This window comes from Vigna umbellata, chromosome 1, assembly GCF_029865625.1.
Source record: "Vigna umbellata cultivar VRB3 chromosome 1, Vumbellata_1.0, whole genome shotgun sequence".
In the NCBI taxonomy this organism is placed as follows: Eukaryota; Viridiplantae; Streptophyta; class Magnoliopsida; order Fabales; family Fabaceae; genus Vigna; species Vigna umbellata.
This window is the reverse complement of record NC_142165.1, coordinates 16,317,370-16,378,046: the sequence shown is the minus strand read 5'-3', so window position 1 is coordinate 16,378,046 and position 60,677 is coordinate 16,317,370. Positions and strand designations below refer to the sequence as shown.

The window sequence follows — 60,677 nt, the reverse complement described above, 5'->3', positions numbered from 1 at the left end:
TTTATATATTTTTTCCTACTTAAACTTTGAGTAAATAATTGAATTAGTCTTTGAAGTGGCTGGTTAGTTTTTTTTCATATATACTAGTATAAACACACTGTGTATACGCATTTTTAAATATTACAAATTATTTAAATTTTAAAAGCAGTACAAAAGGATAAAATTTATATATAATTATAGATCTATAACTATAAATAAAAAAATAAAAGAAATTTATTCTCTTTATATGGTTAAGTTATATAAATATTTTTGATACAAAACTTATGTAGAAATAGAATAGGTGAATTTCATAGTGATTAAAAAAATGGTATAATAGTTCCCTTGGCATTAAGTAATTATTTTTGGAGCCTCTGATAGAGACATAACGATGGAAATCTTAAGGAGGAAAAAGAAAATAGTATCTGCATGAAAACGTCATTGCAATTTCTCTTTTAAGATACTAATTCACAAAAGTTATTAGGTCCTTCAAGGTGGTAAATCATGACTTTGCTATATTATTATCAAAATAATATATACCTAATTATTCATACAACTCAAAAAGTTAGCAAAAGAAGAAAGGGACATAAGAAAAGTAAAAGAAAAATACATACATTTACCATAATAGATAAAGATTATAATAATTTTATAAAAACATATCGGAAAAATGTTTTGCATATATTTGTTAATTATGAAATCTTGAAGCACTTTATTACTGGAGAGGAAGTGTGAGAAAATGTCTGAATCAGTTCCTTCACATCATCTTTTTTTGCTTACCTATATTGAGCTACAATGCATGGCCATTGCTTTCCATGGTGACCACGGTATCAAACAGTTCGTACACTTTGGATTTGACAGTAAATTTGAATGAATTTGAAAAAAAAAATTATTTGAATTAAAGAAAAAAAATTCTGTGATTTTGAAAATTTATTTATAATGTGATGGATATCATAAATAAAAAAGTATTTTAGTGGATAATATTAGATAATATTTTAATGTGATGAAACGCACTATAGGTCATATACTTTCTACTTGTGCAATCAAATTTAACCATCTACAAGTGCTTTTCATCAACTTGCTTACAAATGGAACTTAACTTTTTCTCAGTGGTAAAAAAGTTAACCTTAGATACATTCAATATTATTTATGGTTTCGGGTTGATAAGACTGAGAACTATACGTTCTCACGTTGAAGTCAGTTTTCAGTTTTATCAATTAGTTATCACAATTAAGTCTTAAATATTCAATAAATATAATAATCTATTTTTTTATCTTACATTGTATTTACAGGTTTTAAAATAAATTTTTGTTTAAGATTGACTTAGATTGATTATTTTATAAGTATATTTTACCTTATTAATTATCTTAAGGTATTTTTAACATACGTGATATAAATATGTGTTGGTTCTTTATAATTACATCTAGCCTCGGTTAATCATGAAACTAGATTTTGTGCTTATGTGAAGTGCATGTATTGGGAAGGACCACTTTAGGCACTCACAAAACACCAGCTACCACCAAAATACCAGAAACACCAACTGAAGTTTCTACTTTTATGAACAATAATTGAAGTGAAGCTTCATGTGTATGGAAAACTTCACACTCACGAATTAATATACAAGCGACTTTCTGCATGATTTTGTGTTTTCATTTCCTTCTTTCGTTATAATGGTTTGTCCTGTGGCCCTTCCATGGAAAACAAGACAGTGATGGACAATTCAGCATCAACTTCTGCTGCTGTAATAGGAAAGTCCTTCCACTGTTGAAAATCATCACCAAATTAATGTTGCTGTTCAGAACCATATAAAGTTAGCCACCTACCACCATGTAGTAATAGAAATTTGGTAAAGGTTATTCAAGAACTCTTCAAACTTTATCATTCCACTCTTTTATTAAGTAAATATATTTATATTATTATTTTTTAAATGTTGTATAATTTATTAAAATCACATAATTAATATTATTTATCTTTCACACACACATATATATAAATTAATATGTTATATTATATCTATATAAAAGGTTTTTAAAATACTACAGATATTATTGAAAACACTTTCATAGGTTGTTACAAACAAAAATACAAATTCATACAAAATATGTATGGAGAGTTTAATGTTACTTGATATACATAAAATAAAATAGGAGATATTTAGAATAATGAAAGTGTATATTTTTGTTTTAAATATAATATAATTAAAATCATTCTTTATAATGTATTAAAATATGCAATGATGGAAAGAGTCCTGAATTGTAATTAATATTTATATTTAGCTTCAACATAAATAGACTCTATTAATTCCAACGGAGTAAATGTTAATATGTTAACATCAATCTAAATCAGTAGACCTGAAATGTCTAAATTTAGGGATAATAAAGTGGGTTGAAATTTCAACTCATTACCTTTTGACCCGTATTGCAAAATTTTTTAAATAAAAATTAAAATAAAACATAATTTAAAAATTAATTTTTACATTATACTGTTTAAAAAATTAAAAATATAATAATATTATAACTTAAATCATTAATTTTTATAAATTAAATTTTAATTATTAATTATAATAAGGTAATTTAATATATAAACATAACAATTATTTTACTTTATTTAATTAAACTACAACTTAAAAGATATTTACAATATGTTTTAATATATACAAAATGCATGTACATAAAACAACTTTTAAAATATAAAATTAAAAACAAAAATTGACATATAGTGTACTATGCGGACATATTAAAATTTTCAATTTACTCTATTATGGATAGTTCATCCGAAGAAGTATTAAAATTTAATTTCCAGTGTCAGGTAAAATATATGGATATTTTATTCAATAAATAATTGGTTTATGTGTTTGTTTTCGATTTTCAAGTATTACGAACGTGTGTTTTTTAATAATTGAAAAACAATATTTCAAGATAATTTATCTGGTGCATTACACGAATACAAGCATTAATATGACAAATGATTTGTGGTTTAAACTCACCTTTATAATTAAAAACTTCATCAATTGATAAAAGTAAACACAATATTTTAATTAACATACCTAATTACGTAAAAGGCATATATGAATTATTTAATATTATCATAGTTTATGTGTCAACTTTAAGAAGCTTTCGTCACTAAAACTAATAAAATAAAAATATTATTTGAAATTAATATATATGCATATCTAAAAACTTAAATATATTAACTATATCCAAAAACAATAATAAAATATATTAAATGTAAGATCTGTAAATTTATATTTCAAATAATAAAGTAGTAATACTCAAATAAAATTTATTTTATTAGAAGGGTTTATATTAAAGTTTTAGCTTTAGCAAAATTAACTTTTATTAGAAAACTAATGTTTATATTTGTGTGATGACTAAACTAACTACTACATTACTTTATTATATATATATATATATATATATATATATATATATATATATATATATATATATATATATATATAATTAATTATATTTTATTTTGCTAGTTTCAAAACAGTTATTTAACTAATGAGTTTTTTTTTCTTTATTTAATATTATAAGTGAAAACACATGGATAAAAAAATTATAATTTTATTGTAAATATAAATATAAATTTTATTTATTTTGCAGATACTTTAACAATTAAGAATATTATTAATTTAAAAAAATCAAATTGAATAAAAATATTAAATTTAAAAAATAATTATTTTAGTAAAAAAAATTATTTAAAGGGTAAAATAGAAAACAAATATAAATATAAATCTTCTTTATATATAGGTATAGATACTAATCATTAAAATAAATTAAACTAACATAAAACTAACCAATTAAATTAAATAAATATATAAAAATTGTCTCCACAATTTGAAGTAAGAAACGATCCTATATTTAATTAAGAATCCAAGAACCAACATTAAATATAAGTAAGAGTTCTGATTGTAAATATAAGGAAGATGAGAGTCATTTTTAGTGTCGGTGTGATTTGTAAAAAGGAGGTGTTGAGTAGGTAGAATTGGAAAGCATGCAGTGTTCCTGTCCCACGCACCCACCATTAGGAGTATATTCCCCTCCCACTTGCTATTTTCCACCCCCTTTTTCACTCTCTCCACCCTTATTTTCTCTTATAAATTCAACCCTCTTCTTCAATTTTTACTTCCTCTTCTCCTCTCTTCCTCTACTACCCTTCTGTTTTCCTTTCTTCTCTTCTCAAACCCTTGCTGCTTCTGCATTCTCCAGTTTCCTCTCAGATGAACCTTCATGTTTTACATTAATGTCTCCAGTCCTGAGTGAGATCCTTCGTTCCGGGTTTATGATAAATTCTTCCCTAAGACGCAGGACCCACTTAGTTCAATCTTTCTCAGTTATCTTCCTCTATTGGTTCTATGTTTTCTCATAATTAACCCTAACACCACCTTCCCTTTCATTATATATATCACTACGTACTATTAACAATCTTTTTCCTTTCTCTTCTAAATCAATGGCCTCATCCACCGGAACCTCTTCCACTTCACCCTCTCAGGACGATCTCCACCTTCTCATGGAACTGAGAAGAAAGAAGAGAAAGCAATCCAACCGTGACTCCGCCAGAAGATCAAGGATGCGAAAGCAGAAGCACTTCGATGATCTCACCGAACAGCTCCAGAGTCTCCAGAAGGAAAATGACCTTATCTCGAACCAACTCAACCTCACCACCCAACACTATCTCAAGCTCCACGCTCACAACTCCATTCTCGTAGCCCAGAAGACCGAGCTCGCTCAAACCCTTCACTCCTTCAATCACATCATCAAACTCATCAACGATACAAACCATTATTATCATCACCGTAACGATAACAAAACCAACAATAATTTCATCATTCCCATGCACGCGCCCTTCCTTAATCACCCCATTGTCGCCACTGCAGACAACATGTGTCTGTGGTGAACACTCTCATAAATTAAGGTTCTTCTCTTTTGTTGTGTCGGGGTTGGATTCGTTGCTGGTGTTCTGGGGCGAGGCAATGTTTTTTATATGATATATTATTATATTATCAGAGTGTCGGAAGTGTTGAAAATATCATATGGTGGCATTGGCAGTGTTCTGCTGTTATGGGTTTGCTTTTTATAAATGAAAAAATGGTACCAAAAGGTGTTTCTCTCAGTTGTTTTCAGATTGTTAACGTTCTCCATTGCCTTTTCATAAAACTAAAGTGATAAAGTGATGGATGTAGCATGTGTGTGAATAGCACCCATTAAAGTGCAAAATTAATTAATGCAAAAACTCTTCTGGACCAAAAAAAAAAAAGTAAAAAACCTTGCTATTCACACTTTTTTTTTTAATTATAATTTATTTTTGGTAAATTATTACTTTGACTAACAAAGCAGGTGTATGAGATTTTAAACTAAAAACATTTGGATTTTATTTGTAAAAGAATCTCTCATGTAACTTGACCAATTTTTTTTATTCATAAAATTTTTTATTTACATTTGTATCTTTTAAAAGCTTTTAAGGAAAAATGACCCAAATTGAAATGGGCCTCTTAGTTTTAGGCTAAAACAAACTTGTGTTTGGGCTTTACGGAACTTTGGGCCTGTAAGGTTTACTACGGGCCTGACTTCTCGTTTCGCACGTTTTAGCATTCAGTTAAAATAATAAGCATAGCTAGCTCCATAAAAAAAGAACAAAATAATTAATAGTTTGGTATTTTTTATTTATTTTAGTTTTTATATTTATTCTTTTTATTTAATTAAGTCTCTTCTTAATAAAAAAATTCAATCTGACATCCTTAAATTAACACTCATTTTTGTGTTAATTATCTGTTATCTATTTTTTTTTTCAATTTTGATATTGACATATTCAAAATAAAAAATATTCAAATTTTACCGCATGAAAAACTTCAATTTTAAAATATAATAGATTTAATTGTTAACACGAACACTTCTGAAATAAAATTAATGCCACATTGAGTACTTTTGCAAATACAGTGCCTTAAATAAATTTTCTTTTTTAAATAGAGATTCAATTAAATGAAATAAAACTATGAAAACTAAAATAAAAATATAATGATCTATTATTAATTAAGAAATTGTATAAATGTCTTTAATAAATCATTCTTGGTTTTTGATCATAAATGCATTTTCTAACATGTTTGAGAGAGAAAATAAAGACTTTGTTGCATTTTAAGCAGACATGCAACGAAAGTCAACAACGACTTTAGTAACAACATACATAAATGTTCAATTAATAAAGTATGATATAAATAGCACAGTTTCCCGATAATAAATAAGAAATTAATAAACAGATAAATTTTATTAAAATCATGATAAATAGATAAGGTTAAATAATCACGATGGATACGAGATTGCGTTCACTACGGAAAACAAAGCAAATTGTGACTTTTTTTAGAAGAGGCTGAATAAAAAAATACAATTATTTAGAAATTAGACTTTCTAGTTAATTAATGATATAGTTTTAATAGCATTGACTTCTATGAAATGTTTTTCATATGTTTGTTTTTACTTTTCAGAGTGCAAAATGGAAATTAAATGAAAGCGAAAGGTTTGTGTTGTAGTGAGGCCATAAACGCAAAATACGAAAACCTGATTCTAAAAGGATCAAACGGTCGTAGTCTCAGTCAGAGCATGGCAAAGATTGACCACCGTTGGAACCATGGAAAGATCTTCGTCAATGGTTTCTCCTCGGTCGCAACTTGGTATGATATTCCCTTAATTGTGTGCATGTGAGCTTATAGTGCGCTCCACGTGGTGGAAACTAAGGCGTCCAATTCTCATCCACGGTTTATTACAAGTAATTATAATATTCAACGCGCAATTTTTTTATTTTTTTATTTTGGTATAAGGAATAAATAATTATTAAAGAGCGAGAAACGCAGAGAAGAGAGGTGGAAAGAGGAAAAGGAAAAGATAGAAACAGACGTTTGCAGAAGGAAAATAAAAGGAGAAGATGCAGTGAGTCACAGTCACACAATACGGAGAAATTAACAGAGGCTCCCCCGTTTCCGTTTTCAACAACCTCTACCCTAACGCCGTCGTACAGGCTTCTGCTTCCGCCGCGCCGCGCCGCGCCGCGTTTTGACTGAGAAACCGACACGACGGAGTCCATTTCCGTATATGACCGAGCTCAATTATTTTCCCTCTTTTATCTCAGTTTATAGTTTGCGAGTAAGATTTACATGCTTTATCTTATATTTCTCTTTATCGTTAGCCTTGTTAATAATTAATCGTATGCATTAAAGATCCTAGTATTTAGTATTTAGAATGTTTCGAAACCCTAGAAATTATTTGAGGTTCGAGGAAATAAATGAACGAGGGGACGGTTGAGTTTTTTTTTGCTCTTAATTGTTTTGACTAGTTCATGGATTTTGGAAGAAAATGAGCCGGATTTGGTTATTATTTATAGGTGGCTCTGGATTTGTGTCTTGAACTGTGAATAATGACGGTGTTTGTGTGTGCGTATTGTAATTAGTGCTTTCTGCTGTTTGTATTCTCGAACTGGTTTTATTTAACTTAGAGGATGGTTGAGTGCTTTGTCATACTAATAGGATGAATTTAATTGTTCTTCCTCTTTTTTAAGTTTATGTTTGGAAGCCTTGTGTTTACGAGCTGGTGGTCGTTTTCTTTTTACATATGTATTTAGTTTTTGATTTATAATTGGTGGATGCAGTTAATGGAAACAGTTTTCTATAATTGAATTTTATGTTGGATTTTCGCCGAACTAGATTTCGTTAGATTAGATAGAGCGTCAGAAATCCAAAGTTTAGAGCGCGGTTCCTTGTCTGGAGCTTTTTGGTCGCTGGAAGGTTCTTGAGTTATCTTGAAATCTTATTCCTTTTTGTTTATTTTTCAGGAGGAAGTAGAGTTACGGTTTCTTGCTGGAAATTGAGGTGGCTTTTGAGGTTCCAATTGTGATTTTCGGGTACACTATAGGATTTCTTTCTGTTCAGAAAATATCAGCAAGTCTTGAATTTGTCTATACACTTCGGTTTGTGGCTATAGTTTAGATTGGCTTCTACGTTTTTCTGCAGTTATCATGGGATCTGCTTGTTGTGTTGCTGCAAAGGATCCTAATCTTCCTAACAGAACTAGAGGTGAAAGCTTACGTAGAGATGTTGTGTATTCACCATCGTGGAGTTTTCAATGGGATAGTAGGGAACGCGTTACTGGTGAAATTGAGAATCCTTCTTACCACGCATCTCATTTAGACAGTAGAAATGTCAGCATGGAGTTAAAAGGTTCATTAAGCTCTGAAAGAGGTAATCTGTCTGATGGGGGAAGCATCATGGAAAATTCTGTGACTCCTATTTCTCTGAAGTCCCCTGTTGATGAGGCGCTGGTTGCAAATCTGATGACGCCCTCGTCTGGTAAATGCGAAACCCTGAACTCTATTATTCTTTTGTCCTTTACCATGACCACAATGTTCGACGGGTCGGTCTTAGTTATAACATTTAGGCTTCTTCCACCCCCATGTTTTTGGGGTATTCTTACTTTTAGTACATAATATAGGATGCAAGAGTTGAAATACAATTTCCTTTTTAAAAATTTTGTATGGTGGTGGAGCAATTATCCCTTGAGAAATGTTTCTGTTACCTGTAGGCAACCTTGACATTGAAGCTCTTTGAGTATGCTTAACCAAAAATGAAAATCCTGCACAGTTTAGTCACAGGCTTTGAGAATGATTGCAATCAGGCTTCACGATGCAACACAAATAATATTAAATACATGATCAATAGTTTCTGAGAAAATGGGTGGGTTTATATATAACTTTTGAAAAAGAAAAACCCTTGCTGTTGCCTTCTTATATTCAAGGGATCTTTATCTCACACGTGTCTTTTTTATGTCGTGTATGACCTTGTTCACCACCTTATCTTTTTTTTTTGTTTTCCTAACCAGTGTATAGTTTTCAAACTCGGTTTGTTGTGTTGAATGGTCCCAGATATTGGTATTGACATTATGTTTATGATGCTCTCTTTTATGCACTTTGGTTCATTGGGTTGATGTTTCTTTGTTTGGCATTGATTTCTCTTTGTTCTCCCTCCATGTGCTTGTTGCAGATCTGTCCATGTCAAGCAATTTTTCTACAGTGGTTAGTTTTGAGCTACTGAATTGGAACCATGAGCTTTGTGGTGCATAATCTGAATTTTTTAGGCTTTCTGCTGTAGTATTGCTGGGCTCACTCTTAATCTGTGTTTCTCTTTAGGTGAAGAATCCAGTGGAGTCTTCATTACCAAATCTTTCTTTTTCAATACCTTCAGTCTTCTCAACGCCCACACTAGATCCTTTGCCTAATCACAATTATAACCATCTTCCCAACTCTACCCCAACAAGATGGGCACATCGATCTCCAGCACACCCTCTGTTGAGACAGATTTCTGACAGTCGAATTATGGGTCTGAAATCGCCGGACAACTCAATTTCTGAAGGAAGGCCATCTTTTGTACTCTCTACTTGCAGCAACGAAATGGCTGCTGGATCCCTCTGTGGATCATCTGATGGATGGTCAATGCGAACCTTCTCTGAGATGGTGGCATCGTCCCAAAGGGAAAGGTGGTCTTTTGATAGTGAGTGTTTTGGCTCTGGTCGTCACAAGATAAGTGGATCCAGTAGCAGGTTCTCATATTCTCCCTCCATGGAACTACAATCTTGTGGGGCTTGCTCAAAGCTTTTGACTGAGAGATCAACATGGAGCAACCAGAAGTTCATTGCCAGCAATGACCTCTCGGTTGTTGCGGTGCTGGTCTGTGGTCATGCATATCATGCAGAATGTTTGGAGGCTATGACACCAGAGGCAGATAGGTATGATCCAGCTTGTCCAATCTGTATGGTTGGAGAGAAGCACTTTTCAAAGTTGTCTAGAAAAGTTCTTCGGGCTGAATCAGAGATGAAGGCCAAGAACCACAAGATATCCAGAAACCGTGTAGTCGATAGCTACCTTGATGGTGGTTTTGATGTTTTTGATCGCCAAAAAGATATTGATTTGGGAGGAAAAGTTTCAAAAATGGAACCAAGTTCCAGTGCGAGGAGCTCATTTGGAAAGCCATTCTTGAGGCGGCACTTTTCACTTGGATCCAAGTGGAGCCGATCCCTGTCCGATAATGATTCTGCCAGGAAGAAAGGCTTTTGGGCAAGATATCGGAAAGATTAAGTGCCATTTGCTGTAAGAGTCAACCATTCTCTAATTTAGTAGTGATAACACCCACCATCAATTTAGAATTTTTAATATTTTCTATGTAGTCTAACTTCACTCATAATTTTAATCGCTTTAAATTAATTAATTTTGACTTTTGACCAGAAATTCCAGTGAGGTTGATGTGGTTCATATGAATTGTATGAATATAACGTCCCTTGGCAATTGAAGCTGAGCCAAAGCAAAGACGACCACACGGAAGCAAAAATATATATATTTTTGTTTACGAAGATTTCTGCTTCATTCCATTCTATGGTAAGTAAGAGGCAGACTGCTTCATTCTACCTGCTGCAGATTTCTGCACTCCAAAAAATAAGGTTTAGAAGTGATAATTTTAACTCCTGTATTTATATTTCTAATGAAATGAATATAAAATAACTCTGCAAATTCAGTCATATGGATAGAAGGTGAATCGGAGGACTGACTGAATGCTGTAATTGATTAATATAATGCTTCCGACTGCTGCTTCTTTTTCAGTCGGTAAGCACTCCCATACTGGGAAATGAAGAGCATGTTAATTAATCCTTGCACTGCAAATTATGGATATGCCTCAACATGTCGTTTTATTCTTAAAAACATGTCCCTGTTTAAATTAAAAATGTATTATTTTAATACATCATTCTGTTTGGTATATTTTATAAATTAAGTTTTGGATGTGTTTAGGATAAAACTTTAAAAATAACTAACAATAAGATCAAGACTAATTAAAAGTAACTAAGTATTTTATAATAATAAATGCATTTGTAGACCGCCGATATTTCAGGTATTGATGATGGTAAAGCAATTCAATGAAGTATCATGTTTTAATGGCAGCAAAAGAAAGAGGCGTAATGAAATATTTTAATTACAAGTTTCACTATTCTTAAATATCTAATAAGATATTTGATCATAACTAAACAATTTTAGCACTTAACTTTTAATAAATAATAAATTATTTAATATATCTATATCTAAATATTATTGAAGTAATTTTAATTTACAAAAGGTTACCTCAATTACAATCACTACTGGTAATTATGAAAGCAATAAATTCTGAAAAATAATATGATATTTTTACCTAGATTAATATTTTCCCTTTAATAATTTTTTAAACATTCTTAATTTTAAAAATAAATCAGAATCATAGATATCAAAATGTTTACTCAAGTTTTAAAAAATATAAAGATTAAGACAATAATTTTGCAATTCTTCTTTATTTAAAGTTTGAAATTTTTTACTCATGTAAATTGGATCTCAACGAAAGAAATACATTTATCTTAACACCTATTTATACAAGACACAATCATATTAACTATATTTTACATCTTATATAAAATATGGTAAAATTTTCACTTTTATTATAAGATTATTTTTAATTAATTACATAAAAAAAACATGGTTTTCATAAATAAAAATTTAATGTCTTACTATAATAATTGGAAGAAAATACTTACGTAAACTATCTCAACTCTGATAATCTAATTATACTATTATAAAATTTTACTCCATCTGTAAGCATATAACCATATATGATGTAGATTCAAATTTATTATCTATTCTAAAGGTGTTTATTATGTCAAATAATTCAACCACTTAACACAAATTGGGTGATGAATTATATATGTTGGATCTAATCCAACTTGATTAAAATTATTAGATATAGTAATAGTAATATATCTATTATTAAACTTACTCTATTATTTTATTATCTAAATGTGTTTTTTCTAAATATTACACAACGTCCATATTTTTAATTCTAAAAATATAACCAAAATATTTTGAAACAAACAACTTTAGTGAAATAAAACATTTTAAAACTTCAGTAATTTCAATTTAATTCAAACAGGTTGGATCAGATCTAATAAAAAATTTGTAGAAATCTATTCAAATATGCTCTATTAAAAAAATATAATTAATAAAGAAATACTCATAATTTGTTTGTTGATCATCACATCCTTACAATAAATAGTAATAAATAAATTTATTCAAATATACTCTATTTAAAAAATATAATTAAAATTTATTCAAAGCATGATTACTTAATCTAAAAGTTTAATAAATTTGAGAACTCAAATCATTTAAACAATACAAGGACTAAATACAAATATTAAAAAATGTATAAAGATAAAAATCATACTTATTTTTCTTAGTTTTATTTTTAAAAAACATAATTCATTGATGAACACGACACACTCATTATTAGAAAAAGTTTACGTTTTATTCAATTTTTTAATATATATTAAAATTTATAACATGAAAAAAAAGTGAGAATGTGAAAATGTAAATATAATAGCATAAAAAAAATATTGTAACTTCGTTTTATAATAAAAGAATGCGTTTACGGCTCAGTGGCATCACTGGTCTATGTGGTTTTGATTTCGAAATCATGTCCCATAGTCTGTGTTCGAATGCCACTACATGGATAGATAGATAAAGGAAGAAACACCCTCAAACTAAATGAGGTATTTCATAATACCTCTCTTTTATTTTTATTTTTTTGTTATCATAATCTCATTTTAGGAAAATGATTTTACCCAGTTAAACCATTACATAAGTGTACTTCTACTAATTTTAAATCAGTAACCCAATATTATTTTTAAAATTCCATATTTAAATATTTAACATTTTTTAATCAGGTAAATATATTAGTTTATTTTATTTAATATTAAAAATAAGTAATTAATTTTTAGATATTTTAAAAAAATACAGTATTCCATGTTTATCTACAATTAGAAAAACCACCTCTAGTAAAAGGAATCTATTTTGAGCAATGGTTTCAAATAGTTACCGGCATTATTCAACAAAGTTGCTTTAGTAACTATTTTGCCTGTTCTTTCAGAGGGCAAGTGCATTTTGCATTAGACACAAACCTATTTGAACCAGATAAGATTACTGTAACTAAATATATTAATTCTCACCCCAAACACTTGTATCAAAACTTAATTTGAGATTACTAGTTCGGTGGCATAATCACACCAATTGATTTGATGACATACTTATCCTACTTTTAGAAGTGTTAATTTTAAGATTCTCATTTTGAAGCAGTACAATAGCATTTGCACAGAGAAACAAACATGAAGTGATGTGAGTAATTGATGGGTTCTTCCTAAGGTGGTTCATTTTAGGAAGAAATTATATCAATATGACTATGAACTCAACTCATATAAGAGATTGACACTACTTTACAGTAATGATCAGGGTCCAGATTTGGTCAATGACAGTGGAATGGACTCTGAATTTGGTCAATTATACTCTTCAATCCTGATTTGTAATCAGGGAAAAGTAGTTGTACTCCTAGTTCCTTCTTCATTCTGGCATTACACACTCGTTTGTCACCTTTTGGATTTACACTGGACCACTCTTTCTGACTCTGCTCCACACTTTGTAACTTCAGCCCTGGCCACTTTTCCTCCACCAATTTCATTGCATACTCAAATACTTCTTCCCTCGGAGCAGGGTCATCATCAACGATATTGTAAACCTCTCTGAAAGGGTGAGCAAATTGACCCAATGAGCACAACCAATAAAACCAATTGACCCAATAAACAATCACTATAGTTGCTGCAAGTGGTAGGTGTTGTCACAAATAGAAAATGTTAAACAAGTATATGAGACGTCAAATAAGTCCTTAAATTTAACTATTTGTCATAATTTCAGTCTCTCTCTCTATACTGTTAATATTACCATTTAATAGCATGTTTTCTTGAATTTTGGATTGATATTCTTGTTACACTTTCAATGTTTTGTTTATTCTATTTATGCTGGTGATCTCGTATCTTTTAGAGATAAAAGATAAATTTACAGTATAAAAGTAAGTGTGAACTTCACCTTACAAATCAATTTGTAAAATTAAGTTAGATTTGAAATTCTCTTCTTAAAATGATATCTAAAAGCTATCTTAACAAGATTTATTATTTGTTTAGGTCTATCGTATTATTTTCTATCAAACGCTATCCTTGTGCCCATAGGCACTAAGTGTTGCTCTTGCCTACTTTATTCTGGTCAAGGTCGATAGTATGACTCAGCAAACAAAAAACGTAGGAAAAATTAGTTATGGTTTTCAATTGTAGTTAGGCTATGTTTCTCTTTCATCAAAAACTTTTATATTGCATAAAATAGCAAACAGACGTTGCTGTTAAGTCACAATTGTGGTTGTATGAACCACCAAAACTTTGACATTGGAACCACAATTATGGATGCAGACCAATTATTAAAATCGTGAGTAACATACACAACCAATATTTACGACTGTGTATTTGCAATGGCATAACGTAAGTACCTTTAAACGGTAGTTGGTATGGTGTGCAGGCTCACCACTAAAATTCTAACAAATCTTCAACTTAAGATGTGTTTATTAGATAAACAGCCACAGTCAATTCCTTCATCAGTGTATGTATTTATAATAGTTGCTTTATTTGGGAGAATATCCTACATGTAATTTTAGAAGGTAAACATTTAATCTGTTTTGCATTTAAAGTTGCAACAGTAAATAACATGATAAAGGCATTGAAATAAAGCTAAAATTCAAGAATTGTGCTTCTCCAGCCACTTAGGCTCTTTAAGGTAATTGCCATAACCTTCCACTACTGCTGAACTAGAGTGCAGAATATATTGTTTGATAATCCTACAACTTTGTTTTTCTCTTAGAAATTTTTGCTAGTTAGCTTAGAACCATTTCACAAGGGTGTTAAATGTACCAGAAAGTTAATTATAGAGAAAATTCACCTGGGGGAAGGTACATCAACAGTAGCCATCAGTGCCTGGCAGATGTCATCAACATGTACTCTGGATGTGTATTTTCGGTGTTTTCTCCTCTTCTGACCTTCTGACATTGGTTTCTGCTTGATTATTGTATCAATGGCACTAAAACAAAAGAAATGTTCAATGTCAAAGGAATATATATGCTAAATTGACAGTTAAGTGACTCTTATCTTATATGAGATGTGACACTTACTGACTGGTATATCCTTAGAATGACATATTTGAAATGATTGTCATGGCATCCAACTTAGACAAGAAATTTCTAGGCTTTTACAGATCCTACAAATAAACTGATGATAGAAATATTGAAGTGAGAACAGGCAAGTACCTTCTACCAGGGCCATAGATACCTCCTAGTCGAAATAAAAGTGGTGAGATCCCAAGATCACGAGACACATTTGACCAGCCTTCTTCGGAACTTAACCTTAATTTAGCCAACTCACTTTCTGGATTTGTTGGATAACTGTCACAACATGATGCACACACTAAGAACCAACTAACGGAGAAGATTCAGAAATTTTGGAAAGCAAGTGATTTATTGAGTTATACTCTTACTCCTCATCCACCAGTTCACCAGCACAGTCTCCATAAACACCTGCAAGATAGAAAGTCTTTCCATCACTCTGAAATCAACACACAAAAAATGTCTAAACCCAGTTCATATGTCAGCTAAGAACCACTAAACCTTAACATTAATTTCATTGTAGACTCACTAGTTGAAGACAAGTAACTCAGCCACTGAACATCTGAATTTACTAAAGACCTTCTGAAAAGTTCTTCATGCTGGAGCATCTATAAATCAATAAAAATAATTAAAAAAGTGGAAAGTTTACAGATATTATCCTCAGAATGGTGATACACATACAACAATTGTTAGTTACAGTAAAATCATACCGGATCACCAATGCCAACAAGAGGGGGCACAGAAACAAGAACGTGAGTGTAATTTTTCAGTAGCCTTAGAATATCCAGACTGCAGAACAAAAACAACAGCAAAAGTCTTATCCATTAAGTCAGATTGACAACATATTTCACACATCCATGTTCGACTCCCCAAAGAAATTATTTACCATGAAATCGTCTTGCCAACTAAAACACAAATGTGCCCTTTATAGTTCTCAATTCAGACATCAAATCCAATTAACACCCATATAACTATTAGTGATTGTTCCGAGATAAAATGCAAAATTGAAAGCAAAATTACCAGCTGACTCACTCGGGGTTGTTTGCATCGAAAAGGTGAACATGAAACCCCATGTTCTGGAGCTGCTGCTTCTTCACGTGGGTTGTACAAGTCCCAGACACGACCCTACCAATAATCATTGATTCGATGAGACAAATTTTGAAGCGAGAATTGTAAATACTGAAGGGAAGAGAATGTAATGCAACTAACCATCCTTGGTTGTGCAGTTTTCGTGCAAGTGATTGCCCCACGAATCCCATACCGATAATGAACATGCTGCGTTTTTCAGACAACGTTGGGGATATCGAACCAAAACTTGTCCCAACATGATCATGAGCATGGCAACGTTGGAGAGGAATCGATAAAGCTATTTCCATGGCAAAATCAAAGGTTCAACAAAAATCATCCAAAACCACACTCTCTTTACACTGTTACAGGGAAGTGGTAGAACTAAATCTCCAGATGCAATAGCACACACTTTTGATAGATAATAAACATGAAAGTAAAAACTTAAAATCTTACAATAAAATTACAAATAATTTTTCATAATAAACATTTATATAATGATGACAATGATATAGTAATTTTTCATGAAAAAATATAACTAAAATAAGTAGGAATACAAATAATATATAAATGAAAATAAATTAATAATAATAAAAAGTTCAAAACATTTTTGTATCAGTGTATATATATTAATAAAATAATTATCAACACTTTCATAATGTATGTATTTGCAGCCATCTTAAATCATGCTTTACTAATGATTTTTGTCTGTTAGCCAAAAAGAACAGTGCCATAATCACCAAACCCCAATTCTGTTCATATATGCATGGTCCCCTTTCCTTCTGTTGTAATTGCACTTATATTTTTCAAATTTAAACGTAAGTATAATTAATTGGTTTTTAAGTTAATTAAAAAGTTACTCAATAATTCTTGAAATATTAGTTAAAGAACAGAAAAAGTAGGTTGAAAAGGATATGAAAACAGTAAAATTGAGTCCAAGTTCTATTAGATAGAAATAAAAAAGTAAAGGATCGGATTAATTCATAATCTTAAGATTTTTTGATGAAAAATAGTATTAATCTCTTATATTATTGGACTCATGTTTCATTGATATTTATTTACGGTTGTGTAGTTCATAGTTGCATGTTTCATTTATCAATCTGTTCATGCAAACATATAATAATAAATGTGGTAGTTGAATAATTTCCTGATAATTCCAAAGTTCTAACCCCACTCCATTGCTTCATCCATATTTCTGGTGGCAGTTATGTTATGAAAGCAACATCATATTTCAAAGGATCCTCTCAAATTAATGTCTTTCACAGAATCGTCGTTACAGGTTTGCAATCTGAATCATATAACTCTGTGTGCATATGTGTGTGTATTGAATTCAACAGAAAGTACACTTTTTTTTTGCCAATTGAAGTAGTAACGATGCAGTTGCAGAAACTTGAATTGTGAAGACATATTTTGCAGTGTGGAGAAATGGAAAAGTATGTTACAGAAACAGTTGTTGTTGGAGTTGTTTCATGGACATCAGCATTTGTTATACTGAGAAGAGTATTCCCCAAACGCTCTTTTGATTTCTGCAACCGCCTTGTGTCCACTCTCCATGCAACTTTAGCAGTGACATTGGCTTGGCTCTCTATTGAAGATTGGAGGTGTCCAATATGTAGTGTGGGGTCAAAATCTTCACCCCAACAGGTACAGGATTAACTGCATGCCATACCCTTTTGAGGGAAACCTCATTATTTATTTACATGGATTTGGGTGTTTTTCATTGTTTTTTAGAATTGGCATTAAGGTAGAAAGTTTGAACTGTTTTCTGAACAGATGCAAGTTCTGGCAGTGAGCCTTTCTTATCTGATTTATGATCTTGCTTGTTGTCACTTTGGTGAGAGTGTCAATCTAGACAACACTGTCCACCATTTGGTAAGCATTGTTGGAATTGGAGCAGGTCTTTTCTATCAAAAGGTAATCAAAAGCTCAAGTGATTTCTCCTAGTTTTGGAATGTATTGTTGTTTCCACTGTTAAACATTAAACAATGTTTGTTGAGTTTCTCAGAAATAAATCTTCTTCATGTAATCATTCATAAATAGAAGTGTGCTTTGCTCATTGTCTTTTTCACAAACTTATCTCCTTCTAATCTTTTAGAAAAAAGAAAGTATTAATATATGGTCATCTGGATTGGTAATAAATTTTCGAGTAGTTGTTTCTCAATTTGTCAGTATTGTTCATTTACCTCAATTTCAGAAACATTTTTGTTGTGACTATGGCTGTTTCATGATTAGCTAGTGATTTTTTGCCATATCTGTGTACAGTGTGGCTCAGAAATGGTGGCGACAATATGGATAACAGAAATATCAAGTCCATGTTTGCATTTGAGGGAGCTTCTGAAAGAGCTTGGTTACAGAGATACCCCCCTTAATTTGGCTGCTGATGTAAGTAAAATGATAGTCATGCCAAATATTTCACTTCTGAAAGTACATTTGATTAATATGGTCAACCTACTATGTGATATGTATCAACATTAGATTGAATTATATGATGTCAAACCATATTTATAATGCTTCAAAGTTAAACTAAAGATCGTATCAATGTTCAGACATATAACACAAACCTTCAAATGTTGAGGAATTTTCCTGTATCTATATTATGACAAGTTATAGCTGAATAACAAAATCACTCACTATGTTTTGAAATGGATCTTATGGTTTTGTTAATCAAACATTGACATAAAATGTGTTGAAGCTGAGTTTCACACAATTGCACAGATTCTGTTTGCTGCCATATTTACTTTTGCTAGGATGTTGGTGGGACCGTGTATCACTTACATGACTTTATCTGCTGACTATCCACTTCTCATAAAGGTATAGGCTGTTTTTTCTTTTGAGAAACCATTTTTTTTTTCTGTTTTCTAGGTAACTACAGTCACCTTTGTTTAATTCCTTCCATTGTTACAGGCTATGGGATTGGGTTTGCAGCTGGTAAGTGCATTCTGGTTCTTCAAGATTGTTAGAATGATAAAACGGAAATTAAGCAAGGAGCCTAAGAAAAAGGAGTCAACAACAGCAACATAAAAAGGACTACCGACTGGCAATTGCAATTTAAATTATGTACTGAGGGGTGTGAGAAGGTACAAAAGTATGGTACGGTCTAATAAATGCATGTTTGGTAAAACATCGATTCTTTTCCAGTTCACTCTGAGGTAATTTTTAAGCTTTTTGAGTGCTGTATCAATTCAATTCTATACTTTCACATTTTATGGTGGAGAAATTTGGTTTCCCTACTGTATGGACCTTTTATATTGGTTAGAATCCACGTTAATTTAAAATGTAAATGCTTTACTTTTTACACTAGCACCTTCTAATCTTTTAGCCTCCACTTTCAATTTTTCTAAAATGCTTATTATATCTCGCAAGAAAAATACTTCATTGATTTCAAAATCTAATTTAATTTTCATTAAATTTCGAAATCCAACACTAAATTTTAAAATTTGATGAAAAAACTATCAAATTTTGAAATTCAATAAAAAGATTTATCAGATTTCTTAAAATGCTTACTACTTTTATTTTTATTTGTTTATATAATTATTATAATAATATAAATTATTTTTTAATAATTATTAAAATACGAAAATATATGAAATAATATTAAAATTTTAAATTAAAATAAATAATTATTAAATTATAAATAAAAAAACAAAATTTTAAAAAAAATTGTTAATCGAATTTAAATCCATTATCATGGATTTCAAAATCCACAATTTTTTTTAATATTTTGTTTGTTATTTAAAATTTAATAATTATTTAATTTAATTTAATATTTAATATAATTTAATATATTTAAATATATTAAATTAGATTTTATATTATTATTTTTCTTTTTATTTTTATTATTTTTGTTTTTCTTATTTTCATTATTACTATTTTTATTTTAATTTTTTTAATTTTAATATAACTATTGTAATAATAAAAATTATAATTTAATAATTATGAGGGTGTAGAATGATTTTAATAAGAAAAAAAAATTAAAACAATACTTACTAAAATTTAAAAAAAAAAAATTTGAAAAAGTTGAAGTTGTGTTATAAAACGCGCACCCAAGAATCATGAAAACCGTTTCTTTCAAAATGGATCAGTATATAATTCCATCGGTAAATCGAGATTTGGCAATGTAGCTTGGAAGATTATGAAGGTTGGAACATTATGAGTATCACTGCATTAAGCTAGCCTTTGAAGTTATTTACATCAATTGATATTTTAACATGCTTAACAAACCACTTTCTACATCCATTAAAATTTCAACTAAGGTGCAAAAAAATATTCATATATATAAAAATGTCACCATAATATAAAGAAAAGACGGAAAATAATTTTTTTTCCACTAGTGTTTACACGGAAGGTAGAGTTCACAACGCAACACTCAGATCACCAACGCCTCAAATTAGTATAATAACTATAAAAAAGAGCTTAGCTAGCTGGATTGAAGAGAAACTAAATTCCAACTCACTATTAGATTGTTGCTGGCCGTAATTAGTAGTACATAACCTGTCACAGCAATTAAGCATCAAATCAGATTTATTGATCAAGATTGGAACAGAATTTCACTCAATAAGGATCTTCAACAATAAATGGGGAGAGGAACCAATTCAAAGATCAGTGATACAAATAATGTAGAGCATGATCTAAAAGAAAACAAAAAATAATTCAATTCAAAACCTAATTGCACGAAGAATTTGAGTCAAGATGTACTGCCTAGATATTCATGAATAAGAATTTCATAATAGTCTAGTCTTTGCCAAAATCAGCACTGTAGGGAGCACTGGATTCAAGTTTCTTTGCATCATTCAGTTTTCTAACAGCCTGCGCACCAAAGAAATTAGTCAAGTTATTGTTCCAGAGAGTGATGAGGGCTAACCCTTGAGCCTGATAAATAGACAGAAAAATAGCTTTCGTCAGAGTAAAAGAACTCACCTTCATAAAATCTTCATGGATCACATAATCACGTTCTGCACGAATTGCTGCCATTCCAGCTTCCGTGCACACATTTCGAAGATCAGCTCCATTGAAGCCCTGAGCAATTTGCAATAAAAAATACATCAACATGCTGCAATTATCAACAAAATTAGTTGCAATTATCAACAAAATTAATCCGAACTGAACTCACCTCAGCAAGCTTCACAACGGCTTCATAATCTATTTCACCATGCTTAGCTATCCCAGCAGCATGAATCTTCAGAATTTCCATCCTAGATTGTTCATTTGGCAATGGAATCTCTATTTTTCTATCCAATCTTCCAGGACGCAGAAGAGCAGGATCCAGTACGTCGGGACGGTTTGTTGCCATTATCATTTTAACCTACAACATCCATTGAGACAGCAATGTTGTAATTGTTGTCAACCCAACATAAGAATTCACCAGAACAATCATTTTTAGTGAGAAAACATCGCAATATAAAGAAGACACATTAATTGCAAGGTTGCTATACTTCACATTTTATGTGAATTATATCTGACATAAATGAAATAAGCATGTTCAAAATGACTAAATAAGGATAAAAAGCAAGATATACCTTCCCAAGTTGATCAAACCCATCGAGTTGATTAAGCAACTCCATTAGTGTTCTCTGAATCTCACGATCAGCACTTGTTCCCTCACTGAAACGACGGCCACCAATGGCATCGATCTCATCCATAAAAATGATGCAAGGCTTAACAAACAAAATGGAGAGTAAGAACTACCTTCCAATTATTATATGAACAAATAAGAAACTTCATTCAAGAATCTACCTGATGATCTCGTGCATAACCAAACATCTCTCTAATTAACCTGGCACTTTCTCCAATGTACTTATCAATTATTGCACTTGAAACAACCTACAACAGTATGGAGGGTAAGGTACATTATATTTAAGATTAAAGGAAACCCGAAAACACAAAGGAGTTAAGAAAAGAAACAATTCTAACCTTCAAGAAGTTAGCATCTATATTACTAGCAATTGCCCTAGCTAACAATGTTTTACCAGTACCAGGAGGACCGTAAAGGAGAACACCCTGGGAAACAATAATTAAGAAGATGCTAATCAGATTCAAAATTAAATATCATGGCTCATCAAAGTAAATTACCACTAAAAAACTTTTAGATTGAAACTTAGGTGACAACACTTCCAAAACACATATCAGAGGTCACAGACACAGACATAGTAATACAGTGAAAAGTAATCACCTTAGGAGGTTTTATTCCGACTCTAAGGAAGAGCTCAGGGTTCATCAGAGGTAGTTCAATTGATTCCCTCAATTCTCTTATCTGATCAGATAAACCACCAACTGCGGAATAACTGATATTACCGGGATCCTCATGCAGCATATTGTAAACTACCGGATCAACCTATCAACTCACATCCATATTGATCATCAGGAATATAAAACTAGCAGATAATTTTTAGAAGAAAACTAAACCAGATAGCCCAAAGAACACAAGCTTCACATTCACTATATCAAATAATACCCAAAAGAAACATAAACCACAAAACCTTACCTCACGTGGAAGAGCCCGCATTATGGTTAGTGTTGTCATATCAAGAACCACTCTGGTACCAGCAGTCAGTTTTTCCTTATCTACTTTACTGCGGCAACCAACTACATACCTAGGTCCACTGCTTGCCTTAACTATCACTGAGAGATAACAGAAAGAACAACTAAAATAAAAATCAACATAGGTTTAAGTACACATCAACCAAACAAAATACCATGGGAGATAGTGTATCAGTTCAGCTCGATCAACTAATTAGATTATTAGACAACAGGTCAAATTACAGATTTTAGCCCTCAATTATCATCATTTCACAAGTTTTACTGTTCATGTTTTTTAATTGTTTAATAGTGTGCCAATGTGTCATGAAGAAAAAGTTTTTTTGCTGAAAAAGAAAAAGGGTGGCACACGGACACTGATTCAAAAAAAGTTGTAAACAAACAAAGTTGCATCAGATTTTTTAAACTCTAGGATGGTGTGTTCTTTTATGTGACCCATAAAGTCATTACATAGTATAATGCATTACTTAAAAAAATACTACAAAACGCACAAATGAATTCAGGGGTAAAATTCAAAATTTGATGATAGGGGAGAATAAATTGTGCAATTAAGTATAGATTATATATTATCATCCAGAATGAATAGGCTTAGGTTTTCACATATAGAGTAAAACATAAGTTTGTGTTCATAATCTCAATATATATTAGAATACATTACGAAAAATATCATTCAAAATACAAAATGAAGATTCAAAATACAAAATGAAGAAAAGGGATAGACTCAGTACGGCGTTCATTGTCGAGAGGTCTGAGAACCTCGCCAATGATCTGTCCAACGCTTTGAAGAGACTTCAAATCATCTTCTGTTTTGTTGAACTCCTTTCTTGAAGCTCGCAAATTCTCTCTCACTGCAATTAACATTGCAAAGTCAAACTCGTCAAAATTCACAATAACTAAATCCTAATCAATCGGAGCATAACATCATCACGAATAAAAAGTAGGTAAATGAAACCATTACGAAGCAATTCAGAATCGAAAGAGAGTGAAAGTTGGATTGAGAAAAAACTAACCCGATCGCACTCTGGATTCCAATTCCTTGTGTTGAAGAAGTTTCTTTCGGTACTCCGTAACCGCGTTACGGCGTCGTGTGGCGTCTTCAGTATCGGTCATTGTTAGTGTTACTCGCTATAACCAAAATCTGAAATCAGAAAAAGGGATTGAAAATGACAAACTCTGTTGTGTATGCGAACTATTTTCCTTTAGCCCTAATATCTTGGTCCCCAAGTCTGTTTTATTGCAATTCAAGTTATCTTAAAAAAAATGATTTTATTCATTTGTTATAGATTATTTTACATAAAATGCAATTTATAAAATTCATTTTCTTATAAAATCTTTAAAAGATTGGAAAATGTTATAATATTATTGACTTTTATTTTTTATTAATTTTTTATACAGGGCTTGTATACATTACACACAATTATTTTTTTACATAAAAGTTTTGTGCAATTTATTAAAATTCATTTTTCTTGTAAAATCTTTAAAAGATTGGAAATTTTTATTATATTATTGACTTTTATTTTTAATTAATTTTTTATACAAGACTTGTATATATTATATAAAATTATTTTTTTAGATAAAAGTTTTTGTGCAATTTATTAAAATTCATTTTGTTATAAAATCTTTAAAAGATTGAAATTTTTTATTATATTATTGACTTTTATTTTTAATTAATTTTTTGGGTTAAATATGTTTTTAGTCCCTAAACTATTAGGTCCTCGTTCTTTTCGAAACTCTAGTTTTAGTCCTCGAAACTTTGGTTTTAGTCCTCAAAAACTAACCTCGAAAACTACCACATTTTTAACGGTGTTAGTTTTCGAGGACTAAAACTAAAATTTTAAAAAGAATGAGGATCAAATTGTACCTTATTTTGAAAGAGGGACGAAAACCAGAAACGAACAATAGTTTAGGGACTAAAAACATATTTAACCCTAATTTTTTATATAAGGCTTGTATATATTATATGTAATATATAATTATGTATATAAAATAATATAAAACGTTAGTTATTGTAATTAAGTATTTGAAAAATATTTACTATCAATTATCAACTAAAATTAATTAAGAATCTTTACCACTCATGTTAATTAAATAAGTTATCAAAACTTGTTACCTTATATTAATAACTTCCTTTATTTATTTACTTTAAAATATAATATAATAATAATAAAATTTCAAAAAACAGTTATATTGGTATCAATATAAAGTTATCCACTAAAACAATTATTATCTTATTATGTTATTGCTCTTTATATTATTCCAATCTTGATATTAGACTAACTTGTTTACAAAATTTACTTTATAAGAATATCTTTAAAATTTTGTTTGCAAAACTTCTTTCCTACTTCGAATGTTAATTAAATAATTTTTTTTTAAATTATAATAAATAAAATATTATATTATTAAATATTAAAAGTTAGAGCTATACATAACACTTTTTTGTTCATAATATTAAATTTTAAAAAAATAATTATATAGAAATAACAACTAAAATTATTAATTATAAAAGAAATAAAAAATTAAATAGTTCATATGGTTTTTTTAGATTATTTAACAAAGTAGAGATATTTTAATAATTTAAATAAGTACATATATTAATAACTGTTAATTCAATAGGACTATTATGTATGGTAGACAGACTTCCTCTTTGTGTGGGAGGAGCATTCCCCTCTCTGTCACTATATATTGTAATTAAATTCTAATAAAGAATGTTGCGGTGAGATCATAAATGAGATTTTATCTACTGTAACAAAGATATATTACTGAAAGATGGCTTTTATGTAAAGGGGAAAAGAAAACGAACTTTTATATTGTAAAAATTTACTTCTACAGTACTATAATATATTTTTTTTTGTGAATTATTTGAATAAAAAAAGTTTAGTCACATTATCTGAACTTGACAATGAAATAATATTTAATTTTTTTAAAATTATAATTATTATGTGAGTTTATGGAAAGGTGCCTTTCCAGACAAGAAATATCCAAAACTAGGAAAATAATGGATCCAGTTCTTTTTTTTCTTCTGAGTAATTACTGAAGGATAAAACCAATAAATAATCTGAACAATTGATATAGAAAATTAAAGAATATAATGTGTAGATGTGTATCAAAAGCCTATAAATAGACAGTTTCTTACAGCATATGCTACATATGAAATGAGGAACAATGGTATACAATTCACTCTTGTCATGACATTCTCTCCATCCTATAGAATTTACAATTTTAGAACAGAAAAAATGCCTAAGCTGGTTGATTTAATTGTGGTTACCCTTTCCGTAGCACATCCTTCAGAACCAATGCAATTCTCTGTGACATATGAGGCTCTAGAAACCTCTCCTTCACTCTCTCATATCCTTTCTTTCCCATAGTGAGCCTCTTCTCAACATTAGTTGCCAAATTCATCATGTTTTTTGCAAGAGGTGTCACACCTGCTTTTCCAATAGGGTGCAGCAAACCAGTTGTCCCATTCACCACAATCTCCATGGTGCCCCCAGCTGTAGTTCCCTGGGATTATTGTTAAAGATAAAAATGTCAAAGTTTCTACTCTCATTAATGAACTTACCAGACCCTAATTAAATTGTTAAAAGGTACTAAACTATATTCCTAAACATGTGTAAAATATAGAAGTACACAGAGACCTGTATAGAATTTTTTTTGACACAATTTGCAAAACCCCTAAAACACTTCTCAGCTCTTCTTTAAATAATCTTGGGAAAATCATTACAAGAAAAAGTTGAAAAGAGAGGGACGGTAAAATTTGAAAAAATAAAATAAGTAACTTAAATGTATGAATAAGAAGTACAAAGACTAATGAAACTTGAAATAGTGAAATCAATAATACAGTAACATCGGATATATTTAAGAGAAAAATGAGCAAAGAAAGCACAGTAGTATATATAGCATATTGGACGTTACTACAGGAATTATAACCAAAAAATATATAGAAGGAAATAAGTATTGACAAGGAAAATTATACTTACAAGTACAGGCAAGCGAAATGCCATTGCTTCAATGGTTATCCTCCCAAAACATTCTCCCCTACCCTAATATAAAGAGAAACAGATTTAGAAATAACATAATATTTCATGAAGTTGGATAACAAAATCATAAAGCTACTATAGTAACAATGCAAAACTTATTCTTGTTTTCCAGAAGTGTTAAGCATTAAACTTAAACAAGACTAGGACCTTCTTAGCATTAAGACTTACATGGAAGCTGAAAACAAATCTTTTTAAAAAAGGGTCTTGCTAAGTGTAGAACACTTATAGGTGGTTCAGGAGAAATTAGCAAAAACAATAGAGTGAACAAATTCTGTTTCATACTCAACATAACAGGGTATATTAAAAGATACCTGAGAATTCTGAACAAGAACATCAATAGAAGCCAGGTAAGGAGCCACTGCCAATGTTTTGTTAACAAAGTGAACACGGTCCTGGATTTTTTTCTCCATGACAAACTGGCGCAATTCTGTTTCAAGCTTCGTGTGGGCATGCATATCACTCCCTACAACTACAGCATGCAAAGATGGCACTTGCAGTTTCTTCTCCTTGATGAGCAGCAAACATTCATAAAAGGCTCCAAGAAATAAATCCTGCCCTTTACCACGTGAAACACCTGCAATTATATCATCCTGAAGCTCAAAATTATATAATGGTAAAAATAATCTCCAAAATGAATGGCAGGGTATAAATCAGAGGGGAGATTAATTTAGCATGCTCTACAACTATTTGTATTTATTTTGTAATATATTAAATATAGATAACCTGTGAAATCACCATAATCTCCTTTCATACCCTAAACTAACCCTCGACTATCACTAATCCCATGCTTTCTCACTCCACATTGGGAATGATCATGACAATGGTTTGCCATCCTAATTCATATGCAATGAGAAAAACCAAATTTGACAAACAGTTGTAAAAGGTCAAGTTATTACAGAACAAATATTGCTAAGCTCTCCGTTAGCGTCAATCAGTTCCTCCCTGTTCCCTTCCACAACAAAGGAAATTAGGTTGTAAAAGTCACGCACTTGCTAATTGCTAGGAGAGAAGAATGAGTTAGATGTGACAAAATCAAATATAGTGAACTAAATTGGCATATTAAGTGCATATGGGTGGTAACTAAACACAGAGGGAAGAGATGATACTATACGGTGGCAAAAAGTACATAATTAATCTCACTCCACCAGATTGCTGGAAAAGCTCTGGAAGAATCCTACAACAATTTATGTTTATTTTGTAATGTATTAAATTAAATGAAGAAAAAAAAAAGAACAATTGGAATCACCTCAATCTCCTTTGTTACCCCTACTACATTCTTATATTGCCAATCTCACTCTCTCTTACTTCACATACATGTACCCGTAGGAAACAGTTATGACTGTGGTTAGCTATCTTAATCCATGCAGCAATGAGCAAAACTGAGTTCGACGTGAAAATATAATGGATCAATCCGCAAGACAAATACAGCTAAAGGCAACTGACAAAAAAACTATCAGAAACACAATTATGGAAATCAAGAAAATTATTAATTTTAGAGCTCTTCCTTATAAATGCCAAGAAACTATCACGGTGTTCAGCTAAGCATGAGTAAGGTTTAAATGTGCAGAAGTTCGAAGCTCCATGAAATAGCTTAGCTTCCACATCTTTTATAAATAATTGAAGCAGAATTACAGTAAAAAAAAAGCATGTAAATATTTGAACCAGAGTAGGATCATACTATTTATGATGGCAAAAAGTAGGTCATCATTCCTCACTCCCAGAGATTCTCGAACATGTTCTCGAAGAACCCTCTTGGCCACACTATCTTCCGCAACCTCCATAAGCTCCTTGCTATTTCCAAGATGCACAACATAAGTTTCTGGCATTTTAATCCTACATCATTGGACCAAGTTAACAACATATAAAACAGAAAGTACCATAGTCGACACATGAATCTATAACAAAGTTGTAAACATACCGTAATTTCTCCCTAGTCCTATTCTTCCAGTATTCAGCAGTTGTATAAGAATCGATCATGGCACCTGCAACAAAAGGGAGGTGCTTAACATACTCCACTTTGAAATAATGCCCTCGCATTTCATGAATCCACCACAAAACCTTTGGAAGAACCTCCGAAACTTTCTCTTTGAGAACAGCATCAAGCCACTTCCCAGCCACAGCTGTATTCAAAATCACCAAGTCAGCCTTACATGCTGTGTCCACGCCCTTCTCATCTTTTCCATCCAGCACCTGTCACCAGTCACGACTCACTATGCACACAAAAACACTTATCGCAACAACAAAAACAGAAACTTAGGCTTAAATTCTTATATATTTTGTAAATGTTGCTGCTGCAAAAAAAACCTGTACTATATGAAATATATCGATCGGAGTTAATGGTCATTCATGGGCAATTATCAAGTATTAATAGGTCAGATTACCTTACGCTCTACAAAATACGGTATTAATTATTCACTATTGGGTTTGATTCCCTAAAATTATACTGCACTGATAACTAATCAATAGACTTGATTGCACAAACTCTATAAATAATACAATTGATGTGAGGTACAATCATCTTCTTCTATCCTAATAAAATATAGACCTCTTTATGAAACATATCTAACTTGAACGTCGGAGTGTCTTTGCAGGTCAACCAACAATCGCGAAGGATTACTTGAAGAGTTGGTCGATCGGAGCATAGCAACGAAGGACGACAGATCCAGACAAATGTAAACGAAACAAAACCATTCAACAATGTATACAATAATGTTGCGTCTATCTCTTTCTCATCACATTATTCCTTACATCTCATACATTTCTTAAAAAAATAGTAGATAGAGTCACACTACTTAGGTTCACGCTCTCAACTATTCTTCATGTACGACACATGGTTAAATTTTAAAATTATAATACAGAATTACCAAAATTGGATTATTTAAGACGTGAAGATTGAGATAACCGTCATTCCAAAACAAATAATAATTTATCCACTCTCGTGTTTTTTCTTCTTTTGGTTGTACAAATAAATTTTCACCATATTTTTAGTCTTGTCTGATTAGAATTGAAACTTGACCTAATTAACTGAACAATAAATATTTACATTAAATATTATCAACACAATAACTAACGAATCTGAAGTTATACATAACAAGCAAAACTCGTTAACGTCTTCTAATTAGCGTTTTAATTCGATCAAATTGGCGTACTAGAGGTATAAATTGAATATTACATCAAATTACAAGACTATTTGTAAGAAGAAAAAAAGACGTAACTAATAAGTTTTGTTGTTTGAGAAGTACAGTACCTGCACTCCTCTATCGAGCATTTTGTTCTCCAGAGCATAGACGACATCGTCGGTTTGCGGAGGCCTCTGAATGGTGGTCCAAACGACGTCAGATCCGGCGGCGCGCAGCAGAAACGCTAGTTCCATGAGCAAGAGAGGTCCGCCGGAGAGAGAGAGTTCGTGCGAAACCATGAGAACGAGCTTCGACTTCATGAATCGGAGAGGATTGGAGTTCGCTTCCGATGAGGACTCGATCCGAGTCTGAGAAGGTTCCAAATACCCAAGCTGAAGAAGCGCGGTGTTGCAGGAATCGGAAGAGGTTCGGATGAAGAGGAGAATGAGAGTGGAGAGAGCGAAGAGCGCGAGAATTGTTAGCACGCATTTCTTGCTCCGCATTGCCATCAACGCTTGCAAATGCTTCACTATTGTTTATCCTTTTCTTACTCTTCTACACTTACCATTATCCTATAAGCTTCGCTTTTCTCTGCTACCTATCTCTCATTTTTTATTCAGATTCGGATTTTGATCAAAATGAGAGATTCAGAACTTAACGAAAAAAGAAATGATATTTTAATTTTACACAAATTTTTTACATTTATTATTATTCTTCGTTATTTTTTTAAATATAAAAGTTTACTTTTAATCATTATTTTATTTTTAAAATATATATCAAATAAATACAGCTCATCAAATTAACTTAGGAACAACACACTTAAACCCTCTTAATTAAGTAATTAATAACAACCAAACATCAAACATTTTCAAATTCTTTCTCCTTTTTCCTCAGAAGGTAACACTATAACGCTTATTAACGAGTCACACAGACATAACTATATATATATATGGAACTTCGTTAATTAACTCTGCGACAGTTTTTCCTAACTTGACCATTGAATCCAGTGAGAGGACGAAGGTTGCCCATCTTGATCATGGAGGTGGAAAATTGCTCAAAGAAGAGGCTCTCATCTTCTGCATATTTCTTGACCAGCTTACGAGTTTCCTTAACATTTCCCACAAGAAGCACTTCGTCTGAGTTAAGAAGTCCTTTCCCCCTGAGAATGAGTTTGAAATATGTATTATCAAACATTCTTGGGGAGCCAAAGTCCAAGGGAGAAATGAAGTTGTCACCTCCTGATTTTGGGCACATTGTCTTCAAATCAAAGTAAAAGGATTTTTCTAGATTCTCATCTGGTTCGTTGTTTCCCTTTTGGTTGTATAGTCTCTGCTTGAATGTGGCACATCTTGCCACCCCAATGGTATGTGCACCTACGTTAAAATATCAGTCCATCATAATAAAACACATAGCATGGATATGGATGAAAGGTTGAAGTTCCACCTGAGAGGGCAACAAGGTCTACTTCATCAAGCCCCTGACGCTTGAAAAATGTTATCAGAGTTTCAATGGTGGCGTTTGGTGGAGGAATGTTTTTGTTTGACCCGCTTAGGCTTGCTGTTTTTGAGTCTCTTCTCCCTAATGGGAGTTCCCAGTTAGGTCCTCCACTCTGTTTTAAAGAATCAAACAAGTTTCACAATCTCATATTTCTCATGTATAAGAATGTTAATAACATGTTCTTTTTTATGGTATGTACAATGTATTATTCTGAGTTGGCTCAGTACGAGTGAAGTGTGTTCACTTACAAGAACAGTGGAGCCCCTAGCAGCAAGAGCAAGAATGTCTGCACAGGACACAGTCTGAGGACATGCTTCTTCCAACCTAGACTTGATTTCATCAATCACTTCGAAACCTCGGACAGAGTTTTTGTTAGGTCCAGAATTTTTTTCGCTGACTATTGTTCTGCTATCATCCAACAAAATTGATGCATCGCAGCCCTGCCATACAATACAAAGGATTAACAGTAAGAATTTTCTTGATTTTGTTCTTATTTAGAGAAATGCAATATAAGTTCACCTGTACAAAGCAATCGTGAAAGTGAAGTCGAAGTAGAGAAGCAGCCATTCTCATGTCTTTTGCAATGGCCTTCTCCAACACTGACATGACAATGTCGTTAGCTTGGGGGCAAGAAAACTGATAGAATTGAGGTGAAAGGCCAAAAGATATTCCTCCATGATGACCACCCCGGCCGAAACGAAAGCCAGGGTGAGCCCAGGAGAGTTTAACAGAGAAAAAGGCTATTATCATTGCAAGAAGAGTGAGCTTGATGAAAGTCATGGTGACAAGTATAGGAACTGAATTTGAGAGCTTGCTAATTTTGGTGATTGTGTGTGTTCTATTGGATAGGCTACTGTGACATATATACTACTCAAATTTCGAACCACCCAATCTTTTTACCAAATCATGTAATGTGGGAAACCAAGCCTTTGACTGTTTCAACAATGCATATGTTGCTGTGAGATTGCACTGCTTCTGATGACGCATTGTTTAGTTTTGACAGTGGTTCTGGTATTATCTGCTCCTGGACCAAATCAAAACAGTGCAGAATTCATTTTATTTTTGTATTTTCATGTTATCTGACGTAAATATATAAGCTACATCGATCTGGAAATGGAACTCCATACTGTTCTGTATGTTGCAGAAAAATAGATATATTAACATACGAAGACTTGATTCAGGTCCCTAAAAAATGTTGTATAAAGTAATATCCTATATCAGAAAGTTACGACTTTCAGTCAGGATATATTTAAGAAAAGTTTATCAGACATACATTATCACCTAAAAAATAATTTATTACAACTTTGTCAGAGCTTATCCATGTTATTTTTTTACAATTAGTTAAATTTGTAAAATAAGAAATTAATTTTAACAATTATAGTCGAAACACCTAATTAATCTCATTAGGACTAACTGTAGTATCATATTAAAATATAAATTTAAATGTAATTCATTCGTTTAAAATCAACATCTATATGAGGAGTTTTTTTTTTCTTTTGGTGTACATAACTTTTTTTTTCATTTTTATCCTTTAATAATTATTTTTTAAACTAAAATAATTAACTTATCACTTTTACCTTTAAGTAAGCGTTAATTTGAATTTAACAATTTATTTTCAGTTTTATCATTTAATATACTATTTTTAAACCAAAACAATTACCTTACTAATTTTATCCATTAAATTAAATTTAACTATTTCAAAATTAAAATGATTATTTTAATATTTACTTTGGTTATCTAAATTTAATTAGTTTTAAATTAAATTAATTATCTACCATAAAAAAAGACATGTCTTTCTACTAGTGTAAAATAGTTAGTTGACATGGATTCTTCAATGCAGTAAAATAATTATATATATATATATATGTATATATATATATATATATATATATATATATATATATATATATATTATATAAAGTCAAATAACAAAAATAGTAAAATATATAATACTATTTGATCAAATTGAAATAAGGGTATTAGATTAGATTTGTTTATTAAAGGTGAAGAAGAATAAGAGGTGTTGCATGGAGATGATATGAAAAGGTCGTTGAATGTGTTGAAAAACTGAAACATGAAAACATCTGTCTTCACGGCACCGCGTTACGGACAGATTATTGCTGTGTTCGGTTTTTTCTCTTTTTCTTCTATTTGTCGTTCTTATACAATAAAAGAAAAAGACGAATATGATTCTTTAACATAATCTGTTATGACTTCATACGCGCATTGCTTAACTGAATACCTCATAACGCTTTTCTTTTTCGTCTATGACTTCCAAGAGACTGCATAGTTTGTTTTCACACGATCAAAATAAATTGGAAAATGATACTTGAACAACCATTTTTGACAACATTTAGACACGCGCACACGTGTCAAAATCTGAGTGGTCCAATTGGAAAAATTAAATGAAAATGGACCACTCAGATTTTGACACGTGTGCGCGTGTCTAAATGTTGTCAAAAATGGTTGTTCAAGTGTCATTTTCCAAATAAATTATAACAAATTTGAACTATTTATCTACATATGATAGTAAAATGAAGATTGTCTCTCCGCATCTTAGACTCTCACTAGAGACGCATCCTTTCCCCTTTTCCAGAAGAACAGTTGTGCCACACATATAAGGTGTATTGCTCATGTGTTATATTATCATAAACATTAAATTTTTCTATTTAAATGCGATAATATAATGATTTTTGGGTGAATCCAGGATATGGTCGGGAGCTAAGGATTAAACCCTCCGTATAGAGTTGAAATCCCTGACAACTATTTCCCCTTACTTATGTGCTTAAGGGACAAAGTTATTTGTCATTCCTGTTGGTGAAATAATGCCTTAGGAATTTACGAAGTACAACGACTTAATAATTAAATAATATTTAAAATTAAAACAAAGAATAAGGTGGATTTGAATTATGTGATGCTTCTAGGGTAACATGATATGATCACGTTAACGAGACAAAGATGCATTTTAGTTACAAATTTGTAGGGTAACTTGTTTTTCTCTTTTAACTTAGCCCTGTCAAATAACCAAATAACATGAAAGAATACAAATCTAAATTGGATATGCATGACTACTAACTCTAGTTATAAATACATTTTGCATTGCCATCCCATTCTTTTGAATAAGATTTCAATAATTACATACATTTGTACATCTTATGCTGCAAAACTAGATATATTAAAGAAAGTTAAGGTCGCGATACGCACAGTTGCCTCATGGGTGTGAGCATTCTCGCAAAACGCAGGGGCACGTGTGCCTTGATATATGTCCCTTGCTCAGTATATTCCTATATAAATTAAAGATAAAATATAAGGAAGTCCAACGATAACAAGGAGCAAAACCATCATATGATGAACAATGTAAAATCTCCTAGCTTAAAACAGAAAGGGAAATCCAATTCCATAATTGGTTAATGGGCAAAAGTATATATTACTTACAATTTTCTCAACCATTCCAACCTGGTGTATGGTACTGAGAAGGTCTCCATTTTCAAATGGGAGCAAGGCTTCCACCCAAACCATGGAGTCCTGCCAATGAATAGATTTTTTATTAGCAAATATAAGTAGTTCAAAGTTCAAACAAATTGATTATATGATATCAAATACTAAAATGGTATGTTTTGAATTATATTCAGATTGTTTTCATCTGTGTACCTTTAGCCTGTCTTGAACTTTATTACAAAATTCTTGTAAACCATCACCACTTATAGCAGATATGCATACAACATCATCTCTTTTTTCAGCTTCTAGCCTGAGTTTATGGGGATCACTAACTTTATCAACCTGCAACAAGAAGTCAGATGCACCATAAGGATTAACCTAGAGTTCATGTTGTAATATATTCAATTTGGGGATCACTAACGTTATCAACCTGCAACAAGAAGTCAGATGCACCATAATGATTAACCTAGAGTTCATGTTGTACTATATTCAATTTTGGGTGCACAGTTAAGCTTGTTGATGAAGGATAAATAAATATGACCTCAATCCTCTTAAATAGCACACATTTCAAGAAGAATTTCATTGAAGTGAATTGAGCAAACTTTAAAGAAAGACAGCCAATTTTGAACTGAAATCAAATCATTAAATCCTGGAATTTATTCAACCCATTCTAGTTATATGACTTATATCCCAGTGCTAATAAAAAAGATAAGATATCAATTAAGAAAACACTCCAAATGAAAGGAAAAAGAAAGTCTAAGATTAGAAAAAGAAACGACATCAATTAAAAGGTTAAAAAAAATCTAGATTTTAAGACACATTCCCTCTGGTTTTAATAATGAGTCAACTATCCTAAAAAAGCTAAGTTGTTCAATGCAGACGTATGACATTGCATTGATCCATCTACCCTTTGTTAAAATTCAACTCTTTTTACTTTTAGAATCAGGGTAGCAATGACAAACTCCACGTCCACACGAGTCATACAGGATTTGATACCGTATCAGTTGTCAACTATCCCAAAAAGCTTAAAACATTTAGTAAAAGAACACAAAATGATTTCATAATTATAACAAATTCAATAAATGTCTGTTCACCCATCCACTTTCGATTGTTTAAATTTTTAGGCTAGTCTTCCACGTAGCTTAAGTCACTTACAACCCAATTTGTATGGTTGTTTTGGAACAATTTTAAATTTTAATATTCAGTTGGAAACGGAAATAATTTACAGTTACAAGGACATAACCATTTCTTTATATTAAAAACAAAAATACATTGACAAAGAAACACACAAAAAAGAAATCATTCACATAACTTGAAAGGTTAAATAGCAATGAAGTAAATTAAGAATAGAAACGTCCTTAAAAAATGTAACTAAATTCCTAACCAAGCAATAAATTGGATGGACAGCAGAGGTCAAGGTCCAAGGAATACCTTAATGTCTTGACAAAACAAGAAAAGATAAAAGGAGATATGCAAACTCAATACACGATTTTCAGACAGGAAACTAACAAAAATGATCTACAATACCTTGTTCCAGACCATCAACTTTGGAATTGATGATACATCTAGTTCTGACAACACTTTGTCAACTGCATTTATCTGTTGCTCGGCCAGGGGATGACTGCAATGAAAAAAAAAAAAACAAAACCTTAATGAAATACGGTGTAGGTCGCCACCACTGGGTTTACTAAGTTCCTTTTCTCTAAAAAGTAAGTTTTTCACAGTACTTTCACTTCTGCATACCTTATATCAACCACATGCACCATCAGCGATGACTCCGATATCTCCTCCAGAGTGGCTCTGAAGGCAGCAACCTACAGAAAACAGAAAAAGAGTTTTTTGTAACTTAATAATTTAGGCCTAACTTCTACACCAACGTGTTAAGTTGATAGTAAATTGAGCTCTGAGAAATTATAAAAATATCAAAAGCATATTTCTTGTAAAAAAACATCAAGAACAACATTATTGGTAAGAGAGTTATCTTTCTTACTAGAGTAGTAGGTAACTTCTGAATAAAACCAACAGTGTCTGTTAAGAGAAACTCCTTTCCATTCTTCATCTGACGAAAGCAAATGAACAAACCACAGTATGTTAAAATAACCATTTCTAACCGCTCAAGACTTATTTTCCTACACTAAATAGCTCGTCTAAAAGTAGGCAGAGTTGTAATGTAAGGAGAGAATGTGGGTCTAACAACTGTCAATTTCAAGTGATTTAATTAATAATTATACTTTAATTTAAATTAATTGTGAGTGGGCCTTCACTTTTTTACTTTACAAGTATCCTCACTTTAGAGGAGAAAAATACTTTCATTAACTTTTAGATAAAAAGAAACAAAAAAATAATAATCTTAGTCATCCCACAGCCATTATACACTGTAAAGATAGGAAATGGCTATGCTGCCCACGTGAAGTTATATGCACTTGGCTAGTTCTTTATGTAGTAAAAGGGTTGAAGGTGGCACCTAAATCTCATCACATATAAAAAGTATACGCAATAGTTGAAAGCAATCAACAATCTGAAAACGTATAGTTTGTACAGAAAAGATGGGAAATTCTCCTGGCNTCTTATACTTTTGATTTAGGTCGGAAAAGATTAACCTCGTGAGTAATAGAGTAATAAACCCTATATTTAGGACTTTACGGGGTATAAATACTACTATGAATGCATATCTATATTTAATATGTATGTCAAAGCATGTACTCAGATAACCTTGTATTAATATTTTCATGGTTGTCGAATGTCATACATGTTGAATTAATATGATATATGTTTATATTGTTTTATGAAATTTCTTTTGAACACTGGCTTATCATACATTTTTTTGTTTTTTTTGTGTTGTTTCTCTTTTGTAATGATCATCTCATAGTATGAGCAGATGATGAAATAAGTGCGGTTATATCTTTGATGGAAGGAAAAAATTTTGAAACGTAAATATTTAATTTTATCTTAAATATTAAGTATAAGAACTCTTTAATTTTAAACAACTTCATTAGTTTAAGTTGTTTCTGTACATATTTTATATTTTATGTTATTATAGTTATTGCAGTAAATAACTATATAAATGTTTTGTGCATTTTATATTTATCCGTTACATACTATCATAATTTATAGTGTTTTATTCAGTGATTTTATATTATTAAATGAAATGTTATATTGGTAATTATATTTTTAAATTCAAATATTATTTATTATATAACAGTTATTTACTTTTTTTATCAACTATTTTTTTAAACTTAAATAATTACTTATAAAAAAACTATTTACATAATATTTTTTATAATATTTTTTATTTCAATAATCATAATTTATTTTGTCTATGTTATTTCAATTTTAGTATGGTGCCTGCTAAGTTCGAATTACATGAACCGTTTGATAAAAAAAGAATTAAATATCTTACCATCGAAGTGATATAAATTTGTAGAAACTCTGCCATTTTTCTATTTTTTTTATCTTATTTTTAACTATACATAAACTAACTTTGATATATAAAAAATATCATTTATAAATATTTACTCAATCCGATCAAAGGTAAATGTTTCTACATATTTTAATATGTTTTTCTGTTATTTTTCAGTAAAAATCTACTCTTGTTATAAAATTTTATTTTCATATATAATTTTATAACGTTACATTTAATATTTGATATATTTGCACGAAACATTTTTTTTTCTCAAAATTGGGTATTTAATACTAGTAATTGTACTGCCAAGATACATTTACGGTCTATATTAATAGCATTATGATTCTCCATAGTTTTCTCTTAAATATTATTAATTTTCTTAATGATTGAAAAAATTTAAGTTTTTTTTGAAAGATTAATGATATTGAGTAATATGGAATAATTTGTTTGTGAGCATTGACACGTAAAGCTCTCACGGAGAGACAGCATATGATTCTTTTCCAGAGTTGCTTATTATCATTCTCCTTCTTATTGTTTAGACCATAAACTAAGATAATATTAGCATTTGTTCTTTTCGAACAGAATCAAAGACAGCATAATTTAGCATCGTTTTCTGTCAAATTGGTTTTGTTCCTGTGGTTAGAACTTGGGAGTGGTGGCTGCATTCTATTTTTCTCCCTTTTGAAGAAAAGGTACTCTTTCTTCTTTGGATTGTGGTGTTAGTGTTTGATGAAATGCTTGACAAGATTTGCATGTGAAACAGATGCCACTAACTTTGAAAGGGGAGGATGCAGCTGATTGGGTTTACAGAGGAGAAGGAGCTGTTAATCTTGTGCTCGCTTACGCTGGATCCTCTCCTTCTTTTGTGTGTTCTTTATTTCTCTTTCTTTCTTTCTTATGCTTCTGGTAACTGAATTGTTTGAATTGATGAGTCCCAAAAAAAATTTAATTTGAATTTTTGTGTGTGTAGATTGGGAAAGTGATCCGCTTACGTAAGGCTCCGAAGAATGGATTGGAGTCAAATGGTGTGAGTGTGAGGAATAGCATAGCTTTGACTCCTCAAGAACGAATCCTCTGGAAAAATGTGGATCAACTTATTTCCTCTTCTGACAAGGAAATTGTTGGTCAACTATATGTGGAGCATGTCATGAAGCCCTTACTTGGTTCCAACTATGTTGATGCTGGGGTATGTATGTATGTATGTCAGCAAGTGACTGTTGCATTGTCTCTCTTTTAGACTTTTTGTCAGAAACCCCTAATTGAAAGTTGTTTTATTGACTGAAAGAGTGTTAATTTTTATCATCATGTGTTGGAGATCATTCCTTGACTATTAATTTGATCACATTAGTATTTGAAAGTGGGAGACAATTTTCACTTAATGAACTAGCTTTTGAGATAGGTCTAAATCCGAGCTGTAATTAGGAAAGTGTGAACCATTGTTCTAATTAAAACGACTAGAAAAGCTAATGATTATCACACATCATGGAAACAAATCAATTTTCATCATTATCATGTTTTCTAACCTAGGGTTTTAAATCAGGTACTGCCTGACGCACCATTTTAAGATAGTTATTGCTAGTCTCCATTCTGATCAATTTTGTTAGAGATGAAAATGGGTTGATTGATTTGATTTGATTTCTGGATGAAGTAGCTAAGATGTCGAGTGAGAAAGTTTTTGATTGTGTTTGTGATCCTTGACCTATTACTCTTTGGTATTGTTAGATGCACATCCTGGTGACCAGGGAATTCCTTGAGTTGGTTGAGAAGAATGTTACTGGTCAACGTCCTGTGTGGCGAGTTGATGCTGCGCGGGTTGATACACAGTGTGATTTTGGCCTTCTCATGTCCGATCATTCACTTTTTGCTCATGGTAATTATATGTGATCTTGCTTCTACCTGTTGACATTTTTCTCTTTTCCCTTTTAATTTAAATATCAAATATGTAGTAGCAATGTATCATACCTATCTTAGGTATTTTAAGAAAGTAGGTATCATACCTATCTGATATTTTAAGAAAGTAGACAATAAGCTTGACTTAATCTCACAAACCTTAAATCTAATTCAAAAGTTTGTAAGATAAAGTCTGCATCCACCTATATACTACAATTTGGTCATACCTCTAGTCAATTTGAGATTTCCAACATATATCATCAATTTCAAGTGTGAGAAGTCAGTACGTAAACTTCACAGATTTTTGAAAGCTTTGTATTAAGCTTCTTGTTTCATTTCAGGAAGTCCAAGACCTAGCCCCTGCATATCTGTTGAGATAAAGGTATAGTCTCCACATTTTTCTCTCCTTAAATAATACCTTAGCTTATATTGAATATCTTCATCTCACCTTCACCCCTTTCCTCGCAGTCTTTGTCTTTTGCTTGTTTGTAACAATAACTTGTATTTTATCTCAAAAAGTAGCCCAAATGTGGATTCCTTCCATTTTCAAGATTCATATCTGAAGGAAATGCTATCAAAAGGAGAATAACTCGATTTGAAATGCACCAAATACTGAAATTGCATCATGGAGAGGTACATCCCACATGATTTTACATTTCATTTATCCAGTGGCTACATGGTTCATACTTCTTGTTTTCATGAGTTCCTGGCTCAGCTTTTAGTTATGTGTCTTTTGATTGACGTTATGACTGCCAATCTCAATTATTTTTAGCATTAAATCTGAGCCATAAATTCTTTGAATATGTCTACAGATATCACGGCTAAGTGAGTACAATCCACTTGATATATTCTCTGGATCCAAGGAAAGAATTCAGAAAGCTATTAAAGGTCTCCTTATAACTCCTCAAAACAATTTCCGTGTATTTTTAAATGGCTCTCTCATACTTGGAGGTCTAGGGGGTGTTGCAAAAAATACAGATGAGTGTATTGCTAAAAAGTTTGAAGATGAGCTTAAGTCAGTCATTGAAGTTGGTGATGGTCTGTGCACAGAGAACTTACTTACTCTTGTTGCTGAGGCTTTGCAAAAGTCAGGAGTTCTTGATAAGCTCCTGGAGGTTCAGAAGCTTGATAGTATTGACATAGAAGGAGTCATCCATGCATATTATAACATTACTTCTGAACAGTGCATGGTGTGTAAGGAATTAAGTGAAGAACAGGCAAAAATGTATGCCTCTTTGCATTCAGCTTCATTTGATGAAAGCTTGAGAATAGTAAAGGACTACCTGATAGCAGCAACTGCAAAAGACTGCAGTTTGATGTTGTGTTTTAGACCGAGGAATGAGGAGGATTCTGGATTGGTGTACAATAATGTATACCTTGATTCAACTAAGCAGACCTTTGATTTTAAGGTAGGCAGAAATCTTTCATTGTTATTATTTGTTGGAATTTTGGGTGTATTGTGCTTGCATGAATCAGTTTGGTTCATTTTAAGATATTCATTTGATTTAAGGCCTTGCTTTGGAATGATGAGGCTTCTCAAAAGCTACTGGCTTGTAGGTGCTATGGACATATACTTCTAACTATCACTCAGAATTTTTTGGTGAAAATTGTAAAATTCACCTTGAACAATAATGGGCTTGGTGAATAGTATTGTGCAACTGCTCCAAGTATCTAAAGTTACTGAACAGATTTTGTAAAACTAAATGGAGTTTAAATTAGGAAAGGATGAGGTTAAAATTAGGAGAAGACAAAATGTATTTAGGTATTTAATACTCTTCCAGTCACAGCTGTTTTGGAGAGTATCTCCACCGTAATACTAATCCAAAACAAAACAGTGCCTCTTAAAAGAAACTGTCAAACAATTTTTATCAGACATAATTTTTATGATTTCCGTTTTAAAGAAGTTCTAATATATGAATAGGCATTGCCTATGGTTCCATTGGTAAAATGGATTTCAAATTTATAGAACCCTATCCCTTCTGTTTCCCTTTGGTTGTTTGAACCTTTGAATTTATTTTTTTTCCTTCATGATTTCTGGTTTATATTTATGTACTTGATTTGCATTAGTTGAGAAAGTAGCAGTTAATATCTTGTACTCATTGCACTTATTTTTTGTTAAAGAAAAAGTAATAGCAACATACAAAAGTTTTCATCATGAATATCATAATCTGAATGATATGGTTCTTAATTATGGTCTCCTTTATATAAAAATGAGCTTTAGCTGTAATTCTATACATGGAACATCTGAGTTCATTTGCAATTTGATCTATATTAGGTATATTTTATCGACCTTGATTTAAAGCGTTTGAGTAAAGTTAGAGACTACTATGAGTTAGATAAGAAGATAGTGAGCCGCTACAGACAAAATATCAAATTGGATCGTGGAAGAAATGAGGTGACAGGCTTGAAGGCATGTAATGGTGTAAGTTAATATTTAATAGGTTCGATGGTGTTCTTCTCTTACTTCCAAAAAATGCAGTAATACTATTCAAGGTGTAAGATACAACTCGTGTTTTGCTCCATTACTCTTCTCGTTTGCTGTACTGCACCACAACTTTCAATTTTCTGTAAATGTTGGGGCTGTCAGATTTCTCTGTTTATGAGTGTGTTTGTATTTTTATTTTTCTTCTAGTCCCTGTATTACGTTGCTTCCTGATAACCTTTTTGAAAGAACATATTTAGTGTTAGTGTTCTTCTCAATACTTTGGTTTTTGGAAGCTTATTTATTATCATGATAAATTCCCATTTTTATTTCCACTGCAGCCTCTGCCTGCTACAGGGATTGCTCTAGTGGAGCAGATGTAGCAGACCAAACAGCAGGAGTAACGGTTCTAAAAGGTCCCTTTCAAGAGAGAAACTAGGGTGTTTTGGAAAGATATTTCTGGGATTTTAATTTTCAAGACTGAATTCTACAGACAAAATAATAGTGATTTAGAAGATGATTGATAATTCCAATTCAGGAAACTTGAATTTGACTTTTGCTAGTGTTTAGTTGAATGTTTTTTTAAGATACTCATGACTTTTCACTATTATGAATTATCAATCTAGTCATTTTTATTATCTATAAGGTTGATTTGGTAGTAAATCTGGAACAAGAGAAACGACTTGAATCAGTTGAGATTTAATTAATCATATCAATGTCTATCTCACACACCACAATCAATTTCAAGAAACAAATATATATTTTCAATACTTTTTATATTTATTAATTACTTTAATAATTATTTTCATCAAAAGCTTTTAATTTGATAAATTCCATCTATTTTTGTAGAAGATAACCTAAAATAGATTTCACTTCAAATTTGGTTACAAGTTGTGTAGGAAATATTAATAATGGGAACTAGTAACATGTAAGTCTAACTTAGCTCAATTATTAATTAATTTTGAAGATAAGATTGAGAATAATGAATTAATTATGATCTTATTTAGTTCCTCAAACTTCATGGCCACAATTATATTATGGTTATGTTTGACAAGTCATATTAGTTAATTTCTAACTTATTCATACTAGATGCAAACGAGGAGAATAATATCATTCATACTAATTCTTGCGAGATAATTATTTTTATTTCTCAAATATTTTTATCTTATTCTTTTATTCACGCTTATGTTTATTTTTAAGTTTTCCCCACCACATTAAAGCTTGTTTAGCTTTATTTTAGACTTGAACACACAATAACTAGGAGCCAACAGAAAATCATTTTTATAAATTAAAATTAGTTTGTAAAACAAAGTTCTTTTTTTTCTTTCTTAAAAGTACTTATGGGGGAACTTGTAAATCATAAAGTATTTCAATCACTTCTTTCATCCAAATTCGAGTCCAGAATGGTTACCAACATACCCAGAATGCTAAAAGATGAAGGAAAAAAATTCACCCAATTCATACTGCAGACGACAAAGAAAAAGCTCTCTGTTTATACTATTTCTACATGATTATTTTTCTTCAAAAATTAGACAGAAAAACAGTGAATGAAACAAAATATGTTACAGAAGTTATAAAATGTTCCCTTTATCAGTAATTAATATAAATTTTGTAGTTAGATGAGGTAGATGATGCCATTGACAACCATATCACATCATTATATAAAACTTGGCATATTCTTATCTTAAAAAAAAGTCTTAGACTCTGGTTTGACATGATGTTGTGCATGTTGAATATAATCAGCAAGTAAAGAGGTTTTAGGTTCTATCTCCTCTTCATCTACATGTTTCTTAACTCTCTTGTAACTGTTAGAATTTATTATGAACATGCAATGATTGTGCTTCATTTGTCCTTCAATTTCCACGAGAGTCAAAAACACATGCTGTAAATTTACAGACAGGTGCCTTTTTGACTGCATTCAGTTCACTTGGGAGGGCATGATGGCTCAAGAGTTTGAGAGGCTTAAAGCAAACTTAAATATGAGACATCTTTTAAAGCTTTTCGGACATGCATGTCACTAGTTACCAACCACTGCCAGCACTGATAAAGTGACACTACATTTACTGTTCAACTAAACTTCTTGAGTAGAACATGGGGGAAAATGGTGCCATAAATTCATGAAAGCTTATTCAGGAATAATAAAGTTTGATTCTTGTTTATGTACCTGCTTGTTCTGGAATTGTGGCTGATTATAGACTCCACAACCATGTCTAAGGTTTATGTTTCATATCCGTACAAACTTCCACATGATAAAGTTATTTGTGTTATTCAATGTAACAAACAAATCTTAGGACCTATCACCTCGTAGAGTGCTACACTTAACACCGAAGGATGAAGTACTTTGAGCTGTTTTGTTTCACATTGGTGTAAGATTTATGTGCTTTTTGTAAGGGAAAGTATAATAACTTATCTCAAGTACTTGTGTGTTGCAGAAAACTGTGGTGTCAGTAGAACTTGGGTGTTCAAAGTGCAAAAGAAAGGTGATGAAGTTAATTGCAACGGTTGCAGGAATTAATTCCATTGTCCTAGACCCAGACAAAAACACAGTGACAGTAGTTGGTGAGGCTGATCCAATAAGGATAATAAAGAATTTTAGAAAGTTCAGAAAATCAGCAACAATTGTGAGTTTTGGCTCCTCAAAGGAAGAAGAGAAACAACATAAGAAGGATGTGAGGAAAGAAGAGAAGAAAAAGGAAGAGAAAAGGGATGTTATGTTACCTTGCTTGTTAGATCCAATTAAGATTTGTTAAACCTCATTGGCAGATTGTAAATTTCTTGAAGAACTGTTGAGACAAGGTTGCTTGGATATCTATATGTACTTGTCATTTCCTATATTGGTCTGAGTGTTTTCTACAGAATAATGAGAATGTAATTGGTGTAATTATTATCAATGAAATAATTCTTCATTTTCTTATATTATCATACCACTATCAAACCACTTTAGCATTGGAGCTGTTATATCAACTAAAGATTTAATTAAATTATACTATATAAGTGGATATAAACGTACAAGTACAAAATCTGCTTGTTCTTTCAATTAGTAAGAATGGAGCATTTTTCCCAAGAAAATTGAGATCAAAATACATGAACGAGATAATATTGCTGTAAAATTATGGAATTAAGTTTACTGTCTTCACTTCTTTGGTGCTATTTCAATTTTAACATGATATTTAAAGCATAGATAATATTATAAAAGAGTTCTACACTTAAAGGTGAATCAAACTTTATTTGTCATACACTTAGCTATAATTCAGCAGTCAAATTCATGTATTTTAAAATTGGGTGAGAGAAAAGTAGACGTGTAAGAAGAATTCCATCATATAAGAATTTTGTGATGAAAACAGACAACAAGCCATATCGAAGACAAAAGTACAGGTAAAATATACAGACAGGAAAAAAGTTTATATATATATATATATATATATATATATATATATATATATATCCGTCAATCTGCCAAACAGCTCCGTTCTGTACAGTTATCTCTTCACCAGCAAAACTTCTTTTTCTGTAACAAAAAGATTGGACTACATTTTTAAGAGTTCCGAATCAAGATAGTAACAATTACCATAAAAGATGCAAATTTGTTTACATACCGCGAATTTACTTCTTTCCTGACGATCTATATAGGCCAGAAGTTCTTCTTGTCTGATCAAAGCTTCGTATAAAGCCTGTTTAGGAAATATAATACATCAGATTTTATATTAAACAAATGAATAACAATGCCGTAAGTATTTAATCAACAGCACAGAAGCAGGTTTAAAGTTTGTTAACAAAGATCCTGATAATGAAAAATCTAAGCTAAGAGTCATGTATTGAATTGAAAATATGGTAGCAAGTCAAGTGCACTACCAAAAATTTCATGTCTTGGGATAATATATTAGCACCATCAAAAGAAAATAATGATATGCACAAGTTCACATTCACAATCAGAAAATTATACATGAGAAGGTAGTTGGTGGGCAGACCAATTCAATGGCAAATGATAGCCAAGCATGCAAATCTTTTTCTTAAAAATTGAGACTTGCAAAAAGAAAAGTAATTGTTTTACCTTCTTTGTAGCAATGAGTTCTGCTTCCAATGCATCCACACGATAAACAGCAGCATTCAGCAGCTCCTCTTTCTCATATGGCATCACATTTGGTTTTGACTGTAGCATGTCAACCTTCTCCTCGAGCTCACCAAGGCGTTTCAAAGCAGATGAGACAAGTTCTGTCTTTGTTAATCTAGGAACAGGTGATGGGGGGCGAGATTCTTCCTTGGCTATTGAGTCAATGGTCATGTTAGATGTATTTTTGGTAGAATCAAATTTAGTGTCCTTTATTCTCTTAGTCACATGAAATGCTAGTGAACGAGCAAGAGCAAAGATGCCAACAAAGAAGCCCACAATAACAATCCAGATATGTGCACACTTTCCACCAGATTTTCCAGTCCTCAGCAGGAAATTTTCTGCAACAAATACATTACAATTTCACTTCTCTAGGATGCCGATAACCTTAAAATCTGATACCTAGCAAAATTTGTTTAACTTATGTAAACGAAAATGTACTAATTTCTCACTTTTTTCACTATAAAGAAACAATTTCTTTCTTAGCCAAGTGCTGAATATTTTGCATCAATTTTCTAATGCACTGGATATACCCATCAATGAATGCAAATATATGGGAAAAAAAGTGTAAAGCACAATCTTGGAATATTTTAATTCTTTTATATCTTTTATATTGTTAAGCACAGCAATAAATATTTTGAATTTGCAAAGAATATGTTCCTGTTTCAAAAAAACGTGAGAAAGCCAGTTCAAATGAGAGCATATCAGAGTCAACAACTTCAGGGAATATGCATCAAGTCTCTAACCTGTTGAACTTTTCGAGTTTTGAGTTGTTACTTGTTTCTCCTTCCATCCGAGGTCAACGGCCTTGTCAACCATGGGAATAAACTCATCATACTCAGAGAAACCGCCAGAGAGATTAGCCTTACCAATCAGCCTTGCCTGGGCAAACATCAATGCAGTTGTATTTCAATTACTGCAACATTTTTCCATTTTTTTCTTTCTTTTTGCAACAATTTCAATTTCAGGATGACTTACTTCTTCATGAACAGGAGTTAATCTGGGGTTTGTATAATTTCCACTGGCTTTGGGAGAAGTGATATCTTCAACTTCAGATCCTGATTCTGCTGTTGATGTATCACTACTTCTAATTGGCTAACAAGATCCAAAACAAAGAGTTGATAAGAATCAAAAAACGTTCTCCCATTCATGAAGAATGGATGGCTGAGTAAAAATTCAAAGAAAGAGCTGATAAGAATTATAAAATCTGAAAGTTTTCATTCATGAAGTGTCTAAAATGGCTATACCATTGGAAATGCCTTGTCACATTCGATAATGGTGCCCTCATCGTTAGAAACCGTTACTATTTGCCTTGAACATTGCACTTCGCCACTGAGAACCATCTGCATGCACACAACTGTTCTACCTGAGTCACAGAAGCATAGTAAAATTTCGAGAAAAGCAGAGTCTAAATATTACATGATAGGCAGCAAACCTTTAAAATATTTGGATCCTGCCATGGACCCTTATCAGACCTCATACAACCACCTTGTTCTATACAAGTACAACTACCACCTAGAAATTCTGGCAGCTCACTGAAAAAAACACACAGATAGTCAGAATTTCCAAATAACTATATAAAAGTTGACTGATAAGTAGTACATCATTTACCAAAACCACTGATTAGTTACCTCGCGTCAATAATTTCAAGTAATTTGTTCTGGAACTTGTTTCCAAGAACCTAATGGAACATTGAAGTATCAGTTAAAACTGTACCAATAAGATTACCTCTGGTAACTGTAAAAGATGATTAGTCTTTGAAATCCTTTTGAAATCTAAAACAGAAAGAATAACAGGCCACATAATTAACACGTACATTTATCTTTGAAGTAGTTTTGGGATCAAGAAATGATTTCACTGTGTTCCAAAGCAGCTTAAAACCAGGACCAGCATTGATTATATACATTTGACATAATGTCTGCACAGAAACTTGTATGGTTAGAACAGAAGAGATAGCAGCATAAGTTCAGAAACCATCAAGAATTGAAAACCACCAAGAAAAATAGTTATCACTAAAGTTGCATACTTCGGGATAGTAATCACCATCAATTTTCTGCAGCCGCATGATGAGTTCCCGAGCAGATTTGGTTAGGTTTTTAAAACCCTGAAAGCATAAAGCAGCATAGTAACCCATATTAATTATCGACTACAATAAATTAAAATAGTAGAAGGAAACTTTGCAGACCATTTAGAGAGGCAACCTACCACACCATGAACGTCCAAAATGGTTGTACTTGAATCTATATGTCTCTTTGCAGCAATAGAGCATGCAGGAAACTTAACAGCAAACGTTTGCTCAAAACCCTGCACATGGTATCTCAAATACCTTTCTATGGTAGTCACTTGCATAAGCTTACAGGGATCAACTTTGCCTAACCTTTCAATATAAACAGGTCTTCCATCCTTATCCACCCCATGATAACCATGTGGATAGTACTGCAGGACTTCATTCAACTCACTGAATTCAAAATCCTAAAGATAAAGACAAGGTACCAGAAATATTTATAGCATTAACAATCTTCAGAAAACAAAAATGTAAAGTTGATCAAATCAAACATGATCAACCAAGATGAAAACCAAATAAGATAAATATATTTTTCAATTCAAATGACTCACCTCCATAATCGTATCAGTACCATACTCTTTCCTCCATTGGATCATGTTGGCCCACATGTGCTTTGCTTTCTCAATGTCAAATTTCCTTGCTTTCAAGAATCTGCAAATAAGTTATCTGTGTTAGAAGCCTGACATTATGAACGTGCAAGGATACCATTTTATGCAAACAACATATGCCATAATCAAAATGTTATGACCTTTTTGTGTAGTTTGAAATAATGAAGGCCATGATTAAAACCAATCTATTATAGATGAGTTGTAGTTACTGAAGACATGACAAATTAACAATATATATGATAAGGGACAGTAACCTTAGTAACATATGATAGTCATCATGTCTTGACGGCAACAAGCTTTCCGACATAAGTGCCTGTCGAAAAGCATCCACTGCCTGAAGTTCCTTAACATCTCGAACATCCTCAATGGAGACCGAATTGCTTCGGCTCGCGCTCTTCCTTCTGCTGCTCTTCTTCCTAAGAGAATGCCTGAACTTGCTTGAAGCATTGATTGCTTTCTTTTTCAAACTGCCAATCCTCGTTCGCCGATCATCCTCTGAATTCTCTAAATCCGATCTTCTCTCCCTCCTTTCATCATGACCAGAAAACCCCTCAAAGCCTATCAAGCAAAGTTTCACCACAATTAATTCCAATTATATTCCAAAAGCTCATAATTAGATCCAAACTCCCTTTAAATTCTTCATCAAAGCCAAATCCGAAGAGATCGATTATCAAACCACTACGTACTACTCAATTGTGAAATCTATGCATGCACTATTGGATTAGTACTGAATTAAATTCAGCTTAATTAAGCCATAATTGAAGTCGATTTAGTGAGGCAGATAAAAAAGAAAGAAACAAGATGATCGAATCCGTAAAGAAGTGATTTTTGCGTAGAATTGAGAAAATTGTGAAAAGAAAAAAACGAAGATACTGGTACTCACAGGGACGTGCGAACCGATCAAGCGGCCCTGACATGTGAAGACTGTTAGATGAATACGAAAGATGTTCTGTGGTTGAAAGAAAACATGAAAATGAAGGCCCCAACAGATAAAACCAATTCAGTGGAACAGAAACCTAAGCCAGAACCGAAAACCGAAAAGATTACGATAATTATGATGTTTTATTGTATTGGACAGAAGTTCGTTTAAGATAGATAGAAGTTGTCGGCAAAGGAGAAAAAGAGAGAAATTGAAGAGAAGATGAAAATGGTTCACAAACTGTAAATCTAAAGTCAGAGAAGGTTGCTACCTTCTCAGCCAGCCAGACAGTCAAATTCATACAATTTTATTATTTAAATGTTTTTGCACTCAATCATTTCTCCATGAGACTCGTCACTTAAATAAATACTTATATTATACTTTAGGGCTTTAATGATAAATATAATTTGGTTTATCAAGATATTTTAGTGATAGGTAATTAATGTAAAAGAAATCACATAAATTACATTAATATTGGATGATACAAATATTGTTTGGCAGTGACATTTTTACATATGATACAAAGTAGCAAATTTAAGATGGGAGGTGACGTTTAAATGTAAGAAGTGTTCAGTTTTAGATCACTTCAAAGTAATGAGAGAGTTTAAATCTACAAGTTATTGACATAATCTTTTTCTTGTTTTACATGGTCAATTCTTTTAGGATTCGGATATCTCGTGATTCCAATAATAATATACTGAGGCCAACATTTTTCATCATACAACTCGTTTTTTTAATTTTGCATTAATAAATATAATTTTCTATTTTAATTTAGAAAAAAATGTTATATTTATACAATAGTGTGTATAACAAAATAAACAAATTTTGTCTTATATTTTACTTTTATTCAATTGTATTCTTATTTATCAAAAAGACTTAATGTGATAAAATTGACGTTAATGTTGTTTTGAAATATCACGTGTTAATATTTAGATTTTACGTGTGTCAAAATTAATATCTTTTACTTAAAAAGTTTCATTTATCAAAATCAAAGAATTCTTAAAAAAAACTCATTATAATTCGTAATAACTTAAATTTTAACATAAGAGTTTTTTTATAGAAAAAATAAAAATTAAAGTAAAAAGCAAATATAAAAACTAAAAATGAATAAAAAATGTAAATATACAAGTTAAATTACTACTTAACTTTTTTTATAAAATAAAAGTGTAATATTATTTGAAATTATGAAGACAGAAAGGAATCTCACATGATATGGCTTTTCATTTTGGGGTCCCACCATTGTTGCATTATTAGCCACCTTGCCTTGTTTTGAGGTCAGTCCACCATTATTGTTATCTCTAACTTGGCGGGAATTGGCCGTCGGTGCGGTGGTGGTTGGTTGCCTGGTGCTATGCTATCTATCTACGCCTTCCTCGTCAACTTTATTTTTTCCCCTTTTTATGGTTCACTAATTATTTTTATTTCATAACCTATGATTGTATGATTGAGATTGACTACCATTAAGTGTTTCTAATCATTTTTATATAATCCGTGTAATATGATTTGTCAATTGAATGGAAGTCCAGTCCAATTATTGTATTATAAGAAATTGTAATCATAACCTTATGTATTCACGCAATGATTCCTTTTTCGGTTTTTTCAAGTCCAAGTAAAGATAGAATTAATATAATTAATAAACATTTTCGTTTTACTAATCGTCGTGCAAGTTGTGATCATGGACTTTCCTTCAACCGTAAGGCACTTGGCTTGCTCTTTCTAGAAAGAAAAGAATCTTTCTAGAAAGAAAAGAACAATATATAATACTCTGTTTGTAATATATTGTAAAGTTGTCGAGAAATCGTCCATATATTACTAGAAAATTTTGTAATGAGACGATTTCCTTCTTTGGAACAATTAGCTGCGGTAAATATACCAAAAGTGTTTGTCCATAGTGATTGTTGTGCGTAATTCAGTTAACGAATCCAATTGAATAAGCACAGGATGGTCTAGAGTACAAATGCATCTAAAATTCTCTAGTAGCTAGTTTACTTACAAGTAAACTAAATGCACAATTAACTGGTAACTGAGTAATATATTTACACTAATTTATCTAACCATCCCAAATGTTTTAATAATACAGGGAAACACATCAATCAATCGCATACTGCATCCCATGGATAAAAAACCAAATTACATATTAAAATCTTTTGAGGATTGAAACAAGTCTGCGAAAAGCAGTGAAAAGTTGCACGTGATTGCTTTAACATTAATGTTTAGGAATATTTACAATTATTCACAGACAATGTAAGCATTTATAGACTGAAGAAGGGAGAGACATGACCGCAATCAGCTCAGCTGTACCAGAATCCCATCGCCATTCTAATATAAGATTGTATTTACAATTAAAGCATTCAGAACCTGCAACAAAATAAAAGTTGTCAACGTTCTGGAATGGGTTTAAACGACTTGGGCATAGAATTCTTTCACTGAACATTAACTTGTCATGTCATATAAGAGCTTCAAACCTGTTATTCGTGTTTTTTCCCGCCCTAAGTTGATTAAGTTTGTCCCTGAACACAGCTGGGGTTGCATAAAAAACATGAGATGTGTAAGTAACATCAGAGGCGTACAATTAATACTACAGTCAATAACAAATGTAATATTGATTCCGAAAACATATTAAGCTTCAAAAGTATATAAAGATACAGATAAAAATGAAACTTATAAATGCTCAGCAAAAGCATGCTCTGGTGATAATTTAAGCGGTTTCAACTATGCCAGTTATCCTACTTTTAATACCAAGGGCGTATGGCATACAAATTTATTTTGACTAAAACTGATGGATGATGCCAAATGCTTACAGACTACATATTGGTGATGAGAATAAAGAACTAGGAACCACTCGTGCAACTAATTAGAAAAAATCTTGATTTTAAGAACACTAACATGAGAGGATCCTCAATCAAGAGATAATTAACAAGCTTATGCCACTCCAGAAACTAAGGGCAAAAAATATCAAACCAATACCATTGACTACATGTTGGCTACCACTATCATCAATCACATACACCGTCCAAAGAACTATTGTCAAGCGTCATACATTAAAAAGATGTACCTCAAAATCATTAAAACAAAATAAATAGATTAAAGAAACAATAACAATAATTAATTATTACCAGCATCTTTATAGCGCTCTTCAACAACAGCTTTCAACATGTTGTGCAAAAGATTGAACTCGGTTGTCTCAACACAAGGTTGACCACTTGGCCTGCAATTAAATCCCCTTTTAGTGAGAAGATGTTTTATCACAATGGAAGAAGAACTAATGAAGATACTTATTCCAAGATATATATGTTTTAGGAATAAAAATTACAAAGAACAGAAACTACACAACAGCAGACAAGTTATATAGCCTTATAACAGTATTGTATATTTTCCACAAAACTTACCTGTCCATTTCAGTGAATAATCGGCCATCCATACCAGGAAGCTGTGTTGACAATTTGCCCGATTCAATTACTCTCATACCATCACTGTATGCCAGGTACTTGTTGACTTGTATTGGAACCTACAACAGATGTAAACTAGTGAGATCTAGATAATCCCTTGGGTTTGGCCTTCAATCAAAACAATCTAACAATGGTTCCAAGGATATGAAACTAGAACTTTGGAATTTGATAAAATAGTCTATAACAGGAACTGAGATTTAGGGGCAGTTATGGCAGTTGTTAACAGAGTAAAAGTAATTACATATTAAACAGGTATAATAATTGCCAGAAGCAATTATTTGTGTATAACTTATAACTCTAACAATATATATAAATACCCAGTCTTTGGTGTAACACTCTGTAGAACCTTTTTACCTTTATTTATTTCTAAATGTAGAAGCTCCCGATTAAAAATAAATAATTTTAATACACTTTAATTTTAAAATTTAACAAAAATAATAATAATTAGATGAAACTGCTGAGCGACTTATTAACGTAATAATTAGATGTGTTTAATATCTCTCATATCTTGTAAGCTCAGTCATCTTTTTTTATTTTATACATGTCATCTCTCTCTTTTCGCTCAAAGATCTTTCTCTTCTCATTAGTGCCTTTCTCTTATTTTCATTTGTTTCTCTAATAAATTTTCTTGGTTCAACAAAATTTAAAATTGCTCTAAACATTTTTTATTTGAAGGTATATCCAGAAGACTTAAGTTTTTCTTCCGACACCAGTTTTTATGAATTATATTTATAAGTAAATGGAAGAGGATAAATTGTAGAAGTTAGAACAAAGATTCTCCACAAAAGTAATAGACTAACCTACAATATTAGTAATTGTCCATGTTATTTGCTCTACTTTTTACTATTTGATTTTGTTACTGTAAATATTGTTTTCAAATTATTTTACTTATTCATTGGAGAGGTTTTTTTTCTGTATGTGATGCAAAATTTTAATGTAGATTCATAATTTTTCCACCACGTCTAGGTTAAAGAGACAAATAACATTGAATTGCTATAATATATAGCAAACTTAAGGCAATAGAAATGCAGACAAACAAGCAGACCAGTGTTTCTGCTAGTTATCATGTTAGCAGTTTAAGACATAAGTTAAGAGCAGTTACATAATAGAACACATGCATATTTGCATCCTAGTAGATTGGACAGAGAACTGTAGGAGTCTATGACTCTGGAGTAACAAGTTCGGCTGTATTTAATGTATTCTTTGATTTAACATTACTTTAGGAACTCAGTGAAAACAATACAACAGTGAATCCAAGGGTAAAAAACTGTCTCCAGTACTAACCTTTGTTATAATAAAAATGTCAGAAAAAAAAATCCTGCAACCACTCATTTTTTCCAAAATATCAGCAGGGGCCAAGAGGGGTGAACAACTACTAACCAAACCAATAAAATGCAATGTAATGCAGGGTGATTATTCAGACACTGAGTTTACGACTATTACCTTGCATCTTACTGCAATATTGATAGCGTCTGAAGGCCTTAGATCAAAGCTTACACATTCTGCAGCATTTCCAACCTAAACGAAATAAAATATAACTATCATATAACATTTGGAGCTTTTGTTCATTTTTTGAGTTGGGGGGAAGAGGAAAGAGTAAAAAGTAAATGCCTTTGTAAGATATAACTGGGCAAAGTATGCCTCATGAACTCTCCTGGTAACTCTGACAAGTTTAACCTGTAGAAGAAGGAAATGACACAAATTGATTCTTAATTTCATTGTGGAATCTAATGGAAAGAACACAATACAATCAGGTTCATGAGTAAGCATAATGATAAACAGAATCATACCTCATAACCCATCTTGTCAATCATCTCCTTTACTACTTGATATAAAGTAGGCCTAGCCTGATATAGCAGCTAGATAGTTAGTACCCATGGACCATATTAGATAATACAAAATCTCTTGGGTAAAGTATTTGATTAATTGCACATCTTTGGAAGAACAAAGAAAAGAAGAAGTATTCAGATGTGTGAGGGTCAGTCAACTGACTGTGATAACATACTATGGGAACATTGCGTATTGCTGCCATTAGCAAGACGCTGGGCATCTCCACTGCAAATAAAGAAATTTCAGAAACTTACGACAGTATGATACATGTAATTATAAAAATGAAATCCAAGAACTAATTTCCACAATAACAATAAGAAAAACTTATAGAGAATATGAAAGACATACAAACAATTATGGGGAGAAGTAGGCCTGTCCCATCTTCCATCTTCAGAACAATAGCAGGATGTGGTGCATAATCTGGAAGATGCCCTCCCTGAGGATTGTTATGGACGCATCTTAAGTGTCTACCGTCCCTCATTTTGATTATGAAACCATCTGATCCACTCTTCACCTCAACTAGTCAACAAAATCACAGAACAAGTGTATTTCATAAGAGCCAAATGGGGAGGAGACACTGTTTGCCAGAGTTTCTTGCACTAGCATTATAGACATTCAGTCGGCCAAACTCACCTTTCAGTTAAGGTATTATACTTCAATACTAGTATTATCCATCTAACCATGCTATTTAGAAACAATGCACTGCATTGATAATATCAGCTTATGGCAATATTGATATTGCCAATTTGAAACAAGTGAACAGACTAATTAATGTAATTTTTTTTGGCCTGAATAACATTTTAGTCCTTATAATATGAATTTTTTTCATTTTAGTCCTCTTATAAAAGTTCTTGGTTTAAGTCTCGCAATTTTTTTTTATTTCATTTTAGTTCATACCTATGTTGTTAAGTAATAATGTGATCAACACAAATTAGACAATCGGCCAAAACTTTAACCCGAACTAAAATGAAAATCATGTAATATAAAGATTGAAAGAAAAAAAAATGGTTTACAAGATCAAAACAGAAGATCAAACACAAAAAACGATGTATCATTAGGAATAAAAAAAAGTTATTTATTGCAATGTATTGATATAGATAGAAAATATCCTAGTCAAACATACCAGCTTCAATCACACTGGAGGTGACATAGTCTTCATCATTTTCATTGAAATTACCGGCAGCACTTCCGCTGTCATTCGAGGGTGAGTTAAAATTACAATGCACAGTCTTGCATTTTGCCGTGTTTATACGACAAGAAAGAAAACCAGGTTTAGCCTTAACGCCACTGAGACCCCAAAATTCACTTCTCATGCGTCTAACGTTCATTTTCACCCCTCCGATCATAGGCGCTACCTGTTTGGCACGGACAGAAGGGCACACAACTGGTCCTTGCACAGAATTCATTCTCCAAACCTATTGAACTGGTCCTACACACCAACGAATAAAACTACATGCGTTAATTATATTACAACAAGGTTATAACCGAATTATATTAATGTTAATACGATTCTAAATTAGGGAAATTAATTGCAATTACAAGACCTTAACCAGATAATTCTTCCACGATATTTTGTTCGAAACTTATCACGCGATTATTACAATTAGCAGTTAATTACGAAGAAAAAAAAAGTTAGTTCAGACCTGGAATAGAAGATATGCAGGTCTCTTAGGTCAATACTACACAACACAATCGCGATCGATCACCGCAACAAGTGTTGTTGGCGCCGGCGATTTTCTTCAATTCGACAGAAACAGAAACAATTGAAATAAATATAATTAAATTAAATTAATCATGGATCATAGTGGATAATATCGTAGTGAGGAGTTTACGAAAAAAAAGAAAAAACGGAATTGAAATACGAAATCGAGGTTTAGATAGATAAAGAGGAATGGAAGAAGGGAACGAAGAAGATAAGAGATTCTTTTTAGAAAAATGTGAAAGCAAAGAACTGAAAGTATATATATTGAGAGAGTGAAGGTCCAAATTACTCTTGTATCCTCTATTCGGTTATTCACTTTCTATTTTTTCTGCCGTAAAATACTCTCTAATGGAATTTTACAATGAAGAAAACACTAACCTCAGTGGATTAGAACGTTCTATTCATTAAATTATCCATCTCAGTAAATATAATTGTAAGGTAGAATATTAATTTCTGTGTGATAATTTGAATGAATATTTTTTTTAGAAAAAAAAATCATATAATTTATTTAATATTTCAACTCAAATTTATTTGAAAAAACAATCGATCGCACTCAAGGATTTGTTATAGATTAGCATTTTTTTAGCAACAGGATGTAGGATATATAATCATGTGATATGTAATTTAGATATTTTAATCGAGTTTTTTTTGTAAATGTTTTATTTAAAGTAAAATTTTGGTTATAAATTTTTATATCTATATATAAAAAAGGATTATTGATGTTAAGATGGTTTTATTAATTAAAGATTAGACTAATATATATATAGATAATTTTCAATTAATTATGAGAAAGAATTAGGTTTAAATTCATTTTCTTCTTAATAGTTGTCATAAATTTATTGACTTACATTTACATTTAAGGTTTAATTCCTATATATTTATTACCTCTTGGTTTTTATGATAATTCTCATCTTACAAATATGGTATAATGATAAATTAAGTTTAAAGTGACTTTTTGCTCTCAGTTTACATAATTATAAATATTCATTATTATGAAATAAATGAAAAAGTTACTGCTTCAAACAGAAAGGGCAATTACGGGTTTTTCTGTAGTAGACGGGAAAGTTTGAGTTTGGAGATACCACGTGTGCAAACATTTGTCGCATGATGTGGATAAGGTGTTATGATCAACATCCTTATCATGCCTATGAAAATATCTTATATTTTTTTTATTATCAAAAATTTATTTTCTTTTTATTTCAAAACAAATCTCTTATAATTTTGTTTCATGGTGGTCCATATATTAATATCAACTTTATCTGCATATACATGAAAGAAAGATATTATATAGTTCATCTAAATTTATTTTAAATTTTATATATCAGATAATTTTATGAAGTTTGAAAACATAAAAGTAAAGTTATATAAATTTCAAACGATTAATAAAGTAAAATTAAAAAAAAGTACATTATAAATTATCAAACAATTAGAGAAATTATTTTGTTCAATGGTTGTTTTCCATTATTAATATACATCATTATTCTCTCATTCAAGTGATTATCATAAAAGAAAATATGTAGATAAAAAAAACCTAAAAGAAGCAACCGGATAAATTAATATATAAAAAAGTTTTCATAAAACAAACATAAATATATTATCATTCATCAAAATAATCATACCACATTTGAATACTCACACTATACTCAATATTTGGATACATGATATTAAGTTAAACTAGTGGAGTCATGCACTTGCGATGATATATTGTATTAAGTTATTCTACCAAGTTGACACACACAAGATTAGTCTTTATCACAGTCATAAGAACCTTGTACTTCCAACCACTCTCACCACCTAATCATCCTCTTTTACATGAGTATGAATAATTGGTAGAATTCAAGATGGTTACACATAATGAAACTATCCTTACCTCAAGACACATCCTAGTGAAACACACATTCCACATGATTCCTCCCTAAAAATCAATGTTTCATCATCTCTTTCATACCATAACAAACTCATATTCACAACAATATCGCAATTCACTAAAACACCATAGTATTCATAAACGTACATAAAGTGCATTGTAAATTATATATCAAGCAACCAAGGAATAATAAAACCAAAACATGTACATTGGTGCTTAGAAATGACACCCAACATTTAGGTTTTTCGTAGGTAACGTTCAACGTGCCAAACCTTTCATAAAAGGTAACAATAGTCTTACCACTCAATGTCATTCTTCTCTCAAAAGTCGCGCTCAATGACACTTCCTGTTACTCAACATCTTGGAACCAAATGCTTCAAACTTACAGTGAAACATGGCACTCAACGGTGCCTCGCACCACTCAACGCAGAAGCATTCACACTTATGTACACTCAGCATTACAAGACTAATGCTTAGTGGCCTGGTGCTAAAATGCTCTCAGGCCTACACAACGAATTGGCGCTCAATGTTATCTTGTCACCGCTCAATGATATATCAAATATCAACATGTGTAAAAAATCAATGATTTGTGAAAATGAAACCTATTCAAATGATCAATGTGGCATTCGTTTCTCAATACTTGGTTAAAAAACATTTTTTAATGTCAAGCCACATACTAATTCACTCAATTGATCAACTTCTTATATTTCCAATTCAATTCAACTCAAACAAGAAATTCAATATACAACAATCAACATAACAAACTCAACAATTCAAGCTATATCATACCATTCAACAAGCATATACACATCTTAAATTATCAATAACTTCGAAATATTGCAATTAGCTTTCCTTACTTTGAGGATGACCAAACAACTTTAGAAATTCTACAATAGCTCCAAAAGCACAAGAAACTCAATATCCTTATACGAACAACAAAAATACCATCAAGACTACTAATAAATAGAAACTATTAAATATGACTCAAACATCACATGCAACCCTATATAGTTCACATACAAGGGAAAACAAAACAGAACAAAAGAAAGAATAGAAAATCAACTTACTCTATTTGAGAAACTGATCGAACAAAAGTTGCAAGCTTGACTCAAGGATCACCCTTGCGATCTCCGATCTTCAAACAAGCAGAGAAAGAAACCCCTAAAGAGAAGTTAGATAACTCTAAAATAGTGATTGATAGAGAAATAATTATTTTAAAATAATGAAACTCATTCATAACAAAATTATTTATACTAAATTATTTTAATATTAAAAAATCGAGTCTCACTGTTTTTAAATGCGATGTTATTCTTAAAATGTCATTTTTCATATTTTTACAAATAAAACACATTATCTACCTTGAAATATAAACATGGTTTGATTATGATTATTATTTTATAAAAACATATTTAGTTAAACAAATATCAAAAGTGAAAAAATAATAAAGTCCAATGAAGATTTTTCTTTCAGCACCCCTTTATTATAGTAACGGAACATATATATATATATATATATATATATATATCAACCATTTGATAAGTTTTCACTTTTTTAAAACTTTTACCAATTTCAATTTGTTTGATTGGATTGAAACACCTCTAGTTTTACTCAAATAAGTTAACTCTTTATATAACCTTTTATAAACATAACAACTTAATAATAAATA

General features: G+C 31.5%; 10 protein-coding genes and 1 pseudogene across 18 annotated transcripts; 4 read left to right on the top strand and 7 right to left on the bottom strand.

Moving 5' to 3' along the window:
• The first annotated feature begins 3,921 nt into the window (after window positions 1–3,921).
• Window positions 3,922–5,091, top strand: LOC124837541 (bZIP transcription factor 44 pseudogene; annotated as a pseudogene).
• A 1,714-nt stretch (window positions 5,092–6,805) lies between these two features.
• LOC124837538 (RING/U-box superfamily protein) lies at window positions 6,806–10,656 on the top strand. Of its 2 annotated transcripts, XM_047312936.2 has the most exons (6): window positions 6,806–7,112; window positions 7,798–7,866; window positions 7,976–8,311; window positions 9,002–9,033; window positions 9,148–10,104; window positions 10,240–10,656. In XM_047312936.2, the coding sequence occupies exons 3-5, from the start codon at window positions 7,981–7,983 to the stop codon at window positions 10,090–10,092; spliced, it is 1,308 nt and encodes a 435-aa protein (XP_047168892.1). In that variant the 5' UTR covers window positions 6,806–7,112; window positions 7,798–7,866; window positions 7,976–7,980; the 3' UTR covers window positions 10,093–10,104; window positions 10,240–10,656. The 2 variants fall into 2 exon arrangements, with proteins under 2 accessions (XP_047168892.1, XP_047168890.1); XM_047312934.2 differs by lacking the exon at window positions 10,240–10,656 and having other exon boundaries at window positions 9,148–10,235.
• A 2,462-nt stretch (window positions 10,657–13,118) lies between these two features.
• LOC124837543 (uncharacterized) lies at window positions 13,119–16,594 on the bottom strand. 3 transcript variants are annotated; one of them, XM_047312945.2, is made up of 8 exons: window positions 16,268–16,566; window positions 16,091–16,183; window positions 15,769–15,847; window positions 15,588–15,666; window positions 15,430–15,469; window positions 15,203–15,337; window positions 14,839–14,976; window positions 13,119–13,598 (listed from the first exon to the last, which is right to left on the bottom strand). In XM_047312945.2, the coding sequence occupies exons 1-8, from the start codon at window positions 16,432–16,434 to the stop codon at window positions 13,325–13,327; spliced, it is 1,005 nt and encodes a 334-aa protein (XP_047168901.1). In that variant the 5' UTR covers window positions 16,435–16,566; the 3' UTR covers window positions 13,119–13,324. The 3 variants fall into 3 exon arrangements, 2 of the variants coding, with proteins under 2 accessions (XP_047168901.1, XP_047168899.1); XR_015781798.1 differs by adding an exon at window positions 14,393–14,541 and having other exon boundaries at window positions 13,461–13,598; window positions 16,091–16,594; XM_047312943.2 differs by having other exon boundaries at window positions 16,091–16,573.
• A 656-nt stretch (window positions 16,595–17,250) lies between these two features.
• LOC124837540 (uncharacterized) lies at window positions 17,251–19,423 on the top strand. The gene is made up of 6 exons (XM_047312940.2): window positions 17,251–17,402; window positions 17,540–17,767; window positions 17,897–18,037; window positions 18,386–18,505; window positions 18,839–18,934; window positions 19,028–19,423. The coding sequence occupies exons 1-6, from the start codon at window positions 17,376–17,378 to the stop codon at window positions 19,142–19,144; spliced, it is 729 nt and encodes a 242-aa protein (XP_047168896.1). The 5' UTR covers window positions 17,251–17,375; the 3' UTR covers window positions 19,145–19,423.
• A 949-nt stretch (window positions 19,424–20,372) lies between these two features.
• LOC124837539 (26S proteasome regulatory subunit S10B homolog B-like) lies at window positions 20,373–23,866 on the bottom strand. Of its 3 annotated transcripts, none has more exons than XR_015781791.1 (11): window positions 23,668–23,865; window positions 23,386–23,505; window positions 22,605–22,741; window positions 22,293–22,454; window positions 22,034–22,120; window positions 21,857–21,943; window positions 21,640–21,777; window positions 21,234–21,425; window positions 21,041–21,139; window positions 20,786–20,929; window positions 20,373–20,614 (listed from the first exon to the last, which is right to left on the bottom strand). XR_015781791.1 is itself a non-coding variant. In XM_088097888.1 (11 exons), the coding sequence occupies exons 1-10, from the start codon at window positions 23,765–23,767 to the stop codon at window positions 20,855–20,857; spliced, it is 1,197 nt and encodes a 398-aa protein (XP_087954014.1). In that variant the 5' UTR covers window positions 23,768–23,866; the 3' UTR covers window positions 20,373–20,614; window positions 20,822–20,854. The 3 variants fall into 3 exon arrangements, 2 of the variants coding, with proteins under 2 accessions (XP_087954014.1, XP_087954007.1); XM_088097888.1 differs by having other exon boundaries at window positions 20,822–20,929; window positions 23,668–23,866; XM_088097881.1 differs by lacking the exon at window positions 20,373–20,614 and having other exon boundaries at window positions 20,627–20,929.
• Window positions 23,867–25,695: 1,829 nt separating this feature from the next.
• Window positions 25,696–30,454, bottom strand: LOC124837544 (uncharacterized). Its single transcript, XM_047312946.2, has 6 exons — window positions 29,942–30,454; window positions 28,613–28,884; window positions 28,373–28,527; window positions 27,006–27,268; window positions 26,635–26,697; window positions 25,696–26,158 (listed from the first exon to the last, which is right to left on the bottom strand). The coding sequence occupies exons 1-6, from the start codon at window positions 30,320–30,322 to the stop codon at window positions 25,919–25,921; spliced, it is 1,374 nt and encodes a 457-aa protein (XP_047168902.1). The 5' UTR covers window positions 30,323–30,454; the 3' UTR covers window positions 25,696–25,918.
• A 158-nt stretch (window positions 30,455–30,612) lies between these two features.
• On the bottom strand, window positions 30,613–32,324 carry LOC124837535 (peroxidase 9). The gene is made up of 4 exons (XM_047312926.2): window positions 31,830–32,324; window positions 31,559–31,750; window positions 31,257–31,422; window positions 30,613–31,186 (listed from the first exon to the last, which is right to left on the bottom strand). Exons 1-4 carry the CDS (start codon window positions 32,088–32,090, stop codon window positions 30,774–30,776), a joined length of 1,032 nt encoding a protein of 343 aa, XP_047168882.1. The 5' UTR covers window positions 32,091–32,324; the 3' UTR covers window positions 30,613–30,773.
• Window positions 32,325–34,344: 2,020 nt separating this feature from the next.
• On the bottom strand, window positions 34,345–36,894 carry LOC148204804 (uncharacterized). The gene is made up of 6 exons (XM_088097860.1): window positions 36,739–36,894; window positions 36,492–36,562; window positions 36,276–36,369; window positions 34,962–35,090; window positions 34,746–34,835; window positions 34,345–34,594 (listed from the first exon to the last, which is right to left on the bottom strand). Exons 1-6 carry the CDS (start codon window positions 36,850–36,852, stop codon window positions 34,496–34,498), a joined length of 597 nt encoding a protein of 198 aa, XP_087953986.1. The 5' UTR covers window positions 36,853–36,894; the 3' UTR covers window positions 34,345–34,495.
• A 1,752-nt stretch (window positions 36,895–38,646) lies between these two features.
• Window positions 38,647–43,025, top strand: LOC148204803 (inositol-pentakisphosphate 2-kinase-like). 3 transcript variants are annotated; one of them, XM_088097782.1, is made up of 9 exons: window positions 38,647–38,843; window positions 38,915–39,016; window positions 39,122–39,337; window positions 39,874–40,021; window positions 40,383–40,423; window positions 40,564–40,674; window positions 40,854–41,450; window positions 42,317–42,451; window positions 42,805–43,025. In XM_088097782.1, exons 2-9 carry the CDS (start codon window positions 38,915–38,917, stop codon window positions 42,844–42,846), a joined length of 1,392 nt encoding a protein of 463 aa, XP_087953908.1. In that variant the 5' UTR covers window positions 38,647–38,843; the 3' UTR covers window positions 42,847–43,025. The 3 variants fall into 3 exon arrangements, with proteins under 3 accessions (XP_087953908.1, XP_087953911.1, XP_087953906.1); XM_088097780.1 differs by having other exon boundaries at window positions 38,650–38,843; window positions 42,317–42,463; XM_088097785.1 differs by lacking the exon at window positions 40,564–40,674 and having other exon boundaries at window positions 38,648–38,843; window positions 42,317–42,463.
• A 2,651-nt stretch (window positions 43,026–45,676) lies between these two features.
• LOC148204802 (phosphatidylinositol/phosphatidylcholine transfer protein SFH8-like) lies at window positions 45,677–50,415 on the bottom strand. The gene is made up of 14 exons (XM_088097774.1): window positions 50,128–50,415; window positions 49,499–49,802; window positions 49,188–49,287; window positions 48,777–49,043; window positions 48,598–48,675; window positions 48,388–48,489; window positions 48,203–48,252; window positions 48,007–48,106; window positions 47,819–47,914; window positions 47,550–47,666; window positions 47,318–47,453; window positions 46,515–46,912; window positions 46,060–46,134; window positions 45,677–45,971 (listed from the first exon to the last, which is right to left on the bottom strand). Exons 1-14 carry the CDS (start codon window positions 50,159–50,161, stop codon window positions 45,951–45,953), a joined length of 1,878 nt encoding a protein of 625 aa, XP_087953900.1. The 5' UTR covers window positions 50,162–50,415; the 3' UTR covers window positions 45,677–45,950.
• A 1,760-nt stretch (window positions 50,416–52,175) lies between these two features.
• Window positions 52,176–57,356, bottom strand: LOC148204801 (bifunctional nuclease 1-like). 2 transcript variants are annotated; one of them, XM_088097844.1, is made up of 11 exons: window positions 57,086–57,356; window positions 56,566–56,871; window positions 55,791–55,961; window positions 55,618–55,667; window positions 55,403–55,459; window positions 55,224–55,289; window positions 55,056–55,130; window positions 53,553–53,671; window positions 53,280–53,371; window positions 52,629–52,683; window positions 52,176–52,521 (listed from the first exon to the last, which is right to left on the bottom strand). In XM_088097844.1, exons 2-11 carry the CDS (start codon window positions 56,846–56,848, stop codon window positions 52,515–52,517), a joined length of 975 nt encoding a protein of 324 aa, XP_087953970.1. In that variant the 5' UTR covers window positions 56,849–56,871; window positions 57,086–57,356; the 3' UTR covers window positions 52,176–52,514. The 2 variants fall into 2 exon arrangements, with proteins under 2 accessions (XP_087953970.1, XP_087953974.1); XM_088097848.1 differs by having other exon boundaries at window positions 56,566–56,865.
• Between the last annotated feature and the right edge of the window lie 3,321 nt (window positions 57,357–60,677).

What these genes read in the sequence shown, in the direction of transcription:
- LOC124837535 (XM_047312926.2), bottom strand. Translation starts at nt 32,090, where the DNA reads ATGACTTTCATCAAGCTCACTCTTCTTGCAATGATAATAGCCTTTTTC. An exon ending in CTAGGGGCTCCACTGTTCTT is followed by an intron (nt 31,423 to 31,558) that starts GTAAGTGAACAC and finishes TCTTTAAAACAG; the next exon opens with AGTGGAGGACCTAACTGGGA. An exon ending in AGACCTTGTTGCCCTCTCAG is followed by an intron (nt 31,187 to 31,256) that starts GTGGAACTTCAA and finishes ATTTTAACGTAG; the next exon opens with GTGCACATACCATTGGGGTG.
- LOC148204803 (XM_088097780.1), top strand. Translation starts at nt 38,915, where the DNA reads ATGCCACTAACTTTGAAAGGGGAGGATGCAGCTGATTGGGTTTACAGA. An exon ending in TGAAATTGCATCATGGAGAG is followed by an intron (nt 40,675 to 40,853) that starts GTACATCCCACA and finishes ATATGTCTACAG; the next exon opens with ATATCACGGCTAAGTGAGTA. An exon ending in GCTTGAAGGCATGTAATGGT is followed by an intron (nt 42,464 to 42,804) that starts GTAAGTTAATAT and finishes TTTCCACTGCAG; the next exon opens with CCTCTGCCTGCTACAGGGAT.
- LOC124837539 (XM_088097888.1), bottom strand. Translation starts at nt 23,767, where the DNA reads ATGACCGATACTGAAGACGCCACACGACGCCGTAACGCGGTTACGGAG. An exon ending in GTTATGCACGAGATCATCAG is followed by an intron (nt 21,778 to 21,856) that starts GTAGATTCTTGA and finishes TTGTTTGTTAAG; the next exon opens with CCTTGCATCATTTTTATGGA. An exon ending in CCGTTGTGAAGCTTGCTGAG is followed by an intron (nt 21,140 to 21,233) that starts GTGAGTTCAGTT and finishes CAAATTGCTCAG; the next exon opens with GGCTTCAATGGAGCTGATCT.
- LOC148204802 (XM_088097774.1), bottom strand. Translation starts at nt 50,161, where the DNA reads ATGTCAGGGCCGCTTGATCGGTTCGCACGTCCCT. An exon ending in TAACTCCTGTTCATGAAGAA is followed by an intron (nt 47,454 to 47,549) that starts GTAAGTCATCCT and finishes ATGTTTGCCCAG; the next exon opens with GCAAGGCTGATTGGTAAGGC. An exon ending in AACTCATTGCTACAAAGAAG is followed by an intron (nt 46,135 to 46,514) that starts GTAAAACAATTA and finishes TTTCCTAAACAG; the next exon opens with GCTTTATACGAAGCTTTGAT.
- LOC148204804 (XM_088097860.1), bottom strand. Translation starts at nt 36,852, where the DNA reads ATGGTTATTTTAACATACTGTGGTTTGTTCATTTGCTTTCGTCAGATG. An exon ending in AGAAGTTACCTACTACTCTA is followed by an intron (nt 36,563 to 36,738) that starts GTAAGAAAGATA and finishes TGTTTTCTGTAG; the next exon opens with GTTGCTGCCTTCAGAGCCAC. An exon ending in AGTTGATGGTCTGGAACAAG is followed by an intron (nt 35,091 to 36,275) that starts GTATTGTAGATC and finishes TTCTTGTTGCAG; the next exon opens with GTTGATAAAGTTAGTGATCC.
- LOC124837543 (XM_047312943.2), bottom strand. Translation starts at nt 16,434, where the DNA reads ATGGAAATAGCTTTATCGATTCCTCTCCAACGTTGCCATGCTCATGAT. An exon ending in TTCGATGCAAACAACCCCGA is followed by an intron (nt 15,848 to 16,090) that starts GTGAGTCAGCTG and finishes TTTGTTCTGCAG; the next exon opens with TCTGGATATTCTAAGGCTAC. An exon ending in ATCTATGGCCCTGGTAGAAG is followed by an intron (nt 14,977 to 15,202) that starts GTACTTGCCTGT and finishes CTTTTGTTTTAG; the next exon opens with TGCCATTGATACAATAATCA.
- LOC124837538 (XM_047312936.2), top strand. Translation starts at nt 7,981, where the DNA reads ATGGGATCTGCTTGTTGTGTTGCTGCAAAGGATCCTAATCTTCCTAAC. An exon ending in TCTGATGACGCCCTCGTCTG is followed by an intron (nt 8,312 to 9,001) that starts GTAAATGCGAAA and finishes TGCTTGTTGCAG; the next exon opens with ATCTGTCCATGTCAAGCAAT. An exon ending in CAAGCAATTTTTCTACAGTG is followed by an intron (nt 9,034 to 9,147) that starts GTTAGTTTTGAG and finishes GTTTCTCTTTAG; the next exon opens with GTGAAGAATCCAGTGGAGTC.
- LOC124837544 (XM_047312946.2), bottom strand. Translation starts at nt 30,322, where the DNA reads ATGGCAATGCGGAGCAAGAAATGCGTGCTAACAATTCTCGCGCTCTTC. An exon ending in TGCTCGATAGAGGAGTGCAG is followed by an intron (nt 28,885 to 29,941) that starts GTACTGTACTTC and finishes GACTGGTGACAG; the next exon opens with GTGCTGGATGGAAAAGATGA. An exon ending in TTCTTGTTCAGAATTCTCAG is followed by an intron (nt 26,698 to 27,005) that starts GTATCTTTTAAT and finishes TCTTTATATTAG; the next exon opens with GGTAGGGGAGAATGTTTTGG.
- LOC124837540 (XM_047312940.2), top strand. Translation starts at nt 17,376, where the DNA reads ATGTCTTTCACAGAATCGTCGTTACAG. An exon ending in TCACAGAATCGTCGTTACAG is followed by an intron (nt 17,403 to 17,539) that starts GTTTGCAATCTG and finishes CATATTTTGCAG; the next exon opens with TGTGGAGAAATGGAAAAGTA. An exon ending in CAAAATCTTCACCCCAACAG is followed by an intron (nt 17,768 to 17,896) that starts GTACAGGATTAA and finishes TTTTCTGAACAG; the next exon opens with ATGCAAGTTCTGGCAGTGAG.
- LOC148204801 (XM_088097844.1), bottom strand. Translation starts at nt 56,848, where the DNA reads ATGAATTCTGTGCAAGGACCAGTTGTGTGCCCTTCTGTCCGTGCCAAA. An exon ending in TTGACAAGATGGGTTATGAG is followed by an intron (nt 55,290 to 55,402) that starts GTATGATTCTGT and finishes CTTCTTCTACAG; the next exon opens with GTTAAACTTGTCAGAGTTAC. An exon ending in AGAGCGCTATAAAGATGCTG is followed by an intron (nt 52,684 to 53,279) that starts GTAATAATTAAT and finishes ATGCAACCCCAG; the next exon opens with CTGTGTTCAGGGACAAACTT.